Genomic DNA, 56,564 nt, shown 5'->3' on the forward strand with positions numbered 1-56,564 from the left:
TGATCCTCCTGCCTCAGTCTCCCAAGTGTTGGGATTACAAGTGTGCGCTATCACACTCAGCCTTCATTGTGGTTTTGATGTGAACTTGTGGTGTGCTTTTTAATATTGTCTTAATAAACAAATTATTGTCTTTGTTTTAATGTCTGAGGTATCAGTCTTTTTCTTTGTTAGTACATTTCATTAGTATTGAAGAATCCCTTCCTTACTCATGAAAACAGTTTCCTGTATTCACTTTCAGAAGTTTTATTGACAGTCTTGTCCTTTGAGATCTGCAGCGCACCAAGAACTGAAGACCCGGTTGCCTCACACACTGCGCTTTCTTCACTGCCTTACGGTGACATGGGCTGTTGTAAGTCAAGTATGTGCCTGTGTGTTTCATGTCTGCTTTTTCCCAGTAGGCGCACTCAAATCGAGGGACCACTGAGCGATGGCCCCAACCCTTGCTTAAATTTTATTTTGAGCCAGAGTCTCACTGTGTTTCCTGGCTGGACTTGAACTTGCAATCCTCCCATCTCAGCCTCCAAGTAGCTGCAATTATAGGTAATATCCATGACACTCAGCATTTTTTTTCTTTTCAGTACTAGGGTTTGAACTCAGGGCCTTGTGCAACCAGGTGAGCACTTGCTCTAGCCCTGAGCTACATTTCCAGCACTGTTTCTGAGCACTCTCTCTGTTTTTCTATCCGTGTACAGATACTGTAGCATTGTCTTAAGTTTTGACATCTGTTGAAGCAAGATGTTCTACTTTGCTCACCTTCTTTAAAGGTGTCTTGGTTTAAAGATGAAAGGGGTTTGTTTCTTGCCTGAATCCTCACTCGTGTTGCTTACCTACCAGGCTAGCTGGAAGCTCTGTCCATGTGGTCTGGTGGAACAGTCACTGGCCATGCCAGAAGAAACCACAGTGATGAATCTCACACCACCTCTCACAGCCACTGGGGCTGGGGTGCAGCTCAGTGGGGGACCCCTGCCTTGCAGAGGCCCTGGGCTTGAGGCCTACAGCCAGACGCCCAGTAAGTCAGCAGACACACACACACAAACAATAAAACTTCTGCCCAGAAGCTGCACATTCCATCAGCACAAGTGAGTCAGGTGGGTGGGGAAGTACGATTTACCAACTGGGCAGGACAAACGATACAGTTTGTGAACTGTCTCAATACGAGCCAAAATCTACTCTTTCTAAAAATCACTTTTATCTATTTGGTAAGATAAATTTCTTGGAGCTTGGCAGTAAAGCACCTATTTAGCACATGTGTGGCCCAGTGTTCAATCCCCAGCACAGCGAAACCCAGCCTGATGTGTATTTTGTTCCTTGTATCCATTTATGACAATAAATATTTGTTTCTTTTTCCTTCCCACATGGAGAATAGACTCCCATCCAGAGAGAGATGATCTCCAACTCCTATCCAGGTGCAGAATGGAACTCGAAGTCCAGAGTCTCTGGAGTTGTGATAATTTTATCTTGGGCAGTGACAGCAGGTCCAGAGGTGGCTGCTTTTGACCTGGAGACTTAGGAGTCATCCGCTCCCTCTGCCCCACCAACCTACAATGCCAGAGTAGCCACAGGGAAACAGTCCCCTCAGGAAATCAAACATGAAGTACTCGGTGGAAATTCTAGACAAATGGTCAGTGGGCCTCTTGCCCAGGGATGAGGAAAATCCTAACTGGATCCCACCTGGCTCCCCAGGAAGCCCTCACCGTTCCTGTTCTCTGCCCACTGGTATGGGGGATGGAACCTAGGACCTTGGCACTGAGCTCCTTCCCCAGCCCTTTTTAGATTTTTTATTCCGAGACAGGGTCTCACTGAGTCACGAAATGGCCCAGGGCCCCCACTCGGGGATTACAGGCATGTGGCCATGCCCAGGAGTTCGTGTCCCTCCGACAGTGGTTGCACCTCTGCAAGAGCTTTCTTGGCTGCATCTGAAGATCACAAAGCAGGACTGAAAGCCTGAAGGAGTGTCTAGGCCTGGCAGCTTTTATGCCCTTTGGACAACAGGCAGCCAACTTGTGGAGAAGTAGCAAGACAAAGGAAAGGGCCTGGGGCTGAAGCCGGGTAGTAAACAGTAGCGGACGCTAATACAGACGAGGGCTACTCGGTGAGGCTGCTCCTGCTGACACTTCAAGCCACCTCTGTCTCTGGGAACTAGGGTTCCTCTTCCTTCCCGATGTGGCGAGGGAAGTTGCCCAACTGCGGATGGCCGGCTGGTCTTCAGGCAGCTGGGCAGGTGCGAACTGGTCCTCTGCTGGCTTTTGCTCAGTTGCCTTCGGCTCTCAAGAACTCCCTGGCAGAGGGGCACAGTTCGGTGCGCTGTGCTGACTTCCTGCAGGCCCTGGGCTGCTCAGCAGGTCTGATGCTGGCTCAGAGCCTGCAGAAGATGGAGAGCCCAGCAGGCGTTTCCCTCACATAGTCAGAGACTTCTTAATTGCGGCTCACAGTTTGCAAATGCAGTCAGAGGCCGGTCTGTTCTGCCCTTCTCAGTTCCAGGCATCGGTAAGCACAGCCATAAGAACTGTCAAGACGTCACTCCTCCAGGATTTAATTGTGGGCACTTTTGGCTCATTAAGCTTTGGTGGAAGAGCTATATCTTAAGCCACTTTGTCTAACTGAGAGGATTTGTTGAGAAATACATTAATCCACTCTGAGGTTATAACAAGTAATGTAATTACCATAGCTTGATTTGATCTTTGCCACAAGGCTGAGGTCTAAAGTTCTTACTCAAATGCTTCTTTATGTAGTTGCCTCTTCTGATCCCACAAGTCTCCACATTTCTGGATTTTACTCCCTTTTGCTCCTGATTAAAACTGGCCAGTTCTTTGCCGAGTCTCTCTCTTGTGATATCCCGTCAAATCCAATTCAGTGCCTCAGTCAACACAAGCAACTTTTACTATCTTTTCCAACTTTTTTCACAGCTTTGAGATAACCAGGCACATTAACTGGCTTGTAAGCTATAAGAAACAAAAATAGTGCCTTGCAAGCTTAAGGACCCGAGTTCGATCCCCGGTACCAAAAAAAAAAAGAGACAAAAATAGTATTCTTCCAGCCTTTCAGTCTCCGATACATTTTTTCATCACTTGCAAAGTGGTTCTTAGGAAAGTTAATTTCTCAGTTTCATCGTGGATATTTTAAGCCTATTAAGCTTTAGTGGAAGAGCTATAGTTTAAGCCATTTCATGAAAAGATTTACTGAGCATTTAATGAGAGCAGGATTGGTTAGTTTAGAATTGTTTGTTAAAATTATTTAAATAAACTCTTGGGCCAGGGATTTAGCTCAGTGGTTCCGGTCCCTGCCTTGCAAGCGCAAGGTCTGGAGTTCGATCCCTGGTACTAAATAAATAAATAAACTCAAAGTTTAGGGTGAGCTGGGTGTATTGGCACATGCTTGGGAGGCTGAGGCAGAAGGACTGCCACAATTTGAGGAAGGCCCAGGGTACATGTTGAGTTCAAGGCCATCCTGAACCACATAGCAAGATCCTTTCTCAAACAAGTAACAAACAAACAAGCAGGTTAGTGTGTCAGATTTCTGTCACCATGACAAAATACCCAAGAAAAGCAACTTCAAAGGAGGATTATTTGGCTCATGGTTTCAGAGGTCTAAGTCCATGGTTAGTTGGCTGTGCTCTTGTTGGCCTGTCAGGAGGCAAAACACCATGGCAAGTTAGTGTGGTTGAACAAAACCGCTCACCTCATGGCAGCTGAGAAGGAAAGGGAGAGGGGAGAGCTGAGGACTCAGTGTCTCCCCAGGGGCTGGACACAGTGACCTGTCTTCCTCCTGAGACCTCACCTCTCGGTGGCACCACAGGTGACTGAGCTTTAGCACATGAGGCTTTGTGGGACACTGAAGAGCCAACCCGTACTACACTGTGCTTAAGTAAAAGATTTCAGTTCTCACGCTAAGTCTCACTGAGGCCTGGGTAGTGGTCCTATTGCCTTCATCACTGACCCGCGGGGGACTGAACAGTCTCTCCATGGAATATCACTAGATGTGATGGAGAAGAAGGAGAAAGCCAGGCGAAGAGTGCTCTTCAGGCTTCTGCCAAGAGGCGACACGTGTCACAGCTGAGCTAACTTCCGGTGGGGCTGCGCGAACTTCCAGGGGGAGAGAGACTCACTCCGACGCGTGCCCGGGAGCACAGCAAGGGCTTGGAGACTGACGCAGTGTGGCGAGACAGTAAGAGGGGAGGGTTCGACGATGGGAGTTGCATTCCTTGTTCTAATACTCATGTTACAAGGAACGGCTCATATAGCATCTTGATTCAATATCTCATCTCTAAGAGTGAGGAAAATAGTCGTTCAGTGAATGCTTGAGAAATTTACCTCGCCGGTGAAATCCCACAGCCCGATGCTCGTTTCCTGCCTTCCTTTTATTTAATGTGTCATGGTTTTAGTATTTTCAGTAAAAAGGAATTCACATGTTGGTTGGCTGCTGCAATTGACATTACTATCTTACTGTATTATAAGCTTTCGTAAGAATAAGGGTGCTGTTTTCCAGCTCTCTGGTATCTCTCACACTGCTTAATACAGTGTGAAAAACATAACGTGCTAAAAATACATATTGAGGTGGGTGCTGTGGCCATGCCTGTCGTCTTACCTACTTGGAAGCCTGAGGCAGGAGGATCACAAGTTTGAGGTGAGCCTGGGAAACTTAGTGAAATCCTGTCTCAAGATAAAAAAGGCTGGATCCGGGTGGGTTGGAAAATGCCTATAATCCCAGCACTTTGGGAGGCTGAGGCAGGAGGATCACAATTTTGAGCCTAGCCTGGGCAGCTTGTGATTTAACAAGACCTTGTCTCAAAATAAAAAAAGGGCTAGGATGTAGCTCACTGGTACAGTGCTTGCCTTGTCCTGATTTCAATCCCCAGTACTGCAAAAATAAGTAAGTAAATAAATAAAATTTAAGTTATATAAACATTGAAATTGCACACAATGTAATTATATTCATATATTATCCAAATAATGTTTATACAAGTTAAGTATATATAATTTAACATAAATATTATATGTATAGTTTTGTCTGGAAAATTGTCTTACTCCTAAGGGACTCATCTGAAATTTCCAGTAAGTTTCAATTTCCTCTCCTAGAACCTGTAACTCCTCTTTCACGGTCTTTTCCAGGTGACTGTTTTATTTTATATTCACAGCATCACAGTGATATATGGAGTACATATTAATTACACTCATTGTGAAGTTGTGGGTTCTAGCAGGATTCACGTGGCAGACAATAGCGGAGGTTTTGTTCTGGCAACCTCAGGAGCTGACAGCTTCAGAAACTGCTCTCAGGGTCTGGTCCATGGGGACCCAAGGAGAGGAGAGCCCTGCCCTGGGCATGTGATGCGTGTTCACCATGACTCCTGTGTGGATCTGGCTCCCCTCGAAGCCCTTCCAGGTAGGCAGATTATAGGGCAGCCTCTGAGTACAGGTTTATTAACAAACCCCAAACTAGAGCAGAAACTCTAATGACAACCTGTCAGGATCAGTGTGAAACTTACACAGATAAGTAAAAATCAGGCCGGGCGTGGTGGCACGCGCCTGTGATCCCAGCACCCTAGGAGGCTGAGGCAGGAGGGTCTCAAGTTCCAGCCCAGCTTGGGCAACTTAGTGACTTGGTGAGACCCTGTCAAAATAAAAAATAAAAAGGGCTGGGGGATGTAACTCATTGCAAAGCCCTGGGTTTAATCCCAAGTACAGAAAAAAGTAAAAATCATCTAGCATAGTTAATTAATGTAAATGATATCAGAAGTTATTGTTCCATCAGTTTGGTACTGAGATGAGATTCTGGGCTTCACTGTAGCTCAGTGATGAAGCACTTGTCTAGTATGTGCAAAGTCCTGAGTTTGATCCCCAAGAAAAGTATAAAATTAACAATGAGAATGAGACAAAATTCTGATTTCTTCATACTCTGTTTTATTTTCTCCCAGTGGTAAGGATCAAACCCTAGCCTCAAATATGTTAGGCAGGTGTTCTACCACTGAGCTACACTGCCAGTGCTGTTTCTTTCTTGTAAAAGAAAAAAGCAAAATTTTTTTCTTTTGGTGCCTGCACAGGCTAAGCATGCACTGCACCGCTGAGCTACGATCCCAGCAAGGAGACCAAACGGGGACGCCAGACCCTTCTTTAAAAATCCCATCACAAATAAATCGGACAAACCTGTTAAATACCCCATTGTTTCTCTGGTGTGAGAAACAAAGTGGAAATAAGGACTAAAATGTGTAATAGGTGTTGGGAAATGGGAAGAAAATATTCAAATGGGAAGGGGAGCAAGGTGGGAGGGAGGAAGGAAGGGACAAGAAAAAAGTGAAAATAGAAGGAAAAAAATGGAAACAAAGCTTTTGTACATGGGGGCATAAGGGATGGGAAGAATGGGATAAATTAAAATTTATTAAAAAAATTTTTAAAAGACAAAAAATTCCGTTACAATCTGCCGTACACTAATTGTTTATAAATGGTAACATTAAATATATATGGAGTGCCTATGAAGAAAAATCAACGTGCTCACTGAATCCTAGACATTTTCATTAATTCCCACGAGGACCGTGAAAGGTAGGTATTTCTTTTTCTTTTTTCTTTCTTTCTTTTTTTTTTTTTTTGGTACCAGGGATCGAACTCGGGTCCTTGCGCTTGCGAGGCAAGCGACGGAACCACTGAGCTAAATCCCCGGCCCCCTAAAGGTAGGTATTTCTGCTTTTTTTTTTTTTGGTACCAGGGATTGAACTTGGGTCCTTGCACTTGCACAGCAGGCGGCAGAACCACTGAGCTAAATCCCCAGCCCAAAGATAGGTATTATTGTTCTGATTTCACAGGTAAGGAAAACGAAACTCAATACAGCAGGAATCAGAGGTAGAATCTCCAGGTTCTGCAAGATCTCAAGGTTCACGCTCCACTCCAGGGCAGCGGCCTGCAACCATGCCTCAACCCGACTTCGCCTGCTAATTCTATTGCATTCTTTTCGGGGAATGAGTGTTTATCTTGACTTTATCATGTCTGTAACGCCAACACAGTGCATAAGCAGAGTAATTTATGGGGAATATTTATTAATTTTCTGTGGGGCGTCATGTGAGCAAAGGGCTCAGGTGTGTGCATTCAGCTCTCAGGAGCCAGGCAAACGAGTATGAAGTGAAGAAATCCGGCTCCTCATCATGTGCCCTGGACAGCAAGGCCCGGCCTGAGCAGGCAGCAGAGCCCTGGGCTGCACAGAATTATTGACTTTGTTGTCACGATTTCAGTCATTATTAAAAATTACTCTCAGTATGAACAAGGAGGACACACTGGTCATTCATGTAACGCTTCCTTCCGTTTGTGGCTACAAAAATGTGAACTTTTCATGTATGTGTCAAGTCTGAACTTATTAGGAAAATGGTGAAACTGGGAAAAGCGTAGTTAGTAAAGCGGAACTTACCTGGATAATTTGGGAGCAATATTGACAGCACTCCACATTTCCCTCAAATACTCTGGTTGCCAGGATGTATTTTGGCTCCTTTTTTCCTTTCTTTGTTTCTTTTTGGGGTGTTTTTTTTTTTGACAGGGTCTCAGTATGGAGTTCAGGCTGGTCTCAGACTCTTCATGTACCCCAGGCTGGCCTCAAATTTGCAGTAGTCTCCTGCCTCAGCCTCCCACAGTCCTTGGATTACAGGTGTGTGCCACCATGCCTGGTTTTGGGCTTCCTTTTTTGGGTGGGTGCTGGAGACTGAACCCAGGGCTTTTTGCACACACCAGGCTGGTGCTCTATTACTGAGCTATACCTCTAACACCTGGGGCTACTTTTTTTGGTGGGGTGGGAGTACTGGGGATTGAACCCAGGGCTTTCACACTAAGCTACATCTCCAGCCCTTGTTATTTACTTATTTTGAGACAAGTTCTCCCTAAGTTGCTAAATTGCCCGGGTTGGGATGGAAATTTAGATCCTTCTGCCTCAGCCTCTCAGAGTGTGGGGACCACAGGTGTGCATAACTAAGCCAGCTTGGGGCTGCTTTCTCATTTAGTAATTTAATTTATACACAGATTGACATTTAGACAACTCATTCACAATCAAATAACATACTGTATTTGTAACCGCAACCAGCATCTTGTAAAAATATGATGTTGGTCCAAGAAAAACAAAAAGCTCAGCACAAATTCATTACTGCTAACGAAACCTTCGACAGTGTGCGCCCTTCAGATCCATTCTGTCAGTGACTCCGTGGCTCTGGCTTCACAGTAGATTCTCGGACTTCACCACTTCCGTTTTCACCACTGCTGTCCATAGCCACAGGGGCGGTCAGGGTGATCTTGTCAGGACCTGGGCTGTAACCTCACTCCTCTCCTCCAACCTGTCAGGCGGAACAAATGCCCCAGTCAGTTTGTACTGACTGTTCCTCTGCCTGCCCTCCCGCAATGCCCCCTTCAGGATTTGCACTTCCATACTGGAACCCATCCCCATCTCCTCTTTCCCAGCTGTCCCTTTTTTTTTTTTTTTTTTCCGGTACCGGGGATCGAACTCAGGTCCTTGGCTTGTGAGGCAGGCGGCGGAACCACTGAGCTAAATCCCCAGCCCCGAACCACCTCCTCTTTCCCACCTCCCGCTGCTCCAGTGGCCTTGCTTTCTGCTCTTCTAGTCCCAGCTCACAGGCCCCTCTGCCTCCAGCAGACACACAGGAGGCTTCCTTTCCCTCCCTTCAGATCTTTGTTTTTGTTTTTTTGAGACAGGTGTTGCTATGCAGTCCAGGCTGGGTGTGAACAAAGATGTAGACTGGGCTGCCTGGCCTCAAACTCCTGATCCTCCTCCCTCCCTCCCTGGAGAGCCGAGATGACAGAAGTGCACCACCACGCTGGCTCGGCTTTCTTCCCAAACGCCACTTACTCTGCAAGGTTTTCTCCAGTCTCCCTACTTAACTCCGAGTCCTAGCCCTCAACCTTCCCAACAACTTTTCATTTAAAACTTTCTTTTTAGGGGATTTAGCTCAGTGGTTCCACTGCCTGCCTCGAAAACTAAGGACCCGAGTTCAATCCCCAGTACCCAAAAAACCCCCCAAAACAAAAACTTTCTTTTTAATTGCAGCTATCATTATGTCCACCCTACAAATTTAGATGTTATTTTTGCTCTCCTGTCCTCATGCAATGCAAGCTCCACGAGGTTAGGAACTTTTGTGTTGTATCTGCCCTTGATGGACAGAACAGAGTGAGGGTCTTTGAGAAGGGCTGCAACGTATTTTTGTTGAACATTGAATGCATGAACGGATTCTACACAGGGAGTGAACTAAGGAGAGGAGACCAGGATAACTCCAGGGTGTTGGCGTCAGCAACTGGGATTGTCCTTTTTAAGACGTGAAAATCTGAGGAAGGGAGGGTTTGCTGAAGGTGCGGTCACCTGCTGCCCCAAAGTGGAGTCAAGAAAGAGAACTTGGGTGGAGGGCTCGGCTTGGAGAGCTGCTCTCTGACTCTGGCAACTCTGCTGGTTTCTTTAGTCAGATTGATATTGCTTAAAAGTTGGAAATAGAAGGGAGAGGTTACTTTCAGTTCAGTTCTGGGCTTCCACCTTACTGCACAACTCTGAAGAGGCAGAGATTATCTCTCTGATGCAAGTAATTCTTGCCTTCAAATTGGTGTTGAAAATGACAGTCCTAAAGGTTATGGCTCATGCTCCTGTGGAACATTAACCGATTTTGTATCCAACCCAGCGACCTTACTCTAACACTCTTTATTAAATTGCCCAAGCTTCTCAGATGTGCTTTGAGCTGATTTTAATATACTGGTCCTGTCCGCAGTTAATCAGATGATAGTGGAATCACTGACGTTCATTTCATATTTGCACGAGTGTTATGGTTTTACTTTTTTGAATTGTGCTTTTTGGGGGGTGGTACTGGAGATTGAATGCAGGGCCTTTGTCTTGAGCTATGTCCCCAACCCTTTTTATTCAAAACATTTTTGAAATTTTCAAGACAGGGTCTTGGCATTGTTGCAAAGGAGTGATGCAGTTGGCAGCTGCTGGGGTTTAGGCAACCCTTTTAGCACATAGTCGGACTACAGTAGTCCCCTCTACTGTGGGAACTGTGGTCTAAGAAGTTCTCTCACTTCGCCACCAGTGCCAAAGTCAAGGCCTGAAACCACAGTTAGTAGCCGTCTCCGTAGATAGGACATTTTTTTCCTCTACAGGAGGGGATCAAAATATACAGTGAATGTTTAAAAAATTGTGTTATAGTGCAAGACACATTGCCACTAGTCCTTCTTCAAAACCCTCCCCTTGCTTCCAATGCACTTATCCCATTATTCTTGTCACTTTCTGAAGCAGCTCTGGAAGTGTTGTTTCTTGACAGTCTTTACAAAAAACATATGGTGAATGGGGCTGCTGAGTCCATCCCTTGGAAAGGCAAGCTTGCAGAAATGTCACACTGTGTCCTCACCCACCTTGGTCTCCAGACCTGGTGCCGTGCGACTTCTGGCTCTTCCGCAAAGTTGATGACCGTGAAAGGTCAGCATTGAGGACAGTGAGGCAGCCCCAGCAGCACAACTAGAGACACTCATAAAAGGCAAGAGGGATGGATTAATGTGTTCAAGCAAGGGAGTATATAACTTGAGGGCAGTTAATGGTAATGCGTTTTCTACTATAATAAAAATTTAAACGTTCAGCATATTTTTGATCATACCTTATATACCTCCCTATGGTAAGGTTTAATTGATAAATTTGGCCCAGTAAGAGAGTAACAACAGTAGACACTAGTGAAATGGATCGATTATAAAAATGTGGTACCTGGTAATAAAAGTTGTGTGAATGTGATGTCTCCGGAGATATTTAAAGTACTCCCCTTTCTTTTTTGGCAATGATGTAGGATGGTTCCTTGATGTATGCAGTGAAAGACACAGGCATGGTAACCCAGCGTCAGGATGCCACGTAAGGGCTTCCGAACACAAGCGGGCAACCACAGACTTTTGGCTGAGCTGATAACCGAGATAGATGGGACCAAGAAATGATTCCTGTCCAGGGTGGGAAGGGGCGGAGCCAAAGGGCCAACGAATGGCGCAGGATGTCATCACGCCAGCTGGGATGGCACACGGTTTCAAATCTGGGAATTGTTTATGTCTGGAATTTGCCATGTACCGTTTTTGGACCATGGTTTCCTGTGGGTAACCGAAGCAACAGAAAGCGGATCCTTGGCTCAGGGAGGACAACCATACCCCAGGGGAAGAGCAGGATTACTACCGGCACTGGCTCCCGGGGGGAATGACCAAAACACCCTTGTCTTCTAGTAATTTTCCCCAGTGTGTTTCCTCCTCACCAGCCCATGGTTTATTGTCCCGTGTTTGGTTACATCCTTGTAATTTACCCTTGTTTTTCTAAAAAATAGAGAAGATGTTGGGCCTAATTACATTTTGGGGCCTTCATTTTCCTTCTAAAGACTTCCAACAGGTAAAAATATTACATACACTGGTATGTTTTCCTTCTTTTCATCTGTTTTATGTTGGTTTAATTTTTTTTTTTACTTTAGTTTGATTTTTAAACTGGCCCAAGAACAGAGAACAGAAGTGAATAAAAAGACGTTTTTCTCCCCTTCCTTAGCTTATGTTTTCTATTGCTGATGCTATGACGTTGCCACCCAATCAGTGGCTTAAAACAACACAGAGGCTTTACTTCGGGCCTTGGTTCACGAACTTAATTCATTCCACGATCCTGCAGAAGATGGCCAAGGCCGTGTTCATCAACCAATGTGGAGTTCTCCAAAATTTTGCCGAATGCTTCTGTTTGGAACTGAACTCTTTGCAAGCAGAGGTGTTCGTGAGCACAGGTATTACTGTACCCTACGGCTCTGTGGGTCAGAAATCTGACCCGCACCTCACTGGGTGACTCGCAGGAGTCAGCCAGGCTGTGTTCTTCCGGGGTGGACCCGTGTCTTTGCTTTTCTAGCTTCTGGAGGCTTCCAGTGGCCTGGCTCTTCGTCCCCGCACTGTCCTTGAAGCCAGCAGTGGTAGGCTGGGTGCGTTTCACATCCATTTCTAAAGACACTTGTGCCTGCATCGGGTTTGCCCAACAATCTGTGATGATCTCTTTCATTTATTTATTTATTTATTTATTTATTTATTTATTTATTGGTACCAGGGATTGAACTCAGGTCCTTGCACTTACGAGGCAGGTGGCGGAACCACTGAGCTAAATCCCTGGCCCTGATCTCTTTTATTAAAGACCAGTAAGGGCCAGGGATTTAGCTCAGTGGCACTGCACCTCCCTGGAAAGCTCAAGGTCCTGAGTTCGGTCCCTGGTACTGCAGAAAAACAAAAACAAAAACAACCAGTTGATCAGCTTAATTTCAGTAGCCACAGCTTCAGTTTCACTTTGCAGTACAGCATGACATGGTCACAGGTTTCTCAGAGAATGGATCTTCTTTTGCTTACTACAATTTTTACAAGTGGACAAGAAGGAAAACAGGAAATTTAGGGAAAGCATTACTTTATTGTTTGCTGAGACATTTCCCAGTACCTTTGTGGAGGGAGGTCGAGCCGTGCTGTTTCCTAGTTAACAAAGGTGGAGTCCACCTTCCGCCAAAGGCATTCGCATTGGCAAATGCCAAGCTTCTCTGAGCGAATGTTTGTGTGTGCTAAGCATCTTAAGTAGATGTTTTGCACTACTCTGTTTTCACACCGCGGAGGATGTGATATAGCTATGGGCTGTGGAGTTCGGTAGACTGAATTGAAATTCCAACTCCAATACTTTCCACCCCTGTGAAACTTGAGCAGTTTAGCCTGGAGTGATGGCGCACACCTGTCGTCCCAGCACTCGGGAGGCTGAGGCAGGAGGATCACCGGGAGTTTGAGGCCAGCCTGGGCTACATAGTGAGTTCAGGGCCGGCCTAAACTACAAAGGGAAAATTTGCTTCAAAAAATAAAAAAAGAAAGAAAGAACTTGAGCAGTTTATCTAACCTTCGTGAACTTTTATTTTCTCATCTATAAATTAAAGATTAATAACAGCTAGGAGAAAAGATTATTGGGAGAGCACAATTTAACAATGTGGATGCTGCCATAAACAGAGACTCTGGTACGTGATGAATTGTGTTTTCCTTTAGACTTCTTCCCAGGCTTTAGTTTTCTTGGTCTAGAGGACATAACCCCAGAGGGGTCATGCTTGATCTCAACAGGAATTTACTCCTAAATCCTGATATAGAAGACCAGAAGACGTGAAACCCAACAATTGTAAATTTAGTGTACAAGGAGGAGAATGTTCTTTTCATATAAAACTAACTACATTAATGCACAAACTCACTAGTTAAATTGTGAATTATTAAATGTGTGATATAAGCTGATTAAAACATAATGAGTAGTTTTGATAAGTTTGATGATGGCAAAAACATATTAGGAGCTAGGCCACTGTGGCGTGTGCTGGTAATCTTGTGGGGCTGAGGCAGGAAGATTGGAAGTTTGAGAGCAGGCTTGGGTAATGTCGTGAGATTTGGTGTTGAGAAAACAAAAAGGTGGGCACATAGTGCATGCCTGTCCTCCAGCACTCTGGGAAGGTGAGAGTAGAATCTCAAGTTGAAACCCCACCTAGGCAATTTAGGAATTTAGTAAGATCCTGTCTCCAATTAAAGAGAAAAAAATTTGAAAAGGACTGGAGATGTAGCTCTGTGTGAATGCACTTGGTTCAAGTCCCAGAAATGACAAAACAAACAGACCCACAACAAACTGGGTATAGTGGTACCTGTCTATAATCTCAGCATTTGGGAAGCTGAAATATATGTTTACTAAAAGATGACAATGTAATATGTTACAGAGCCTTTCAGGCTAGGTCTACAGATGCCCAATGATAACTAAAAGCAAGATAAAGCCCAGCATCTCTGCCTTCATTTTCTATGCCTCCCTTATTACTGAGGAACTCTGGGTCAGATTCCAGCTCATGTTAATCACTTGGTATCTGTTTTACAAGGTTTATTATCCCTAAACTTCCCTGCCTTATCTTATCCTCCTTTAAGGCTGTGGACAACAAGATAAGAGTAACTGTAGCAATTTTCAGGATTTGCAGGGCCATCTACTTGCCAGTTTTTATGACCTCCAGTTCCAGACCCCCTGGAGTGATGCTTCCAAGTTTCAAGTTGTCCCAAACCCAATGTGCCTCGCAATCCCAGAGAAGCAGAGTCTTGCAGACCACCCCAAGAGGAGGTCACCCCATGGCGGGACTGAGGCTGCCTCCATAGCCTGCTGCCACCTAATCAAGGAAACCAAATTGCCCCAGTCCCCGACCTCCACCTGAGTCAGCCCTGCTCTGCAGATCAGAGGACCTGGCCAGGATAGCCTACCCCACCCCCCAGCCACACAAACCCAGCCCTTGCCTTTGTTCCTCTTTTCTATGAAACCCCAAAGTTTCTGTCAGATTTTGTTTGTTTTTTGAAACAGGGCCTCGATATGCAGTTCAGGCTGGCCTTGAACTATGCAGCTGGGACTGGCTTTGAACTGTGGTGATCCTGCTGCCTCAGCCTCCTGAGTGCTGGGATTACAGGCGTGTGCCCCAATACTCTGCCCAAAGACGGATCTTGAGCCTCTTTTTCTGTGCTTCCCAGAATAACCATGCTGATTAAATCACCTTTCAGGACCTTGATTGGCATTATGGGATGGGTGGTCAAGCTTCGTTTTTTAAGAATCTGGAGCTGGGCTCCGGCCCAAAACTCTGATAACCATAATAGCTTGTGCTGTGTCAGGTGCAATGTGAAGTGCTTTATAAAGACCCCATTCATTTTCATCAGCCATTACCTACATTTTGCCCATGGAAAGCCAAAGTCAAGATAGGAGACTTACTCTTGTGGAAACAATACCTGTGTCCACGCCCGCTCTGCTGTCGTCGGACTCAGGGTATTTAAAGGCTGGGGACACAGTCCTGGGGGTTGGGGTGGCAAAGGACCTGCTTAGGGTGTGGGGCCCTTGGCTGGACTCCAGCACCACACACGCTCCACATCCACACGGAGAACACAGCGGGTGTATATTCTGAGCAAGGATGGGTGGAATATTGGGTTGAACCAATCAATCTATTAATTTCAAACTTGCGCTTTGAAGACTGGGATGATTAGTGGTGAGGGATGAGAGATATCCTTATAGCTTTTAATTCTATACTCTTTTCATTTGTGAGAAAAGCAGGACCCTAGGAAATTATCTTAGTATAAAACTAGTATTTATTAGACTTTTTATTTGCCAGGGATTATGAAATGTCTGGATTGAACCCAGGGCTTTGCATATGCCAGCCCCACCCCTACAAGGTTCCTTTTCTGCACCTGTCTTTTAGGCTTTCATTTTCTCCACCGGAAACTGAGACCCTTGGGTAATTTTAAAGTTCTCTTTCTGCTTTAAATACGAGACCTTAAAGTGGCACAGTAAATTGTGACAAGGTGTGGGGGGATGGGTGTGGCGGTTCAGATCCACAATCAAGGGCTATTTTTTTCTCCATTGCATTCCACCAATATTTGCAACCAAAAAAGGAGGCCACGTATTCGTACTTTATTAGTTGTAGACAGACACATTCTAATAATACTAACATGTCTAGGGTAAGAACCAATTCTCTCCAATTTACTACACAATGCTGAGTTTAAGAATGTTATTCCTGTTCACTTGATGTATAAAAAGGATAGCCGCTTACATCCCATTCTACTACTTTTCGTTTTAGTTGCCAAATAGTTAACTTCCTTTCACAACTGGAGTTTTCCTTATTTAGGTAAGTTTTCAGGAGGGCTTGGGGTTCTACAAAACAGGTTGGATGCATTTCCTTTTCACCTGTTTGGGCTAATGACCTTCAGTGTTATGCAGAGTAAAGAAATAATCCAGCTCTATTCAGAAAAACTAGTTGCCTTGAAAAAGAAAAGGCTAATTCCAGTGGAATCATTAAGTGAAAATGAGAAAGTCTGGCAAAAAAAAAAAAAAAAAAGGTCAGTGGAGGATTCTCTAGGGAATGCAAATTAATTTTCCTTTGTTTAGACTGAACTAAACTCTTCAGTGCCTGCTCTCCAGCTAATTTAGCCCACGAAAACAATTTTCTCATGGGTAGAGGCTTTCCTGTAAATTCAGCTTGTAGATATGTCTTTTTATGCCCATTTTTTTGGGTGGAAACTGTTAGAACAATGACTTTGGAGGCCTGATCAGTGTAGGAGAGAAATGAATTTGAGTAGTGTGAAATATAGGGTACATGTCTTTACACATGGGAATTCAAATTATTGGGCTATAGTCAGTACAACATGTTCTGTGACAGGCTATTACAGGCACTCTAAATTATATTTCAGTATCTTAGCCCTTGATATCATCAAGTAGCTAGAGCCCTGACTCAGTAAGTATAAACTGAAGTCTTTACAGGTGGACTGTAACTACGCAGCAAGAGCAACTCTGCTCCGCTGGTAAGGAGGCTGAGATATGAAATGGCCATGTGTCTGTAGGTATACAAGTTCCAAGGGTTACTGCAAGAGTAAGTGCATATTCTCTGGCATGTGGATTCCTTATCCTTGCCATACACTCCAGTTACTCTTTAGTCACTTAACTGTGGTAATTCTCTCCGGAAGCGGGGGGCACACAGTAATGTTGCTTGGTGTGAAAGTTGTATAACTTGCAAATTACCTATCGTTTTTTGTTGGTGCTAAATTCAATTTAGGCTCACTATATCCATCTGCAACCTTTTGCAAGAAGGGTTTAAACTCTTTGTCATGCCAAAAATCAACCTTTGAATTATGCAACTAATCCTTCACCTAGTTTTTCATCTCTACTTCTCCTTGCCAAACCTTTCCAATTCATCCTCGCCAATGCTTGGCAGCCGTGGTCTGGCAAGCCAGCTTTTCACCTCCCGTCCCGGGTTTCCGCTTCTGCAGCCCTTTGGCTGTCCTCCGCTTTCTTCCCTGTCTCGTCTGACTGGTTCCTCGAAGACTGGCGGAGATTTTACCTGCCGTGAACCTGGCTACCACAAATTAGGGGCAGGGAGTCCAAACACCTCTCTCTCACTGTAAGTGTAAGTGGATGCAACGTAGAAACAGAGGATGCTTGCTTCAGCTTTTCTCTAAAAACAAGTCATGCATGGGCTTTAAAAGGTGAGAATGAAGAGCGGGCGGGTAGAGAAAATAACCAGCGCGACGACAGCAGCAGCCCTCGTTACTCTTCAACAAAGCACCCCTCCCTCTCCGTGAAGGTCGTCGAGAGTCGTTATCTGTTTTCGCACCGATCCAACCCAAGCTTCCACAAACAGTGGCCAGAATATACTAGGTGCTCTGTGAACTTCGCTGCTCGTTCCAAGACCGAGATTAAAAGCTGCTAATTTGGCCCCGTGAAGAAAATGACAAAGGCTCGCCCGCAAACGTCCGTGTCCCCCGCACAGCCCCATTGTTCTGCAGCTCGGTACCCTGCCCTTTCCATTGTTTTTGTCGCGCTACTTTTCCTACAGCCGCGCTTAAGCCCAGGAGCACACGGCGCCCCCGGTTCCGCAGACTTCGGCGCTCCGAGCCCCGGCGCCGCTTCGGGTGCGCTCGGCCTCGGACCCGGCCCGCGGGCGCGTCTCTTCCCGCCTTCCCGCGGCGGAGCACAGACCACGGCCGCCGCCCGTCCCGGCCAGGCCCCGGGCTTCTCCCCTCCCGCGCCAGCCCGGTCCCCGGGGGCCGCCGCCGGCCCCACGCTCCCTTCTCCCAGCCCCATCCACGGGCTCCGGACGTCACTTCCCCCGCTCACCACCCGCTCCCGCTCCCTTGCGCCCCGACAGCCGGCTCCCCGCCAGAGGCCAGCGCGGTCTCCGTCGCCCTCCCCGCCGGCCAGCGGGATCCGAAGAGAAAGAAGGGGAGGGAGAAGCGGAGGAGAGCGCGAGGGCCCGGAGAGAGCCCTGGGGCCCGGCGCGCAGGCCGGCAGCGGCGTCGCCATGGCAACGGCGCCGGCAGGAAGCGGGAGGGGCAGCGCGCGGAGGGGAGGGGAGGGGAGCGGAGCGGAGGGGAGGGGAGGGGTCGGCTGCCCCGGAAGCAGCTCCCGCCAGCCCCTCGCGCCCGCCCGCCCGCCGCCCGCCCGCGCCCCCGGCCCGCGCCCCGCCTCGCGCCGGGGAGGAAGTGACAGCCCCGAGCGAGCCCCCGCGGCCTGGCCGAGCCGCGGGCCGGAGGGCGGGAGGGGCGGGGAGCGCGGCCGCCGGGACCCCCGCCCCGCCCTCGGCGCCCCGCCCCTCGGGAGGGGAGAGGCGCTCTCGGGGCGCCCGCCGCGGAGGCCGCGCACCCCCCGCCCCGCCCCGCCCCGCCCCGCCCCGCCGGCGCCCGCCCGGACCCGCACGTGAGGCGGACGCCCCCCGCGAGGACGCGGCGCCGAGCCGCGCGAAGGTAACCGGCCCGCGGGCGGGAGGGCGGCCCGGCCCGGCCCGGCCCGGCCGGGTCCGACCGCTCCTCCCCGCGCCGCGCCGTCCCGGTCCCGGTCCCCGTCCCCGCCCCGGTCCCTATCCCCGTCCCGAGTGCCCGACGGCCCCGCTCATTCATTGCCCCTTCTCGGGCTCCTCGGTGCCCCGCGCGTGCTGTCCGACGGCCGTCCCACTGTCGTGCTCTGCTCCGCCGGCTGCGCGGCTCCCGTCCGTGACTTGTGCCCGTGTCGCCGCCCGTGTCCCCGCTGTCCGAGCGAGCGCACGTTTCCCTGCTCGCTCGGGCTGCTCACTCCCGCGCCCCGCCCTGGCTGCCCCTTCCCGGGGTGTTTGATTTCTCGTTGGATCGGCGTTTCCCGAACAAGACGATGGGCGGGTGCTGTCCTATTCTCCCGATCACTTCCATTGCTTTGGCATAGTCTTTCCTGAGCGCCCCCCTCTACCCCTGTTCGCCTGCCCCTTTCTTTCTCCAAGACAGACTTTGCTGCTTAAAGATGTTGCCTTCCTCCGCCTCTTGGCTTCAGCACCCTTTTCCAGCTCCCCTCGTAGGTCTGTGCGTCTCCCCGACCCAGCCCATACTCACCCTAGTGCTGCCTGCCCCTCTCAGGACGGCCGGGCGAGACTCCTCAGGGACCTCTGTAGAGAGCGTCTCACTTCCCTTCCAGTTCAGTTCTGAAATTCGCAATTGATTGTGCCTCCCAAGCTGACATCTTCACTTTCTGCATTTAATCTTGCAGCCACAACATTGATCACTCGTGAATAGATTTATGCACTTGGGATCTAGGAATTCTGGTTTTGATGACAATTTTCCCGCATAGAAAAAAGTCCCTTTCTGTTTCTCTTTTCTGTTTTCACAATCTGTTGGCATCTTCTGTTTTTTTGTTCTGTTCTGTTTTGTTTTTTGGTACTGGGGATCCAACTCGGGACCTTGCGCTTTCGAGGCAGGCGGCAGAACCACTGAGCTAAATCCCTGGCCCCATGTTTTCACAATCTGAAAAAATAAAATACTTCCATTATTGGGAAGACGAGGGGGTCCTAGAGTTTATGAGCATTTGTACTCGTGCATGTAGGAATTATAGCCCCCCCATAGCTAGTAGGGCAGTCTTATGATGAGTCCAGTGAACTAAGTCCAGCAATCTACGACTGTGCCATGCTGCCTCTAATACCCGCTTTTTCTCTTCACATGCTGATATTGAGGATTCATGGGTCTGTATCTGTTTAGTGTTTTGATATTTTGGCAAAAGAGGTGGGGAGAAGGTAGACTGGAGTTGAAGCTGATACCATTTGTCCTATGTACTTTTGGGGTATATTCATATTTACAGTAACGTTCTATTCCTAAATGAAATGGAAGAGATGGATAGAATCTTGGGAGACAATGATATGATAGATGCTACTGGGAATGGAGTAGGAGATGCTTTTCCAACTTTATTGCCAAGGCCAACCGGTTTGATTTTTATTTACTTTACTTATTGTTTTGGATGCAATTCCCAAGATAAGTCCATTCACCCTAATAAAACTGTTGATAGCCCTTAGCAGAAATTCTAGTTTGATGTTTACATTCCTAAACTAAATAGAGTTTTAGTGACCTGATGTTTGTAGTGGCCCAGTGCCTCTAAAGTAGAGAATATAGTACAGAATGTACATTTAACAACAACAACAAAAAGAGCCAGAAACCTTCCTGTCATTTAGTGCTACTTCGGAAGAATATTTCTTCTTGCTTCTCATCCCGTCTCTTTGCTTGGTTCTTAGCAATGTTTTCACGTGTCTTTTTGTAAATTTTAGTATAGTCCCAGGGGGTAAATTCTGACACTTTAGTGGATGGAAAAGTTGAATCTTTTTGAAGCTTTCCATTGTTAACATATTTAGCATATTTCATACATGAGAGTCATGTGTTAAAATGATGGTCAGTATATTTCATACCTGAGAATCATTTGGTAAAGTGATGTTTCGCATTCAGTGGGAAACTTTCTTTGCAAATAGGGAAACTGAAGTAGCAGTGGGAAAGTGGTATGCCTCAGGTACTGTCTGTCCTCAGCAGCCGGAGCTGGAGCCAGGCAGCTCTGGGCTCTGTGGGCTGGAGCTTGGCTCTTGTGCCCCCAAACCCCAAAGTCTGTATCCTCCCATGGTCTGTTTACCATACCTGCATGGAACGCCCTCCTGGAAAGGAGGAGAGGATAATGAGTCCTCATACCCAAGGACACTGCTTTAATCACAGGTTTCTGTTTTTTTTTTTTTTTTTTGGTTTGAGGAAGAAACTTGTACTAGCATAAAGACTTGATACTCAGAAAAACAGTTCAAGAATTATAAAATGGGACTCATACCGTTTACCTTTTAGCACTGGGAGAGAGAAATACTGTGTAGGTAAGGCTCCTTGCCCAGTGAAAAGTAACTGGAGGCTTCCCAGTAAAAGGTGACCATTGTCACCAATTGTCACCAGATGATAAGGCCATAGAGAGAGATAAAAGTAAGATAACAGCAAGATTGAAATGAGTTTTTTAAACTGTTAAAAAGTGCTATGGGAAATTGGGGTGGATTCAGCTTTGTAAGGTGCCAAGTTAGTGTGCTGACTATTTTATTTCATGACAGCCAGTATGTAAGGGTTATTTCTTTTTTTTAAAACGATTTATTTATTTATTTATTTATTTTTGTACTGGGGATCGAACTCGGGTCCTTGCGCTTGCATAGCAGGCAGTGAAACCACTGAGCTAAATCCCTGGCCTTGTAAGCGTTATTTCTTCCAGCACTGAGCCACACGTGTCACCCTAGAATTCTTTTTTTTTTGGTACCGGGGATCGAACTCGGGACCTTGCACTTGCCAGGCAGGTGCTGGAACCACTGAGCTAAATCCCCGGCCCCCGTAAGGGTTATTTCTTTGGAGACCCAAATAGCTTCAAAGATGGCAGGTGGGGATGATGCCATTCAGTTGTAAGACTGTTGGAGTTTGAGAGTTCTAAGGTCCCTTGAGGGGAAGAGTCTTAGGAAACTTAAGGACTAACTGTGCTCCTGAATAGTCACATGAATGAAGTCTGGGAGAAGGTGTAATTCTAACCCGTTCTGCTTCTGCCTAGGTCTTGAGTCGGAGCACCAGCCGTGGGGACCCTGGAGTGGTGTCATGGAGACTGAGAGTGAGCAGAACTCCAGCTCCACCAATGGGAGTTCCAGCTCTGGGGCCAGCTCTCGGCCCCAGATTGCACAGATGTCCCTGTACGAGCGGCAGGCCGTCCAGGTAAGGCTCAGCTCCAGCCCCGAGGGGTCAGGGTGGGCGTGCTGGCCTGGGTTGGGGACAGCGCAGGGAGATGACTGGCTTCACTTTCTTTTATAGTACTTCTTGGTGATGATTTAAGGTCTTCCAGCTCTCAGAATCTCAGGAGTTTACAAAAGTTTGAGCAGGGCCAGGGATGTAGCTTAGTGGTTTCGCCGCCTGCTGCGCAAGTCAAGGACCCGAGTTTGATCCCCAGTACCAAAAAAAAAAAAAGTTTGGGCAAGCAAGTAGAGACTGAAATTTGGTCTTTCAGTTACACCCTGTAAGCTGAGTGTGGTGGTGTACACTTGTAATCCCAGCAGTACTCAGGAGGCTGAGGCAGGAGAAACTGCGAGTTCTAGACTAGCCTGAAGTACATTGCGCGTCCCTGTCTCAAAACACAAACGAAAACAGCAAAAAAGAAAAATAAGAATACAGTAAAATTTGGTTAACACTAAAACTGAGCCACCAATATCATTTTCATAAGCATCCATTTATATTAGACTGTAGATATTTCAAAAGCCCAACTGGTTGACAATTTTACCCGATTGGACCTTTCAGAAGGAACTACTTTGTTTTTCCATTACAGATATTTCTAACCCCTTAGGGCTGTATTCCTTACTGTATACTCAGAATATAGTTTTTCAATTTCTTCTTTTCTTTACATTAATTGATATCCTATGTATTTTCAACCTGCATAGTTGTTGCTATATTTGTATATTTCCAGGTTCCACTTTGGGAAATAAGAGTTTGTGTGAATTGCACTGCTTCACTTTAATATATGAGGATAGACCACAGAATTAATTGCTTCTCCAGTTTGTAGAGGACAATATAGACTTACCTATTCTGATATTGAAATGGATAAATCATAGTTTTCCCATCTTTGGCTTCTCCCCTTCCTTTGGCTCCCTTCACACATTACAGTGGCTCACACAGAACAGGCATTAGGAGTCATCTGTTCTAATGTCACATCCTGTCTTCATTCCCTAGGCTTTGCAGGCGCTGCAGCGGCAGCCCAATGCGGCTCAGTATTTCCACCAGTTCATGCTACAGCAGCAGCTCAGCAATGCCCAGCTGCACAGCCTGGCTGCGGTCCAGCAGGTGAGAGGTCAGCAGCCAGGTGGCCCAAGGGAGGGTACAGGCACTCCAGGTGGGTAGGTGAGACTCACGAAACCAGGCTGGGGACAGAGTCACCTTTGCCTGCTGTCCTCTTAGAGGGGGACACGTGGATCTTCTGAGTGTGCAGTAAGAGTTGTAGAAGAATCACCTTTTACAGGGAAAATGGCTGTGTTCCAGACCTGGCCTGGCCAGTATGGGGCCCACTGGCCCCACATAGCTATTGAGTGCTTGAAATATGGCCAGTCTAATTTAAGGTGTGTGTTGGAAGACTCAGAATGGCAAAAGAATGTAAGATAGCTCAGTAATTACATGTTGAAATGTTGATGTTTTAGAGATACTGAGTTAAATAAAATAAATTATTAAAGATAATGTCTCCCATTTCTTTTTCTTACTGATGTGTGTGGTAGTTCATATTATATTTTTGTTGGACAGTTCTGCTGCAGATTTATCAGTGATTCATGATGAGACCCGCTAAAAGGTGGTTCTTCTACTAAAGCAAAGGAGTAGGAGGCCAGGTTGCCTGTCTGCCTCAGTAGAGTTGTGTGGGTCACTGGGTTAGCACACATGGTAGGGTGAGGTAGGGTGAGTGGAGGTACTTTTCTTTGTCTGGGAGTAGTCTCTCCGTTCTCACCTGAAATCTCCATCTTCTTTGTGATTGCTGTGTTTATTGGAAGACTGAGAGCTGTCCCTTACTGTCTCTTCTGTCTTGCCCCTCCTGTTGCGCACAGGCCACGATTGCTGCCAGTCGGCAGGCCAGCCCTCCCAACACCAGCACTGCGCCACAGCAGCAGCAGCAGCAGCAGCAGCAGCAGCAGCAGCAGCCGCAGGCGACCACCACCCAGGCCTCAGTGAGTGCAGCTCTGCCTCCAGCACAAACCCTCCTGGGCTCTTCGCTTTGCACGATTCAGCTGAGAGTGTTGCTAAACCATAGATTGAGCCATAGTGGACATGTACTGCATGTACAGAGGGAAGAGTGGAAAGAGGCGGGCAGCCAGCTCGGTTCTGTATAGGAAACCTGTGGAAGGAAGAATAAAATTCTGGGGAAGAAGAGGAGATAACAAAAGAAAGGGACTTCTCTTTTATTTTATTTTTTTTGAGACAGGGTCCCACTACGTAGTTCTGACTGGCCTAGAGCTCACTGCTCACTGTCCAGGCTGCCCTTGAACTTGGCTTTGGTCCTCCTGCCTCAGCCTTCCAAGTGCTGGGATTACAGATGTGCCCCGCTATGCCCCGGCACTCTCTTCAGACAGAAATAAAATCTGTTCCATTTCATTCCTTTGCTTTCTCCAAAGTTAACTTTTTTTTTTTTTTTTTAACTTTTATAGTATTCCAGAAGAGCCTGGATGACTGTTTTGCATAAGAGGATATTTATTTCTCTGGCTCCATGAGAGTGACATAATGCTGCTCCTGACTGTGTCCTCTCCCACATCTTTAGTCCTGGTTCCTTTTTCTACCACACAGATCAATCTGGCCACCACCTCGGCCGCCCAGCTCATCAGCCGTTCCCAGAGTGTGAACTCTCCCAGCGCCACCACCTTGACCCAGTCTGTGCTGCTGGGGAACACTACCTCCCCACCGCTCAACCAGTCCCAGGCCCAGATGTATCTGCGGGTAAGTCACAGGCAGCGCCATCGTCTCCGGGCGTAGTTCGTAACTGCGCCCTGACTGGTAAGGACGAGAATGAAAGCTATTACCTATTTTTTTGCATTGCTGGAGATTGAACCTAGGGCCTCCTGTGTGCTGGGCAAGCCTCCTACCATTGCATCACATGCCTACCCTGAAACTATTTTCTTCTGGTTCCCCAGATGTTTTGAAACAAGCCGATTCACTTCCCATGCTTTATCTTAGGGGCGATGCTTGGTATTGCCAGGTGGCCTGCAGATTACATGGATTCCATGCTAATATGTGACTAAATTAGGGTTAGATGCAGTCTACGTTTAAACTGATGCCTCAAGTACATAGATTCTAAGTATCATCTCTCTCTCATCTGCTGGTACATATAACTGTGTGTGCCAAAGCCTTTGTCTCCACTTCTTTGGTGTCTGACTCTCCATTATTTATCATCCATAGTCTTCTACACAGGCCAGGCTTTCTTCTGGATGACCCCTCGCGTATGGCGACTAAGAGGCTCTGGGGTTGGGGCAGGGCTCAGCTATTTAATATTTGCTGTTTACTTTGTCTTGTGGTCCTTCCCTCCCGTTTCTTCTGTTTCTTCTTTCCTTTTGTCCTCTTTGCTCTTCTCTCCCTCTCCTTGCCAGCCACAGCTGGGAAACCTATTGCAGGTAAACCGGACCCTAGGCCGGAATGTGCCTCTGGCTTCCCAGCTGATCCTGATGCCCAACGGGGCGGTGGCTGCGGTCCAGCAGGAGGTGCCCTCTGCTCAGTCCCCCGGAGTTCATGCAGATTCGGATCAGGTCAGTGGCCAGCAGGGACGCCGTGCTGGGGAGGACAAAGGGTGTGACTGGCCCAGGGTCCACCTCTGCCCCACTGCTCCTTGCCACATTCTTTGTTTCTGTGCCTTTGGTTTTGTTTTTTGTCATTGTTGCTTGTTTGTTTGTGGGTTGTGGTTTACTCTTGCTTTTTTCTCGGGCAGCGCCTTGCTGTATAGGCCAGGCCAGCCTTGAACACCACGTAGCCCTGACTGGACTGAAGCCCCTGGTCCTGCTCCTCTTGCCTCTACCTGCTGAGTACCAGGCGCACATGTCTTGCTCTTTTGTGAATTTTGCTTTTCTTTGCCTTAACCCCTATGGAGTTTGAATCCCTTACAGCTTTTGAGTTGGTTTGCTAGGAAGGGAATTGCCAGAAAAGAGCTCTGTGGGTCTGGGAGTCTTACTTTCCATGCAGAGTCAATTTTCTCCTCATTCTCATAGACCGTGTGGCTCAGGTGTTTTCAGGGCGTCTTAATGAATGTCCCCTGCAGATGAGGGATGGTTGGGGGAATCTTACTGGACTCGAGGTACACTTGGTTGAGCTGCAGGAGGAATGTTTGGTTCTTTCTGATCACGAGTTACTGTGGGGCTCAACTTTCGGACTCCTGTTCACTTTTTTCCTCAGAGTTTTCCTAACCATTACAGTTTATGACTTATTCCTAATATTCATATAATTTAAGATGTGGCTATTTGTGGGACACAAGCTAGGAACTTATAATAGTAGTTTCATTCTTTTAATCTGTCAGAAAGTACATATTTAGCTCTTTTTATTGATCTTCTCAGAAACATACTGGGTATTTTGGAAGATTAAAGAGAAATGTGAATAGGGCCAGGGATTTAGCTCAGTGGTGCTGTGCCTCCCTCATAAACACAAGGTCCTGAGTTGGATCCCTGGTACCAAAAAAAAATGTGAATGAAGTCTTCAGTGAGTTTGAAAGAGTATAAAGGTGCCAGACTAAGTGGTATAAACTTTGAGTGACACATGACTTTAGGGAAGAGTTGGCTGTGTTACTTTGCAGGATTCTTGAGCAGTCTTAAAGGATGGGTAGGATTTGATTTGGAATGAGAAGGAAATGGGAAAGAGACCAGCAAGTGTAAGGGAATAGTTTATATATGTAAAGATGGATGTATGTGGTGGTGCTGGGGACAAGGAGGTGAATACATTGGAAACAATGAGCCTGATGGAAGAGATCATTGCTAGGGAGGAGCCTAAAAGGCAAGAAAATGAGGTTGTATTAACTCCATAGATAGCAAGGACAGTTACTGATCATTGAATAAGAGACTAACAGGCTAAGAAAAGTACTTCGGATAGAAGCATCTGGAGAAGATTAGTTAGGGAACCTGCAGAGGTACTCTTGGGGTTATGTGGTTAGAAAGTAAGACCTTTGCTTTGGATTCTGGTAATAGTGGTGGGAGCCAGGGATGAGGTTGATCCTTCTTCCATTTTCAGTTCTTTCATGTATCCATCCATTCATCACATATTTGAGTATCAGTATGGAAAGAGACAGAGGATAGTGGTGAAAAATGTGCATTTGGTGTTTGGGTCAGAATCTAGCTCCAGTACTTGCTATGAGTCCTTGGGCAAATGACCTAACATCTCCAAAAAGGGGGTGGGGTGGAGTGGGGCGGGACTAGGGATACAGCTCAACAGGAGGGCCCCAAGTTCAGTTCCTGATTAACCCATCGCCCCACATACACATACACAAAGAGTGTTAACTATTTATTACTCATGTATCAGATGTTCCTTAGCCTGGATGCCCAAGAAAATCACTACATTTGTGATCACAGACCAGTGAAGCACTAGACATTAACCATATTCACCTGAATGCTGTGATAATTGCCTTACTGGAAATACAGGATGCTCTGACGGTCTAGAAAGTGAGCTAATTTGGCTTTGAAATGTGAGAAAATGAAGCAGTGAGATTGAGATTGGAGCCCATAGCAGTTTGCCTAGCAGTTTGTCAGCTGTGAATGTCCGAGGGAGCGCGCTTGCTCTAGGGAGTAAAAGGAGCTTTGTTTTCCTGGAGTTTGGCAAGGGACCAACCAAGTGGAAGGAACCTCATCTTGCAGGGCCTTGGGGGCTATGTTTTAAGATTTGAAGATTTATGCGAGGGGCAGTGGGCAGCTCAGGAAGGGTTTTAAAAATGCAGGTGACAGGAGGAGACATTGTTGTAAAGACCAGGCTGGTTTCTCAGTGGAAGCTAAAGGGGAGTGATGTGAGGGTGAATGGGGAGTTGCAGTGCTCTAATGGTCTAGGAGGACTTCGGTGGTTGGATTAGGTAGTTGGCAGTGGAGAGGGACAGAAACTCAGAGCTCTGAGACTAAGTGGGAGAGTCATGAAGGAAAGCGAACTGACTGAGTGCATGGCAAGATTGCAGCTCTGAGAGCCAACACGGCCTTGGGTGCTGCTGGTGCTGTCAGAGGTGCCCCAGGAGAGCAGTATGATGACAGTGATGTTCAGTTGTGGACAAGCAGACTTAGGGTGCTTGCGAGCCCCCCACGAGGAGAGAGGCAGCAGCTCTATGTAGTTTCTGAGCTCAGGGTGTTTGGGCTGGGACACACGTGAACGTAGTAGGCATATGCACGACACTGGAATCTAAGGAATCTTTAAAGTGACTTAGGGAGATGGTGGGTGAAGAAACAGACGTTTAATACAGACCGTGAGGATTAGGATGAGCCCCTAGAAAGGCAGTTCCAGGCTGGGGCGAGAGGGAAATGGGAAAGAGCAAGAGAGGTAGGAAAATCTGGACTATGTTGTGTTTTTTTTTTTGGTACTGTGGATTGAACTCAGGACCTTGTGCTTGCAAGGCAGGCACGGTGCCCCTGAGCTAAATCCTCGGCCCTTGTGTCGTTTTCTTGAAGACAGCATGTTCTTGAAGACAAGACAGTGGAACAGAGTTTCAGGGAGAGAGGGAGAGAGGGAGAGGGAGAGGGAGGGGAGAGGGAGAGAGAGACAGTGAGAGAGAGACAGCGAGAAGGGTATTCATCTTTTTGAATGGAGGAGAAAGGAAGGATGGATTTATTTTATTAGTATGGAGAGAGAGCTGCTTCCATGTGGTGAATGGATTGAATCTGCGTAGTATGCATCTAAGGAATGAGTGAGTGGCTGGTGGGACAGTGCAGTGAATACTGAGGGGATGATGAGTGGTGAGCTGTGCAAAGGAGGGCCGAGCTGGGGAAGGGATGCGCCGTCCAGGTCTGGTGAGGGGTCAGGTAGATCGGCTTCAGGAAAGTCAGGCTGAGAGGGACCCAGTTCCAGGGAAGAGCTGCCCTTTGATAGGAGGAGGGTGAAAGGGAGAGAAGAGAGAAGAGGGGCACCTGCCAGTAAGTACAGAAATTTGATGATGCCATGGCTGAAGGAGGCTCAGATAATGGTTTTGATTTTCTCCGTAGAGGCATAGAGTGAGAGGAGAAAGGGAAGGGATAGGGAAGTGGGAAAATTGGAAATAGCCATCAAAGAAAGGAAGCTGATGGGAAAAACTAATTGCTAGATGACATTTTTTGTTGATGTTTATTGATTTTTTTTTTTTTTTTTTTGGTATTGGGGATCGAACTCCGGTCCTTACGCTTGCGCAGCAGGCGGAGAAACCACTGAGCTAAATCCCCGGCCCTAAAATTTTTTTAAAATAAGAAAACATTGTTACAAATTTTTTTTGTTTGGTTTGTTTTTTTGAGACAAGGTCTTGCTATGGAAGTCATGCTGGCCTTGGACTCATTGTGTAGTCTAGGCTGGCCTTGAACTCACAGTGATTCTGCTTCAGCTTCCTGAGTGCTGATATTACAGATGCGCACCACCAGGCCCAGCTTGTTACTAATATTTTTAAATTGTACTTTTAGTACACAGAGTAATCATAATTCATAGTCCTTGGCTCATGATACTGTTATCATTGGACCATTTGTGTCCCATTTTTATTTATTCAGTAATTTGTTTGTTTTTTGTTTTTTGAGATAGCGTCTCACTTTGTAGTTCAGGCTGTCCTTGAACTCACTATGTAACCCAGGCTGGCTTTGAACTCACAGTGATCCTCCTGCCTCAGGCTCCTGAGTGCTAGGATCACAGGTGTGCACGACCAGGCTGGGGATTATTCAGTAATTTTTAACACTGTGGCAAGCAGGCTGAGGTGCAGCTCAGTCGTAGACCCCTTGTCTAGCATACTTGAGGGCCTGGGTTCAATCCCAGTGTTTTAGTTACTTTTTCAATGCTGAGACGCAATACCGAACCCCACAGCTTAAAGAAGAAAAGTTTTGTTTTGGCTCATTGTAGAGGTTTCAGCCCATAGTCTGCTGGCTCCAAGGGAGGGTAGAGGCAGAGGGGAAACAGCTCATGGCCTGGCAGCAGGAAGCAGAGAGATGAAGGGAGAAGCGGCGGGGAAAGGACCCTTCCAGGCCATGCATGCCCCAGTGACCCACGTCCTCTAGGCAGGCTTCACCTCCTAAAGCACAGTTAGCTACAGACTCACGAAGGACTAATCTGACGAGTATTGAACCCCTGTGACCCAGTCCCCTCCCAAAAGTCCCACCTAGGAGTGGAGCACAGGAGGCTGTGGGGGACATCCAGATTTAAACCATAGCACCCTAGCACTACAAAAGGAAAAAAGTATTAATTCTACCTCCATCTGTTGTCTGTTCCTAACCATGCTAATGATTACTCTGATTTTTAGGCTTATCCTTCCTTTAGGTTTCTTTTGGATGATTTTACTGCATCTATGTATAGACTTCTAAAAAGTATTTTTTATAACTTATCCCATTCCCCCCTCAAGTCCCCTCCCTTCCCTATGTACAAAAGCTTTGTTTCCATTTTATCCTTCTGTTTTTGCTTTTTTTCTTGTCGCTCTCTTCCTTTCTTCCTCCCGCCTCCTTTGTTCTCCTTCCCATTTGAACATAAAAAGTATTTTTTTTTTTTTTTTTGGTACTGGGGATCGAACTCGGGTCCAGGTGCCAGAACCACTGAGCTAAATCCCCGGCCTGCATTCTATAAATGTGCTGTAGCTTTTCACAGTCTCTTCTGGAGAGGGCAGTTTGAATCATTCCCAGCCTTTTGTTACCCTGTAGCTCCCCTCTGTGGTATGTGGCAGTGTCCCTTGTGGAATTCTAGGTTTGTGGGGTGTGGGTGTGAACGTTCAACTTTGGAGTATGATGGCAAATTTTATCCAAAGCAGTTAAAAAGAATAGTTTCAACTATAGTTTTCATTGTGATTATTTCCATTAATGCTTTTCAGTGGCTCCTATAATCAGGCTGTCACAATTCCTTCCCTCTTCACATTTTGGAGAACTGTTTTGCCAGATGCCATATTAGGTTCTGGGAATATAATAATAAATAGGACAGATAAACTTGCTGTTTCTAAAGTTCAGAATCTTTTTTTTTGTTTTTTGTTTTTGTTTTTGCTTTTTTTGGAGACAAGGTCTCGCTATGTAGTTGAGGCTATCCATGAACTCACTGTGTAGCCCAGGCTGGCCTCAAACATCAATCCTCCTGCCTCAGCCTCCCAAGTGCTGGGATCACAGGTATGCGTTATCATGCCTGCCTGAGAACCCTCTAACACACCAAGTAGTACCTTTCTACTTCCTTGCTTCAGCACATCTTCTTGCCTTCATTTCTTTCCGCTCTGCTACTCACTCCAACATAATAAAATATTTTTAATTTCTAAAAGTGCCGTGCTTTCTTGGTGCTGAGGCCTTGCAAATGCTGTTAGTTCTGTTTTCATGACACCACCTTCCCTGCTGTCAGATCAGATGCCGCCTGTTTTAGGAAGACTTTCTCGATCTTCGTAGTCGGACTTGATTTTCCTTGTTTCTGCTTCCATCAAACTTTATATTTGTGAATATTATCATACCATTGCTGCCGATTTTCTTCTCTCACTGAAAGTATTCATTAGGAGCAGGTAGTGTGTCTTACGACTCCTGAATTTCTAGTGTTCACTCTGGTACCTAGAGCATATTAGGTATTTGGTAGATGTTGAAGGGATGCATGGAGAGGAAAGGGAGAATCAGAGAGACATTCTCAAGGAATAAATGATGAAATGTTACAATAGACTTGATAGTGAATGAAGGAGACTGAAAACTCAGGTGTTCACAAAGTTCCTCTCTGAGTCCTGGAAAGTCTTTGATGTGCAGTGTCATTGAGGCGGGGATATGAGTTGAGTGTGACACTCTGGCTATCTTGCTGCTTTTTGGTGGGTTACAGAAATCTATTTTTTTGTTTTTAATGTCTTTCAGGTGCAGAACTTGGCAGTGAGGAACCAACAGGCCTCTGCTCAAGGAGCCCCGATGCCAGGCTCCTCCCAGAAGGCCATTCCTCCAGGAGCCTCTCCCATCTCTGGCCTTTCCCAGACCTCGAACCAGGCGCTCGCTGTGGCACAGGCTTCTTCGGGTGCCTCCGGCCAGTCCCTCAACCTCAGTCAGGCTGGTGGAAGCAGTGGGAGTAGCCTCGCAGGGTCCCTGGGTCCAGGTGGAGGTGGCCAGGCCCCTGGGGGTTTGGGTCAGTTGCCTTCCTCAGCCATGGGCGGAGCAGGCTGTCCCAGGAAGGGCACAGGAGTAGCCCCGCCCCTGCCAGCAGCCCAGACAGTGACTGTGAGCCAGGGCAGCCAGACAGAGGTGGAAAGCGCAGCGGCCAAAAAGGCGGATGCGGACGGGAGTGGTCAGAGCGTGGGCATGAACCTGACGAGGACGGCCACCCCTGCCCCCAGCCAGACGCTCATCAGCTCAGGTGAGTGGTCCCCGCAAGGTGCTGCTGTTTCTCAGAACCTGTTTGAAATTCTCAGCTTATCACATATCCCTCAACCCGCTTTTCTTGGCCTTGGAGTAGCGGAAGGAAGGTGAATCACATCAACCTTGAACGTGTTAGTCCAGGGTCGGGAGGGTTGCCAACTTGCTTCCCCAAGCAGCATTCAGCTTATACTTGGCCACCCCACTTTCTTAGGCTCCTGAATTCCTGGGTTTACTCATCTGTCTGTTTACCTATTCTTACTGAATCGCTTGCTGTGTTCCGGGAGGTGCTAGTGATCCATCTTTGAAAAGCAGATTCTCTGTCCTTCCAGAATCGGGAATGACTTCTGTTCTTGCTCGTCATTTTGTGGCAGATAAGAGTATAAATGCCTTAAGAGTACTTAAGTCTAGCAAACAGAGCCATGGTGTAGTCAAATTGTGACTGTCTGTATCTGCGATAAAGATAAAAAATGAATCATTATAACCTTTGATTATACTTGCTTTCAGACTGGATAAGATGGAGTTAGATGTGTGTATCTTACTTGGTAATTTTTTTTGCTGCCTTTGTTTCTGACCCTGTAGTCGTTGATATATTTGAATAATTTACTCAAAAAAAAGTTAATTCTTATTACTAGTAGTAGGTTTTTAAATACTGTTACTTCTGTTTCCAAAGTGTTTTCATGTCACACACTGTTTCTGGACAGTGTGGTCAAGTGTAACAGGTGGAGATTGTCAACTCCATTTTACAGTTTGGGAAACTGAGTAAAGTCAGCACCAATGGCTGCTGACTCTTCAGACTTCTCAGATAGTGACCTAGACTGACTGATGAATTTTATGTATTTATTTATTTATTTGGTACCGGGGATCAAACTCGGGACCTTGTGCTTTCGAGGCAGGTGGTGGCACGAATGAGCTAAATCCCCGGCCCTAGACTGATGAATTTTAAAAACGGAGGCATCTGTGGAAAGATGGTAATAGCTTTGTGGGTATTTATTCTTTAGGTAACTATTAAATGCTTCATATGTGACAGACACTGAACTTAGTTCAAAGGATGTAAGAATGCTTGAGGGGCCACTCGTTCTCTTCTGCTGAGCCGAGTCAAAGGATAGGACAGTTAGGTATGGCAGAGAAAGTAGACACAAAAATCACTGAGGTTGTTCCATGATTGTGCATCTTCATTGTGCATGATTGTGGGATCTTTAGCACTAGAGGTGCTGGTCACGTCTGGCTCAGTGGAAAGAGGATGGATGAAGTGCCGTCCAAGTTCTGTGCAGACTCAGTTTCCATTCACGAATGATTCCAAGACTAGTTTGACCTTGGAAAGACAGTTTTACTTTTAATTTAGAAGGATTGTGCTTTTCAGCCCTTTTTCCATTCTGGGTTTGTTCCCACAGCCACATACACACAGATCCAGCCCCACTCGCTGATCCAGCAGCAGCAGCAGATCCACCTCCAGCAGAAGCAGGTGGTGATCCAGCAGCAGATTGCCATCCACCACCAGCAGCAGTTCCAGCACCGTCAGTCCCAGCTGCTGCACACAGCCACACACCTCCAGTTGGCCCAGCAGCAGCAGCAGCAGCAGCAGCAGCAACAGCAGCAAGCCACAACCCTCACTGCCCCTCAGCCACCACAGGTCCCCCCTACTCAGCAGGTCCCACCTTCCCAGTCCCAGCAGCAAGCCCAGACGCTTGTGGTTCAACCCATGCTTCAGTCTTCACCGCTGTCTCTTCCACCGGACCCAACCCCCAAGCCGCCCATCCCCATCCAGTCCAAGCCACCCGTAGCACCTATCAAACCTCCTCAGTTAGGGGCTACGAAGATGTCCGCTACCCAGCAGCCGCCACCCCATATCCCTGTGCAAGTGGTGGGTACCCGGCAGCCAGGTACGGCCCAGGCGCAGGCTCTGGGCTTGGCACAGCTGGCAGCTGCTGCCCCTGCTTCCCGGGGGATGCCAAGTCCAGTGCAGCCGGGCCAGGGCCACCTGGCCTCCTCCTCGCCTTCGTCTCAGGCTCCCGGTGCACTGCAGGAATGTCCTCCTCTGTTGGCCCCTGGGATGACCCTTGCTCCTGTGCAGGGGACAGCACATGTGGTAAAGGGTGCGGCCACCACATCTTCACCTGTGGTTGCCCAGGTCCCTGCTGCCTTCTACATGCAGTCTGTACACCTGCCGGTGAGTAATGTCTGACGGTTTTGAAGCTCCCATCAGAGTGGAAAGAGTAGAAGAGAGTTAAGGTTAATACTGGCATTTTTCTGCTCTTTTTATGGAGAGTGAGATGTTAACATACACAACACTTGAACTTCATACTTGTAAATTTGTTACTGAAATCCTTTCAGGATTCTGGATATATTGTAAGTTAGACAAACACAGCCTGAGCTAAATCATTCTCTAGACAAAGACAGCAGTTCTTGAATGGTCTACAGTGAATACAGGGTCTTATGGTCTAAGTCAGGACCGAATGATGTTTGCGTTTTCGTCTGTCCTGATCTAGATACTATACAAATTGGAGATGACCAAGAATTCTAGTGTATCATGAGAAGTGTACAGAAGGGGGGCTCTGGCACTAAGAAACTTTTCTCTGACAGTATGGCAATAATTGTAGTTCCTTATCCTTCATGTCTAAATCTTAGTTTCTTCCCCATTCTTCACTGTCTAGGGTAAGCCCCAGACGCTGGCTGTGAAACGCAAAGCTGAGTCTGAGGAGGAGAGAGATGAGGTCTCCACCTTGGCTTCAGTGCTTCCTGCCAAGGCGTCTCCTGCCGCAGAGAGCCCAAAGGTCGTGGAGGAGAAGAGAAGTTTTGCGGGTGAGTGACTGACTTGTACAGTGTTGTTGGGGTGCAGAGGGAATAGAGAAGCGAGTCCTGAATAAGCCAGCAATAGATCTCGTGTGAACTTGGTAGACAGCTGAATCCAGAGTGAGTGACGAATGTGAACACTTAGCACTGTGGAAGCTCATGCTGGCCCAGTGACGAGGTCATGCCACCCCGTGTCCGCCCCCGTGTCTGTCCTCAGTGTGTTCTTGTCTTGCAGAGAAAGCTGACCCAGGGACCAGTGTGAATGCCAGCGCCCCCAGCAGTGAGCTCATAGCCCTGGCCCCGGCCCCAGGAGCCCCACCTCCATCACTGGCCATGGTGTCCAGACAGGTGGGAGACTCGAAACCCCCGCAGGCCATTGTGAAGCCTCAGATTCTCACGCACATCATCGAGGGCTTCGTCATCCAGGAAGGAGCAGAACCTTTCCCGGTGAGGGCAGCACTCCGCAGAGGAACTTTGGGGGGATTTGGCATGATTGTGTTTCCAGGTTTTTCTACAAACAAAAGGCACAGAATTATTTAATTAGAGAATGGTTCAGGGGTAATTGTTCATTTTGTTGTAAAGAAGGAAGACAAAGGAAAGGTGAAAATAGTACAAAAAGAAAAGGAAGAAAGTAATGTTCAGGTAGGTAAACTAGGTGGCTTTAGAATGAAGAGTTATAGTAGAGATGAAGGCATTTTCATATTGTGAGTCAGAAGCTGAACCAGCACTCATCTCTTGACTCCTCTTGTAGCCCTTAGACCTTAGGCAGGACAGGACCAGACAGGGAGGCAGGTAGGAAGCTGTTCTCCAGCGGCTTCTCTGAAACAAGCCGGTTAGAAGCTCTGACTGCCATGGGGAAAGGGATTCTTCCTGAACCAGCCTTGCCCGTCACTCAGACCAGGCAAGGACATGATGATGGGAAATGCTGGGGAGAGCTGTGGACCAAAAGGAGCTAGGCTGACTTACCTGTGCACTTTTTCCTGGGACAGGTGGGTTGCTCTCAGTTACTAAAGGAGTCTGAGAAGCCACTACAGACTGGCCTCCCAGCGGGGCTGAGTGAAAGTCAGTCAAGTGGCCCCCTGGGAGGGGACAGTCCTTCTGGCGGTGAGTATCTGCAGGTCTCTCTGCGGGCAAGAGGTCTGTAGAGATGTGTCTGAGGACCCAATGTAAAACACTGTTTATTTAAAGTGGGAATTAGATGTTTATTTATACACAGAAAGTATAGTTCAGAGTAGGCCCTGGGTTTCTTAGCACTGTTAAAAGCTATAAAATAACTGTTAGGACATCTATGCCTTTTTCCCCTCAGTGCTGGCGATGGAACGTAAGGTCTCACACACACTAGGCAAATGCTTAAAACATGACATTTAAATTCTTAATTTCCGGTTCTCCTTATTCTAATTTTATAATCTGTATTAAGGACTATTTGAAAATTCTCCCATCCTCCATGCTTTGGTTTTTTGAGACGGTCTTGACATGTATTTGACTGGCCTCAAACTCATGGCAACCCTCCTGTCTCAGGTTCCTAAGTGCTGAGATTACAGGCGTGTACCATCACACTCAGATTCCCTCATACTTTTGAAATCTTTGTGGGAATAGGATCTTAAATCTTTCTAGGCATTAGTGATTAGTTCCTCTTTCCTATTCAGAAATGGAATCATACTCTTAAGTCTCTTGAGTTGAATTAGGATAAAATTAGTAAGACATCTAGAATGGAAATTGTTTTGGCTTAAGGTTAGTAAGTTCTTAGACTCACAAGTCTTCAAAGTGTTGGGTTTCAGAGATTTTCACTTAGGCCGTGTAGCAGATAGGTGCAGACTCTGAGAAAGATTCTAGCTATGGGCTAACAGTGTCTGAGGGCAGCAGAAACGCACGGTGACTCTCCAGTGAACCCTTGCTTTTCAGATTTGGATAAGAAGGCAAACCTCCTGAAATGCGAGTACTGTGGGAAGTACGCCCCTGCAGAGCAGTTCCGAGGCTCTAAGAGGTTCTGCTCCATGACTTGTGCTAAGAGGTACTGTGGGCACCACCTGCCTCCCTCAGCACTGGTTTCTCCACTGGAAGTTATAGCTCTTTCCAGGGGCATCTCACAGCATGTCTTCCTCTTCGATTTCATTTGCTTCCCCAAATCAACTCTGAAAATACCAATTCAGATTTAGGGCAGAGGAGTGACTGGTCTCTTCTAGCACCCTGACATCCTATGCCCTGACCTGCAGGTACAATGTGAGCTGCAGCCACCAGTTCCGGCTCAAGAGAAAAAAAATGAAAGAGTTCCAAGAAGCCAACTATGCTCGAGTTCGTAGGCGTGGACCCCGCCGCAGCTCCTCTGACATCGCCCGAGCCAAGATCCAGGGCAAGCGGCACCGGGTGAGCTGCTGCTGCGGAGCCAGCTACCTTTTTTTTTTTTCTTTCGGCCACCTTTAAAATGGGGTTTGTGGGACAGTTCTTATCCAGGTAACAGGACATGAGACCAGAACTCAGGTTTACATTGGTTGCGTTTCTGGCCTCTTTTTGTCTCCTTTCACCCAACTGCTGGTTCATATTCCCATGAATCTTTACTTTCTGTATTTGAGATAGTACAACGGTAGATTCAAGGAAGTGAGAAAGTTCATATTTGAAAGGCACTTGAGATTAGACTTGGGGCAAAGGAAGTGCAGATTACTTGAACAGTGGTAATAGTAGCAGAGAGAGAACTCATGAAACTGTTACTCCTGACCTCTGTTTTGCTGTTTTTCTGTAGGGCCAAGAGGACTCCAGCCGGGGTTCAGATAATTCCAGCTATGACGAAGCACTGTCCCCTACGTCTCCTGGGCCATTGTCAGGACGAGCTGGGCAGGGAGATCGTGACCTGGGGAACACCATTACCGCACCCCCGACACCTGAATTACACGGCATAAACCCTGTGTTCCTGTCCAGTAACCCAAGCCGTTGGAGTGTAGAGGAGGTGTACGAGTTCATTGCTTCTCTCCAAGGTACTGAGGGGGGTCTCCTGCAGAACCCAGGTGTCGTTGTCCTTAGATCAACCCGTAGGAGGCCTCTGTGAGCAGGAAGAGAACTGATGGGGAAGCAGTTGGGACTTGAGCATGATAGTACTGAGGCTCTTCAAGTTGCTTGCCCATAGCTTGGCTAATTTCCTTCTGGGTTGACTTTGTCCTTTGCAATGTCAGCAGTTCTGCAGTGCTTCCTTTTCCTACTACGATTCAGCTGTTATTTCGCACCACTACTTTTTGGGTTATTTATGTGTGATTAACTGTAATCCCTACCAGGAATAGGACTTCCTCCCCATTGGAGGGGAACTAAGGAATCACTGCTGACCCATCCGTAAGGCAGGACATTCTCCATAAAAGAAAATTGCCAGACTGGGCCTGGTGCCACAGACCCATAATCCCAGCTGTCTCGAAAAGCTAAGGCAGGATTGTGGGTTCAGGCCTAGCTTCGGCAATTTAGGGAGACTCGTCTCAAAATGATGTCTTATGTACATGTACTAATGTACATAACAAGATGAATGTGATCATTACGTACTGGAAACATGTACTAAAAGGGGGTATGGCGTTAGTGTGAAGGCCCTGGGTCCAGTCCACAGTACCTCGAGAGAAACAAAAGAAACCACCCTATCCTTTTTGCTCTTTGAATTCTGGGCTCCTAACAGAAATGTTGCAGGGGGGTTTTTTGGTGTGTTTTGAGACAGTTTCATTCTGCAGTCAGGCTGGCCTTGAATCTTAGCCTCTCGAATGCTGGGATTATAGGTTTGTGCCACTACATTGCCCCTGGTGGAGGCTCTTAACTGTAATCTTTTTCCAGTATAAAAGAAAATGCACATATTTTTGCTTTTTCTTCTCCACTTGAATGATTTTGTTGTTAAGTAATTTAATTTTTTTTTTTTGGTACTGGGGATCGAACTTAGGTCCTTGCGTTTGTGCAGCAGGCAGTGAAACCACTGGGCTAAATACCCGGCCTTAAGTAATTTAGAGTTTTTATTTTGTGGTACTGGGAATTGAACCAAGGCCCTTTCACTGAGCTACATCTCCAACCCTTTTGAAATTGAGACAGGGTCTTGCTGAGTCACTGAGTAACTAGGCTGGGCTTGAACTCACGGGGTCTTCCTGCCTCAGCCGAAGTGTGGGATTACAGGCCTATACCACCGTGTCTGGCTAGATCTTCCTTTCTTGATCTTTTTAAGTTAGCTAGTAGCTCTAATTACATTTGTGCCAAAGCCTGCTATCTCAGCCAGGTGTGGTGGTGCATGCCTGAAACCCCAGTACTTTGGGGTCTGTGGCAAGAGGATTACACGTTCCAGCAGTTTAGCAACTTAATGAGACCCTGTCTCCCCCACCCCCCAAAAAAGCTGGAGATATAGCTCAGTGCAAAGGGCCTAGGTTGTTCATTCCCCAGCACCATTAAACAAAAGCCTGCCATCTCATCCTTGTATGTAACTTGAGTTGAGGACAAGTGATTTGGGATAACCACTCCTCCGCCTGCTGCCTCATACTCAGTCCCTTTGATCTCTGGTGCTCCTGGGCAGTTTCTTGTACATGTTCTCACCTCGTCCTTCTAGGCTGCCAAGAGATCGCAGAGGAGTTCCGTTCCCAGGAGATTGATGGACAGGCCCTTTTATTACTTAAAGAAGAACATCTTATGAGTGCCATGAACATCAAACTGGGCCCTGCCCTTAAGATCTGCGCCAAGATAAATGTCCTCAAGGAGACCTAAGGTGGCTGTTGGACAGAGTGGCCGAAGGTGGACACTCCCCACTATCCAGGTTACAACCTGGAGCCAGCAGACTTTGCAGGGAGGAAAGCTGTTCCAATTATGTGACCTTCTGGAGGGGGATTACTGAGCAGGAAAGAGAAGTGTAAGAACTGGTTGCTGGTGCTACGTGGTGGCAGCTTTGACATTTTCTCTGGGTTTCATTTTATTTTAAAAAATCTTTATAATTCTTACCATATCCACCTGCCCTAATGCAATCTTCACAAAGAGGCAGTCTAGAGAACCAGGACAGCCCAGCCTTTTCCTGGAGTGGAGCATCTAGCCAGGATCTCAGTTCTCCAGAAGAGGAATGTGCTATATGGTAAGGCAAGGAAGTGGGTGGAATGTAGGTTTGCCTCCCCAGGGGCAGAGGTTGGGTTTTTCTAGCTCGTGTGACACGAACAGCAAAATCTGGTACTCACCCTCTCCCCTCGGGATTGTCCCACGGTAGCTGTGGCTCAGTTTTGTTATCACCTATTCCCTTAGTATTGAGTATTTCTCCTGCATCCATGGCAGGGTCACCAGCTGGTGTAGGCTTGGTTGGCATCTTTCTGATTTGCCACAGGGACTAAAAGCATTTGACTGGCACACGTGTGGCTATTGTCATTCTTTCTGCATCCCCCTGCTTCCTTCCAATTTTCTGTTTTCTTCTACTCTCTCTTTTCAATTCCAACCTCACTGTCCTATAGCTTTATAAACACATGTGTGTGGGTCCAAGGCCAGGATTGTAAGTACCTGCCTTAGGCACTATTCCTTATACAACAAAATATTAAAGTATTTTTTCTTCCTCAGTAAAAGGATGAAAATTGGTCTCAGTTGTCTCTTACTCCATGTAGTCTTCTCTCTCACACAAATGATTAGGCCAACATGTTTTGTGTTTTTTAATCATTAAGTGTTTTTGTACAAAAAGTGGTATACCTTTTTTCATTTTAAAACACCAGGATATGGGGGAAGGATGCAAATAATAAAGGAGATGCTTTTATAACATTAGTTTTCCTATTCAGAAAGGAAGGAAAAAACCCTCAAAACCATTCCAATAGTATTGAAAAGTCCAAAGGTGAAAGAATATCATTTTCTTCTCTAAAGGCTTATAAAAGGCCCCTGCCTATTGAGTTCATCCTTCTGGTGTCCAGTGGAGCCACGCTACTCTTTAGTGGCCCAGGGTTCACTATTATAGGTTCACGGCCTACACAGAAAGAAGCATCAGAGGGTAAAAACTTTTCCCACAGAAATGTGGGCAAGACACACACTTCCCTGAGCCAGCAGCAGGGACAGGAGCTGCAGCAGCATCTGCAGCCAGAGCAGAGGACTACAGAGCCCTTGTGTTCTATTTCTGCTTCCATCCCCTTTCCAGAAGGCTGGGAGGAAAAAGCAAAACCACATGCCAGTAAAAAAAAAGTGCAGTATCAGTTTAGAAATACTATAGAGACAGACAGGATAAGGGCAGCTTTGCCAGTTTCTACTGCAAATGGGAGAACACCAAAGAGGAAATCCCACCACCAAGTAAACATACTGCCCTGTCCGGGGGCCTCTGCACTCCAGGAGGGGTCCTGACTGTCTTGCCCATGGACTGGATTGCTGGGTTAGGCACTGTGGCTACAGAGTGATAACCACAGACCAAAACCCAAGCCCCAATTCCAGCTAAGTCACCCCAATGCCCACAAGTGATGTGACGGTATTACAATTCTGTAATCGTGAAGTTTCACATTTTTTCTGTCGTAATCCAAAGTCTAGAACATCTCCAGGCTCAGACCAAATGGGAGTACTTGGATTGCAAGCAAGTAATCACTGCAAAGCAGTTCCAAGCAGCAAGAAATTACATACATCCAGATTCTCATGGAGACTACTGTAGGGTAAAGTTATAGCATGAAAGCCACCAGGCCTGTATAAATAATGTTCCTTTGATTTTTTTAATAAAGAAATCCAGTGTCTCAAAAACTTGTGAAAACGTGTTTAAAAAAAGAGAAAGGGCCAGTGACCTTTGTGCTCACTTTGTCTTACTTGTACCTTCTGACAGCCAGATAGCGCTGCAGCCTGTTTTCACAGGCTCTATTATTGCTGTCTAACTGTACCTCTCTAGAAGACAAAACAGCACAGGGGAGGCAGATAGTGAGAAGAGGATGCAAATGAAAAGCAAACTAGAAAGCAAGATGCTGTTAAGACAAGATGAAGCGAGGGGAGGAGACTGCATGAAAACCTGGCTATGAGTGTGCTTTGGTCTGGGGGCCAAGAGGCTGGAGACTGAAAGTACAGTCACATCGGTAATAAATGATCATCCCTTTCTTCTGACTCCTCCCCCAGCTGATCATCTCCCACACCTCGGTATGCAGCAGGCACACTTCGGGGCTTAGACCGGCACACAAAGTCACAACCATCCTGTAGGGGAAAAAAGCAAAGAAAAAACCCGGTAATTTGGAATATTCCACATTAGGGTAGGACAGAGCATGTTTATGGTCTAAGAATCTGACAACTTTTTCTCTAGGGACAATGAAGAGAAAACGTCCAAAATACAAGGACTAGCCTGAATTCAATTTAGAGGAAATAGTTTCTTCTTAGGCCATGTGACTGTTAATCCTGATATGTCCACTGGATTGAAAATGCCTAGCCAGTTAGAACCTGTTCTTGGGTGTGTCTAGGTGGGTCATGGAGGCGTGGCCATGGATGCCCCAGAAGGTCCCTTGTTTCTGGCACTGCTCCCCTGCTCTGCTCTCTGGCTGTGAGGTTTGTCTTGGTGCCAGATGACTGTGGGCCAAATCACCCCAAACCATGAGCTCTATTAAGCCTTTCCTAAGCTGTGCTGGGTACTACGTCCAGCCACGGGAAAGCATACTAACAGGCCACAGCTTCTCTCTTAGGCTCCCCCTGACAACTAAATTGAGTTTGGGAGGCATGTAATAGACTGCTGATCTTCTAGCCACTTCTTAGCAAGGCCAGAAATGCCACCTTATACCAGGGGAAAACTGTTACTCATTTGTTGGGCCTTCTGTGGCATCAGCACTCAATGTCCTTTGTCCCAGGAAACTCCATTGACTAAACAGACTGGTTACCCAGCCAGCAGACTTGTCACTTACTGCTACTAGGTTGCCAAGGTCCTGCCAGAAGGCTAAGTGGGGAAACTGCTCCATTCCCTTGGCTCCCACCACTAGTCGCTGATATAAGAAACCCCCGATGATGTAGACAGCAACCAGTGATGCAAATCTGTAGAGGGAAAAAGACATGTAGTCTTTCGTAAATACTTTTTTTTTTTGGTACTGGGGATCGAACTTGGGACCCTGCGCTTGCACAGCAGGTGCCGGAACCACTGAGCTAAATCCCTGTTCCAAAGACATGTATTCTTAAAAACTAAAGCCAGGTGCAGTGGCACATGCCTGCACATCAGAGAAGATCTCCGGCTCAAAAAACAACAAAACAAAACAGGGCCGGGGATTTAGCTCAGTGGTTCTGCTGCCTGCCTCACAAGCGCAAAGACCGGAGTTCGATCCCCGGTACCCCTCAAAACAAAAACAAACCCCAACAAAATAAACCTAAACAAAAGAACAACCAAAAATCAAACAGTGAAACTCATAACTAAGGATAGCCTCTATATTCAATGTTGGCTACATTTTGTGAAAAAGGAACAAAAAGGGAAAAAAGGGCCTGGAAGCTTCCTTAGAGAACCAGCTAAGATTTCTTAAGGCTCAGAAAAAATGTAAGCCACTGTGATTTTATCAGCTAAGAATAACAGCCATTGGAAGTGTAATTTTATTTCTCCACCATTCTAATAATCTAATGAGATATTATTTAAACCTGTCCCGAGGGAGCATCTCTAAATGCAAATATTTATGAGTAAATATTAAATCCGCCAGGTGTGGTGGTACACGCCTGTAACCCCAGCATTCATGAGGTTGAGGGAGGAAGATTGCCGTGAGTTCGAGGTCAGCCTGAGCTACATAGGGAGACTGTCTCAAAACAAACACACACCATTAAATCTTAATTTCATTAAACCTGCAGTCATTTTCACTGTCAAATCTCCTGGTTTAATCTAACACATGTACATACCAACTTGTGTCCCCATACCACAAAATAGTTACTGACTTTAAAGAATCAAAGGCGGGCTTATCTGGATGAGAGGAGAAGAGTACTCACGTGACAAGTAAGATAGAGCCGACACTGAGGTGGGAGACCTCTGGGGAACAGGCTAAACTGCTATCCATTTCAAAGAGGTAAAAACAATCTTGGACTTTGCCTCGCTCCTCAGACACAGGATTAAAGTTGTCCTGAGGATGAAAGGGCAGAACACAATATTTATGTGGTAAAATCTTTTCTTCTGACTTCTATCCAACAAAAGAAAAACCCAAATGACATCTGTGGTTCTCTTGGTTCAGTAGCCTAATTTCATGGAAGATGGATGTCTGACACGGGGGAAAATGGTTCTGGTTTTCTCATGTCCACCCTGTGTATCCAGTCCCCTCTGGATATTCTCTCCCGCCTCAGGTCAGTCCTCAAAATGTTTCCCCTGGATACCCCCGGGGCCTCACCGCTAGGGTGCGTCGATTGCAGGAGATCATCACCACTGCACGACGCTGCTCCTTGCCACAGTGGTTGTCATATTCATCACCCCCTTTATAGATCAGCATGATCCAGTTACCTGAGGAGGGACAAGGAAGATGGCACTATGGGGTGGAGGGAAAAGTGAGGCAACTCTGGGTATGGCAGAGTGGAATCAGACTGCTTTGCATACCAGACAGGCGAAGCTAAAACTTGCTTCTTTACCAATGTTTTGTGCTACCTTGTTCAAGACAACTAAGAATCAGACACTTAGTTAAGAAAAGTTTTAACTTTCCACATTAAGGGCAGGCAACTAATATAAATACAATTATGATCCATAGCTTAATACTGATTTAATTTTCCAAATACTTGTTAAGATAGCTTGCATATAACTGCTAGGCAGCGGGGAGAAGCCTGTCATTTAAAATTAGCCATAGATAAATTCAAAATAATAATTTTTTGAGATGGAAATGCATTTACTTTTTCAGTATTGCGTTCAAAATTCTTTTGCCAAATATCACGTTTGAGCAATCATGTGAGGTGAGGTTTTTAGGAGAAAGTCAAATCGAAAGATGAAATGATTTTTTAGTCACAGGACTAGGAAATACCACAGGCTGGATCAAGAACCCACTCATTTGACCCCAGCTCCAAACTCTGAATATTATTTCAGTGTATTACTCACAGGAGTAAATGCCTACGCTGGGTAATTTATTTGCTTTTGGGAAGGAATTACATTGTAAGTGTCATGTAGTCTTTTCCAGCAATATGATTTTATTACTACTAAAAAACACCACCACAGCGCACTGGTGAGAAAATTCTTTTGTAGATGGATTGGTTTGCAGAAAGCTTCATCTCTTAAAACTTAACTGGCAAAGTGGTTAATTTGATAAGAAGTGTGGCATTTGGTGTGAAACTCATGAAGTATTTAGGTGAATAAAGGACTCCAGGCTACACATTCTGGCTAGACTTTGCACTTCCCATGAATTTGTCCATTGTCTTCAAATGTGTACTGTCCTGAGCTGTGGCTGTAGAGCAAGTGTGGACCTAAGTGTCTGAGGAGCATGTGACACACTGAAGAGACTGGGAAAGGCCAAGTCATACAGAACTGTCAGAGGACTGATGTGGGACTAGCCAACAGCAGTGTCTTACTTCCATTGAAGATGTGAGTTTCATTGAGCCTCCCCACCACCGTCTCTTTCCCGTTGCTGTTGATCTGCACCAGGCCTGCCCCAGAGCTGTGGTTGCTGGCTTCCCGGCATACCCGGAATACGTACATGTAAGTGTCAGACCCCTGGCCCACAGTGCTCTGAAAGCTGTCAGGAGAAGGGGAAAGAAAGGGAGAAGAGAGTTACTAGCTATCAGCCTCAGGAAAACCCAGCCTCCCTCTCTTCCTTTGAGGATAACAAAAACAAAATGTGCTTGACTTATTTGTCCAATGTCATGGCCAAATGTAAGTGAACATCATTTATTGAATTATGAGATTTTCATGACCCTAGTAGACAGCCCTAATTGTTGATGATGAATGATTAAGATCACCCAGCAGAATATTCTAGATATTCTAGGCTTACATGTTAGCTATCATTTTTCCATGAACAAGGGACCTTGTTTGTAGAATAGTTCCATATTTCTTAAGGGTCATTGTCAGATACATCTAGTTGGGATTAATAATGATATGTATAGGCCTAATCATGTTGGTCTGAAACTTTTAAAGCCCTATGAATGTGGAGGTATCAAGCAATGCTTGAATTTCTACTGGGGTTCTGTCTTCTCTGAAAGGTAAAGACACGGCTACTAAAAACTGGGCTAAGGGGTGGGGATTTAGCTCAGTGGTTCTGCTGCCTGCCTCGAAAGTGCAAGGTCCCGTGTTTGATCCCTGGTACCAAAACAAACAAACAAACAAACAAACTCCAAAACCCTCAGGAAGAAAACTGGGCTGCGAATTTGTCTATAACACTGAGGATAGCAAGGTATTATGGTCAAAAAACCCCAATTAGATTAGAATGCATCTCCCAGAGAGGGTTACACATGTATTCCCTCCATATTAAAGTGAAATTTGGTAAGTACAAAGAAAAACAACTCTTTAATAAAGATGGTTTTCTTGGGCTGGGGATTTAGCTCAGTGGCTCCGCCATCTGCTGCGCAAACTCAAGGTCCCGAGTTTGATCCCCAGTACCAAAAAAGAAAAAAAGAAAAAAAAAAAAGAAGATAGTTTCTCAAACCCTTTAAGGTTCTTTTCATTTACCTTTTGTTAAACAATGGTTTCAGTCTCGTCAGCAGAGCCAACTCACTCTTTGACTCTTTATCCTTTTCTCCTACCAAGTCACAAGTTTTTTCTTCGGCCTGCAGGGATTCTCTCACTCCCACAGCCAGGAGTAGCAGTAGTAGCAGTCCAGTCTTCCAGCAGCTACAGAAGGGGAGCATCCTTTTGGAAAGGAGTATGTGTTGGGAGGGCAGGTGGGAGGAGGAGAGAAGGAAAAGAAATAAAACATATGAATGTGTATTAAATGAATGGTATTTTGGTTATTTAGAAACTACAATTCTTTGGAATATGCAACATATAGTACATTTTAATATCTCTGTGGCAAGAACATCTGCAGCAGGAAACCCATATTATGTAACTTTCAGTCTGATTTAGAGATGAATCCTTCAAAAGAAAGGAGGAAAGAGTAAGAATTACTGCAATATGATAACCTGGGTGCAACTTACCTCTTTACTGTTTACTGCGAAGTTAAGATTGCCAAATCTCATTATTCAAAGTTTAATACTAGTTCACAAAGCTTAAGCCAGTGGCCTTCCCTAAGAAAACACTTAAAGCTACAATTTAAATAGACCTCTGAATATGTTTAGTTGGAAGTTACTAAGAAAGATGTACAACATAGAAAATTTGGGTATTTGGGGCACTAATTTATGTCAGTATTCAGGAGTATCTAATGATCTTTGTTTACATTCACCCCAAGAATGCTGAATAGAGGTAAATTACCCACAGCACCTAACACATGACATTTACCTACTCTGATATTTCATCTCTGAAAAACCATTCAACTGTCTTAAGGTTATAGGAAGAAGAAAATTCACTTGGTCAAAATGAGCAGTTTGAAAAGGCTTCCAAAACCCACCTTAGCTTCTGCAAGTCACAAATCTCAAGAGCTTCTAGGTTTCCAGTAGGTACAATTATCTTTGTATGCTCAAAATTGATGACAACTCTGGGTTTACCTGTTCCTTGTACTACCCTAGGAATGGAGGGTCACAGCTGTTTCTCAAACTCATTTTCTCTTCTCTAATCCATCTTCAGACCCAGAATACAATGATTTAGTTGTGCAAAAACCTTCACTCAGGTATTCATTAGTGATCCTTCAGTCTACAGCTACTTGCTAATTTCATAACAATATCACTAATTTTTCTGATACAAAGTTTAATTCTTTCAAAATTTTCTCACTGAAAATGGGACAAATGGAAACTCCCACCCTGAGCCCTGAATACTTTTCCTTCTCCCCTATACGAGCTTATTTTTTACGGTACTGGGGATCAAACTTGGATTCTTGCACTTGCAAGGCAGGTGGCCGAACCACTGAGCATTTTAAATCCCTGGCATGAGCTTATTTTTTATTGGACTTTCCATTTTTCCACACTTAATTAGACCAACAAATGCCTGAGAAATGATCTACCTGACTTCATATACCCCAAATATCAATTCACTAAATTGATAGTGTAATTGATTTACTAGTTATACTACTAAAGCATTTCCATAGAATAATCACAACTAGCCAAGAGATTAAAGCCCCATGACACACTTCAAGCATCAAAACCACACAAATGGGAAACATTTATGAGTGACAGCCTTTAGTCAAGCACTGTTTGAAGCACTTAACATATATTAGCTGATTAATTCTCACAATAACCCTATGCAGTAAATACAATTATTGCCCTTGTTTAACAGCTAAGAAAACAGGCATAGCTATGGGAGCCAGCCAGAGCCTCCAGAGCCTATGGTTTATGTTTAATCATTACTTGTGTATCTTCTTTCATCTTATTTTCTGGGGTATGGGAGTAGGTAACCAAAGCTGTGCTGTCCCCACTTTTTTTTGGGGGGGGTGTTGTTTTTTGAGACAGGGTCTCATTATGTGGTTCAGGCTGGCCTTGAACTCACTATGTAGCCCAGGCTGGCCTTGAACTTGCAGCAATCCTCCTGCCTCAGCCTTCTGAGTGCTGGGGTTACCAGCGTGTGCCACCATGCCTGGTTCCCCACTTCTCTTTTTCTGAAAAAGCAAGAAGGGGAAGTGACTCCTCACACAGTTGAGTGAACAGAGGTGGAATAAAGAACTCAGAGCTGAAGCCCCCACGTTCCCTAAGTTAACTAGCTATTCAATACACAAGTCGACCAGCTGATTCTCTAAAAAGAATAGGAAACTTCTTTTAGTAGACTAATTTAGCATGCCAGTTTCCTTATGTTCTCAGAACCTAATTTAAAATGTTAACATTCTGGGTTCTCAAGATCTTTTTTCCTTGAGGAGCAGTTTCTGAAGGTATGCTTACACAGAACGCTGTATTTTTCGGCCTCAAAGTTCCTTGTTAATAGTTGATTTTTTTCTCTCCTCAAATTAGAACAAAGACCCAGAAATAGGGAAGGGACAAAGAACTAAATACTCTGCGATCAGCATCAGCTGAGCTGATCTATCTTTCATTTGCTTATAGGTTTAAAAAGTTAGGATGATAATAAATTTATATCTTCTCTCTCCTGCCTAAGGTCTGGCTGTAAATTTAAGGTGCTTCTCTATGCTTAGGGTGGTATCATAGATGGTGCCCGAAATGCTTTACTTAAATTATGTTTGTTAATCTTCACAATCCAGAAAGTGGGCATCATTTTTCCCATTTTAAAGGTGAGCCTACTGCTTACAGACTTATTTAAACGGCATGTTAAGGTTACACAGATTACAACATGTATGAAGTTACTGGAGCAACTTAAACGATTAATGACAAAAGTTATTTGCTGGAAAACTTCTGATAAGCACAGGGGTACAATTAGGAAGATTATGAAATCCAAGGGATGGGTAGTTCCTTTTTAATACACTACAACTAGATTCTTGAGGCACATACTTTTGGGAACGAAGAGATTTAAGATCTTGAAAAAGCCCCGTTCCATTTTCTTATTCTATAGAAAGATCTATTTGGCAATGCTAAAAAGCCTCCCTCTGTTGGGATGTCTGTAGCCGAGGCAGGCAGTGGCAAGCAGCTGACACCCCCGGACCTCGGCAGCACTCACTTCCCCACCTCTCCAGGCCGGTGGCCATTTTCCATCTGTCAGTGGAATTTTCACTTCCTTCCCGCTGTTCATTTCTGACTCCCTATCCTTTCGTCCAGCAGCCTACCCTTTCAGAAAAGCAGCTCCACTTGGCGAAAATGCCCCAAGTTGACAAAGAGCCTCAGATTAGCTCCCTATGGAAGGAACACGAGGTGATCCTTCCGTTCGTTACTTTTCTCCATACCACACTAACATTGCCCTCGGAAGTCTTCCACGGTATTGGGAATTTTCACTTTCCAGCTGCCTGAAGCCATACTTTATCCAAACGACGCGGCTTAACCTCGTTCCACAATGCAGCCCCAGAGTATTCCTACAACTATGCAGCACCTCAAAGGGGACTCTATCGATCGGGGACCTGGTCCCCTGCCTCCCCGAGGCCGCACGGCTCCTCTCCGGCCTCTCTCTCTCCGGGCTCAGACTCCCGCCCGCTCCTGTCACAGACGCCCGGCGCTAGCGCCCCGCCGCCTCCACGCCCCTCGGACTCACGTGTCGCGGGCGAGCCGGGAAGCCGCAGGCAGAAGCTCCTGGCGTGTCCTCCTGAGGGCGGGAGCCGGGGCCACCAGCGGCCAGCCGCAGTCCCCTGGCCCAAGGCTCCTGTCCGAGGCCGCCGCTCCCCCAAGCGCCTCGCCGTGCCCGACTCCGGGAACCGGAAACCGGAAGCGCCGAGCGGCCAGCGGGCGCTCCTCCCACCAGACCCCGCGGCCGGCGACCGCACGGTCCTCGCTCCGCGTTCCCGGCCCCGGCTCCCCGACCGCTTTGAACACCGATTGGCCAGGGTTCCTGTGCGTTCCGCTCCGCCTCTGCCCATCAACTCCAATCGCTACAGAGATGGTCAAGTTTAGGTTTTTCTTTTCTGGTCGCCTTTCTACCAATGGGGCCCGCAGTCCCGCCCCGCGGAATCCTGGGCTCGCATGCCTCCGTCCCGCAGGGTCACGCGCCAGGCCCGCTTCTGATTGGTCAGAGCCGAGAGCGAACGCGGGGCGTTGGCGGAAGCGGAAGTGCGGAACGGCGCGCCTCCTGCCTCTCTGGGAGTTGTAGTTCTCTAGCCGCGTTCGTCCCGCGCGTGTGCAGGTCTTTCGCCGCCTGCTGGAGACGCTGTTGATGAATTTGTGGCTCGGACTCTCAGTTTGTCTAAAGTTGCAGCGGAGCGATCGGGTCCATGGTATCCTGGCTTCCTTAAGGATATCTGTGTTCATTTCCTGTATCGTACCTTGGGCGTGTGTTCTCACTTTATTATCCTTGTCGTGCCCTCCCGTCTTGTGGCATTTTGCCTGATAAACCTACTTTGCAGCCGCCTCTGCTCTCCAGAAGCTTCTTCTGCCCTCACTTCATCCCATCTGCATTTCTGGTGTTTTGGGGAACGAGCGATATCTTTGTCCCTTTTAAGGTCTTTTGCGGTCCCCCTATGTCTTACGAGCCAGTCTGTTGAGTCTCTTCTGATCTCGTTTCAAATATTACTGCTGCTATAACCTCCTGGATTCGCTCTGTAGAAATTAATCATTCCTTCCTCTGAACGCTCGCCTGATGCTCCCTTGGTGCTTTACCTGGCTTTAGCCTCTTTTCATTTTGCTGTGGCTTCTCTTTTTGTCTGTGTACCCCCCTCTCTCTACGTGAATAGGGACTATTTTCCTGGTTCTCTCCTCAGAGCTAGTGCATGCTTGAACCTAGTCATAAAGATAACAGAAGCTAACAGTTTGCCTAGCTGTGTGATGCCCGGCACTTTTGAGTGCTTTGAAATTAGTATTAATTTGCTTAATCTTCACACTAACCTTATGAGGAAGAATCTTATCCGATTTTACAAATGAATAAAGCACATACAGGCCAAGTATGTAATTGAGTCCACAGCTATTGAATTATAAATCAGGTATGAAATGTAGGTAGATAGCCTCCAGAATCCGGGCTCCCAAGCACCATACCGTCCGATGGTGTGTTGTTCTACATTTATTTATTAATAGATACATTTAGTTCAGTCTAGGTAGTAATTATATCTGGGTTGGGTGGGTGAAAAACTTAAAAGATTTTCTTTTTAATAAAAGTGATTTTAGGTAGAAAACAAAATTAAACCATACATACTCATCAAAAAATTGTGGAATTTCTTTTTGAGTACAGTTACTTCCTTAAAAAAAAATTTAATGTACCAGTCTGGGAGGCAGAAGGATGACAAATTCAAATTCAAACCCAACCTGGCACAGCTTAGTGATTTTAGCCATACTCTGTCAAAAAAAGGAAAAAAAAAGAAAAAGAAAAAGCTAGAAGATGTGAAGGCCCTGGTACAATTCCCAGTGCTACAAAACAAACCACACAAAAGAGAAACATTGAAAAAATACCATGTCAAATGTTTTTCCATATGATTAACTCTTTCTTTGTTAATTGGCACCAGAGATTGAACCCTGGGCCTAGGCCGTGCTAGACACTCTACCCTCCTCCAATCAGCCTTTAAAGAATTGCATGATATATACCTTTATAGATTGCTACCAAACCAATGCCACTGTTGTTGGGCATTTACATTATTTCTCTCGTGCTTTTATCAATTCGTTTAACAAATATTTACTAAGCAATTGCTATGTGCCAAACAGCACTGTAAATTCTGAGGCTAAGTCAGGCACAGGCAAGGAGGATTGCAAGTTCCATCCCTGTGTGGGCAACTTGGCAACTTAGACATGAGCTGGGGATTTAACTCAGTGGTGCTGCCGCTTGCCTTGAAAATGTAAGGTCTTGAGTTTGATCCCCAGTACCAAAAGAAAAAAAAAAATGTGAGACTTCATCTCAAAATACAAAAGGCTGGGAAGGTATCTCAGTACAAAGGCCCTGAGTTCAATGCCCACTATAAAAAGAAAAAAGAAATTGTTTTCTGAGGATAAAGTAGAGAACAAAGACAAAATTCCCATTACAATGAACTTCCCTTTTAGAATTGATGTTCACTTGTAGGTGAATTCAAATGTAAGTGAATTCAGTTTGCCTTCTGTTGGGGTGGAGGCAGAGCTGGGATTCCATCACCATCGTTTACAGATAACCTGGGTTACTTCTCTGTGTCTAGGGCCTCCGTGGTGCCCATTCTGGGTGCTTCCCAGTTTGAATTCCACCTCAGAACACAGATCAAGGTTCTCGCCCTGAGCAAAAGTTGTTAACTGAGCTGGGAGCCTCTTTGGGCTGGGCTTATTCAACCTCTTGACAGTTTTCTTTTTTATTTTTTTGCCAAGACCTGGGATTGACCTGACACCCTTCTTGTGCTAACAGATTTTGCTCTGGTTTCACTGTTAAACACATCCTTCCTGCTTACGTTTCTGACTGCCTCAGGGATCTTTTGGAATTTATTTGATAGTTTCGCAGTCTTGATATGCATGTATTCAATTTGTCATCTTGAGCCAGATTTCAATTGTGAATTTTTTTACGGATGCCTTTCAAAATGACCTTGTTTGACATATTTCAAGGATGAAATATATTTTTGGTTTTTGATAACTTTCAGTAATACTGTAATTTAATACTTACATGAAAGATGCAAAAATAATACTAACATGTCTTATGTACACTTTACCTAGATTAATGTATTTTTTTAATTTATATATTTATTGGTACATTTTAGGTATACAATACATTTACGTTTATCATTGGGTGCTTGTACCAATGTATTGTTTATGTGCCACCCAATTTACCTTGTTACTTTCTGGTTCCTTCCTCACCATCCTCCACATTTATTTATTTTGAGAAATTTAAAAGTTTCTCATTACCACTAAATCCATCAAGGTGTATTTCCTAAGAACAATGACATTCTCTTACATTAGCACTGTGTAATTATCAAAATTAGGAACCGTTACATCGATACAGTATTATTATGTAATATACAGTCTATTATCAAAGTTTCATCAATTGTTCTAATAAATGCTTCTTGTAATTACTTCCCATTCCTGAAACACAGGAGCCACGCCAAAGTTACAGAATGCACATACTTGTTTATCTTTATTTGACCTTGAAATTTTGAGAAATACAGGCCATTTATTTTGTAGAAATTTTCTCACGAAAAATTTAATATAAAGAATTGTTTTCAGCTGGTCATGGTGCCACATGCCTGTAATCCCAGCACTCTGAGCCCAGTCTGAGCAATTTAGTGACTTTATGAGACCCTGTCTCAAAAAATTAAAAAAGGGCTGGGGATGTACCTTGGCGGGAAGGTTCTGGGTTCAATTCCATTATGTCAACAACAAAAAAATTGTTTTTAGTAAGAAATGATCAATAGCTAAAAGAGATAAAAGAATTTTCTTGTATAGAGGTAGCAAATACAAAAAGCAGCTATTACCTCTAAGGCTGAAGATTATGCTCCTTACCCTAACCACAAGGTCAGAGCAAACCTCTGAGGAGAGGGTGTGGTTCCTGCCACAAGAACATGCCGCCCACTGAAGAGGCAAGAAATTGCTTTTGGAGAGTGTGGGCCACTACTGAACAACCAGTGGCAGCCTCTTTATGTGGGGTCCTTTATCCTTGTGAATATCCAGCAGACACATAAGATGTTCCGTGTTTGTTTCGTACTTTTCAACATGCATGAAACTGGAGGATGTTATGTTAGGAGAAACAAGCCAGGCACAGAAAGACAAACACTGCATGATCTCACTTGTATGTGACATCTTAAAGATTGATCTAAAAAAATGACACAGTGAAAAGGTGGTTATGGGGTGGGTGGAGGAAATGAGAGGATGTAGGTCAAGGGGTGAAGCTGCAGTTACAGAGAATGAAGGGGTCTAGGTTATAATGCCCACTGGTTTATAACTTGTACTGTATACTGGTAATTTGCCATGAGAGTAGATTTTGGGTCCTATTCCCATGAAAGAAAGAAAGGTTGGGGGGAGAGCGACAGAGAACTTCGACTTGAGATGATAACCATGTTGATTTGCCTGACTGTAGTAACCAGTAGTAGATCAAAACATGTACACCTTAAATATATTACAATAAATATTCATAAAAACACAATTTTGTGCCCTACATTTAGGCATTTCTCCAAGGAGTTTGTGGAAAATGAAACTGGGAAGATAATGTCTTATTACAAGTTGTGTTATTGCTACTTGTGTGTTGATTAGGTCCCTTTCAGCAGAGCTGGAAAATCATGTGCATTTCCAAGGGCTACCTAGGTTCCTGCTATAGTTAATATAATTGCTGTCTACATTTGTTCACGCAGAAGAAAACACAGTAAGTAGTTTTATAAGTGATAAATGGTAGCACTGTGTACAGCCAGCTTATTAATTAGTGTTTCATATTTGTTTAAAGCTCTATGTTTGGTTGCTGAGGTAAAATTAATTTTTTGAAGTGAAAATACAAAGAAATGAATTTAATAGCATTAAATTTTTCATAATTTCACTATTGGTAAACGTAAATCAGTTTAGGAAAGTAACGAGATCAGTAACAACAACAGCAAGAAAAACAGTTTCTGGAGTCTCCCATCTAATCAAGGACAGAATATACTCTCAAGAAACAGTGGTATAATCAGGTATCTGTTTCCAACTATTTGGCCTGCTTGTGCACTCCACCTCTGCCTCTCCTGTAACCTTTCTGTTGTGTGCAGACAAAACAATCCAGAAAGGTCCCGAGCGAGAAAGGATATGAGATTTACTCCTTTCTATTCAGTCCAGACATCTGGAACAGAAGGCATAACCACCACAGTAGTTACTGTACACAAAAGCCCCCGGGAAAAGTGATGTGGTTGAGTGCTGTTAAAACCTATTTACACACTTAGCAGAAGCTTAGAGCACCTGCTACACAGTAATTATCCTGAGAGGATTGATTGAAGGCAATTCAGTTTTTTTAAACTTTGAAATTATTTTTAACTGATACATAAAAGGATAAACATTGTACATGTTCATGGGGTAATGTATTGTTTCAATATACTTTTTACATGTTGAGTAATGTTGTTACAATTTGTAAATCTTAAAGCATAAGTATATAATCCAATGAATTTTGTCAAATGTCATAAGGGTTGCCATCCCATTTGCAAGATTTTTACCCCCCCCCCAACTTCTCATGCCCATTTCTACTCACTTCCCCTATTCCTACAGGCAACCATTGCTCTCATTTTGTCACTACAGATTACTTTGGCCTATTGTAGAACTTTGTGAAAAGTAAATCATCTACTATGTACTTCTTGCGTTATTTGGTTTCTTTCACTTACCATGATATTTATAAAATTCTGTTTTGGCATATATCAGGTGCAGGTTTTTTGTTTTTGGTTGGGTACTGTATTGGATGGTTGTTCCTCACCTTGTTTATACATTCTGTTTTTGATGGGCATTTGGATTATATCTGTGTTTTCATCTAAGAAGTCTTAAAAGTTATATCTTCAATCTATTTTTGAATTACTTTTCATGTATATTGAGTTGATTCATTTTTTTCTTTCCCAGGGGAAATATAGTTCTTCCAGTCACGTATATTGACTTTACTTTCTCCTTTAATTGTTTTGAAGTTTCATTAAAAATAAGTTGGTTGTAAAAATGTAGTACTATTTTTGGACTTAATTCAATTTCATTGATATCTTTTTTAATTATTATGCTAATAACACAATGTCTTGATTCTTTTAATTATGTAAGTACTAAAGAAAAGTACTGTATCTTCCATGTCTTTTCAAGATTGTTTTGGCTATTGTAGCTCCTTTGCATTTTTATGTACACTTTAGAATTAACCTGCCAATTTTCTATTAAAAATCCTGCTAGGATAACAGTTGGGAAGAATATGAATCTATAAATGAATGTGAGATAAATTGACACTTTAACAATGTAGGCACAACTCTATTTGGGTCTTAGTTTGTCTCAGCAATGATTTATAATTATTAGTGTAGAGGTCTTCCATGTCTCTTGTTATATTTATTCCTAAGTACTTTATTTTTTGATGTCTTTTTAAGTAAAGTGTGAAAATTTATTTTACAAGTGTTTTCTGGCAATATATAGAAATATAGTTGATTTTTTGCATTGTTACCTTTTGTCCTGTATTGTTGCTAAATTTACTTATTTTGGCAGTTGATTCATAGATTTGTTAGTGTTTTACAGGTAAATAGTGATGTCTCCTAATTTAATGTCTTTCTTTCAGACTTCTGCTTGTGGTTATGATGGTGTAACGGTGACTGAGTTAATTCATGTTACACAACCAGGAAACTGGGAAAATACATGAAACAATGATATTCTGATATAGGAAAACAGACAGCACAGGACATGATTTCTGAGAGAAGGCAAATAAATAACAAGATGCTCATTTATTTATCCCCCCTACTTACTGCATGGGGGGAATATCCAGAGAGCAGTGCAGAAAGAGGGAACCCCAATAGAGCTGGGGTATTTCACTGACGTTAGAGAACAGAACTTTGAGTTTGAGAAGACTAAGACAGCTAAAATTTGTTGGTCAGAGTAGAAGAGAAATGCACACAGTGAGCAGTAGATA

At 45.4% G+C, this 56,564-nt stretch overlaps 2 protein-coding genes across 7 annotated transcripts; one reads left to right on the forward strand and one right to left on the reverse strand.

Annotated features, from left to right (window-relative positions):
- Positions 1 to 18,184: 18,184 nt before the first annotated feature.
- Phc1 (polyhomeotic homolog 1) lies at positions 18,185 to 39,913 on the forward strand. 6 transcript variants are annotated; one of them, XM_087214153.1, is made up of 15 exons: positions 18,185 to 18,263; positions 21,364 to 21,521; positions 22,527 to 22,637; positions 23,384 to 23,503; positions 24,117 to 24,266; positions 24,914 to 25,069; positions 31,301 to 31,790; positions 33,184 to 33,959; positions 34,444 to 34,591; positions 34,818 to 35,029; positions 35,572 to 35,686; positions 36,485 to 36,593; positions 36,796 to 36,946; positions 37,320 to 37,551; positions 39,135 to 39,913. In XM_087214153.1, the coding sequence occupies exons 2-15, from the start codon at positions 21,408 to 21,410 to the stop codon at positions 39,287 to 39,289; spliced, it is 3,039 nt and encodes a 1,012-aa protein (XP_087070279.1). In that variant the 5' UTR covers positions 18,185 to 18,263; positions 21,364 to 21,407; the 3' UTR covers positions 39,290 to 39,913. The 6 variants fall into 6 exon arrangements, with proteins under 6 accessions (XP_087070279.1, XP_087070278.1, XP_021103705.2 ...); XM_087214152.1 differs by having other exon boundaries at positions 18,188 to 18,263; positions 34,800 to 35,029; XM_021248046.2 differs by lacking the exon at positions 18,185 to 18,263 and adding an exon at positions 18,382 to 19,501 and having other exon boundaries at positions 24,938 to 25,069; positions 34,800 to 35,029.
- Positions 39,914 to 40,193: 280 nt separating this feature from the next.
- Positions 40,194 to 50,096, reverse strand: M6pr (mannose-6-phosphate receptor, cation dependent). The gene is made up of 7 exons (XM_004869506.3): positions 49,638 to 50,096; positions 46,095 to 46,274; positions 45,002 to 45,165; positions 43,843 to 43,952; positions 43,451 to 43,581; positions 42,397 to 42,523; positions 40,194 to 41,701 (listed from the first exon to the last, which is right to left on the reverse strand). Exons 2-7 carry the CDS (start codon positions 46,271 to 46,273, stop codon positions 41,579 to 41,581), a joined length of 834 nt encoding a protein of 277 aa, XP_004869563.1. The 5' UTR covers position 46,274; positions 49,638 to 50,096; the 3' UTR covers positions 40,194 to 41,578.
- Between the last annotated feature and the right edge of the window lie 6,468 nt (positions 50,097 to 56,564).

The sequence above is a fragment of the Heterocephalus glaber genome, unplaced genomic scaffold (assembly GCF_053883595.1).
Source record: "Heterocephalus glaber isolate CG9 unplaced genomic scaffold, H.glaber_assembly_v1.0 deba00001444, whole genome shotgun sequence".
NCBI lineage: Eukaryota > Metazoa > Chordata > Mammalia > Rodentia > Bathyergidae > Heterocephalus > Heterocephalus glaber.

Excerpts from the sequence above, each read along its gene's own strand:
- M6pr (XM_004869506.3), bottom strand. The coding sequence starts at position 46,273 with ATGCTCCCCTTCTGTAGCTGCTGGAAGACTGGACTGCTACTACTGCTA. Across the intron at positions 43,582-43,842 it reads GCAATCGACGCACCCTAGCG|GACAACTTTAATCCTGTGTC; the intron begins GTGAGGCCCCGG and ends TTTCATCCTCAG. Across the intron at positions 41,702-42,396 it reads ACCTTGGCAACCTAGTAGCA|GATGGTTGTGACTTTGTGTG; the intron begins GTAAGTGACAAG and ends TTTCCCCTACAG.
- Phc1 (XM_004869509.4), top strand. Across the intron at positions 24,267-24,913 it reads AGGCCCAGATGTATCTGCGG|CCACAGCTGGGAAACCTATT; the intron begins GTAAGTCACAGG and ends TCTCCTTGCCAG. Across the intron at positions 33,960-34,443 it reads TGCAGTCTGTACACCTGCCG|GGTAAGCCCCAGACGCTGGC; the intron begins GTGAGTAATGTC and ends TTCACTGTCTAG.